Source organism: Triturus cristatus, chromosome 1_2 (assembly GCF_964204655.1).
Source record: "Triturus cristatus chromosome 1_2, aTriCri1.1, whole genome shotgun sequence".
In the NCBI taxonomy this organism is placed as follows: Eukaryota; Metazoa; Chordata; class Amphibia; order Caudata; family Salamandridae; genus Triturus; species Triturus cristatus.
The window spans coordinates 493,248,149-493,320,237 of NC_140580.1; positions in this window are offsets into that span (position 1 = coordinate 493,248,149).

The following is a 72,089-nucleotide window of genomic DNA, read 5'->3' on the forward strand; positions in this document are numbered from 1 at the left end:
GTCCGAGTACGGGGCTGGGGTGGGGGGTACGGCACTTACATACGCGTGTGCGGGGGGGCCGGCACGACCATACACAGGTGCTGGGGTACGGCGCGTACATGCATGGGTGCTGGGGTGGGGGGTACGGCGCGTACATGTGTGGGTGCTGGGGTGGGGGGTACGGCGCGTACATACGCGGGTGCTGGGGTGGGGGGTACAGCGCGTACATACACGGGTGCTGGGGTATGGCGCGTACATGCGCGGGAGGGGTGGGGGGTCTGTACGACTCGTACCCCGTGCCCAAGTGTACCGGGGTAGTGGTCATACAAAGTTCGCTCCGTACGGGACATTTTCCATACGCTTGTGTATTTGGGACGCCGGTACGGATCGGACTTGTGCGCTCAGACTTCAGTTTTACGACTCGTACGTAAATCTGTCCGGGGACGTCTCGTAGACTTGGGTTATGGTGTTGGGGTACGTTGCGTCCAAGTATGGGGCTGGGGTGGGGGGTATGGGGCGTACATACGCGGGTGTTGGGGTGGGGGTACGGCGATTACATACGCGTGTGCTGGGGTACGGCGCGTACATGCGTGGGTGCTGCGTTACGGTGTTGGGGTACGGTGCGTCCGAGTACGGGGCTGCGGTGAGGGGTATGGCGCTTACATACGCGTGTACTGGGGTACGACGCGTACATGGGGGATGCTGGGGTACGGTGTTGGGGTACGGTGCGTCTGAGTACGGGGCTGGGGTGGGGGGTACGGCACTTACATACACGGGATGCTGGGGTCAGGGGTACAGCGCGTACATACGCGGGTGCTGGGGTACAGCGCGTACATGCACGGGTGGGGTGGGGGGTCCGTACGACTCGTACCCCATGCCCTAGTGTACCGGGGTAGTGGTCATACAAAGTTCGCTCCGTACGGGACATTTTCCATATGCTTGTGTATTCGGGACGCCGGTATGGATCGGACTTGTGCGCTCGGACTTCAGTTTTACGCTTATACGTAAATCTGTCCGGGGACGTCTGGTAGACTTTTCCCGAGGCAATTCGTATGTAATTTGACAGTACGAATCGTACTTGGCCATTTGTACGGGACTTGTACGACTCGTACATAAAAAAATACGGATACGAGTCGTACGGGAAATATATTCTGCACCTTTGTAAACAAATAAATATTTTGGAATAGAAATTAATCTCAATCTAAAAAATAAAATTTACATAAATGTAATATTTATTTTCCTACCCTGCAACACCACACAATTTACAACACTCATGTAAATTAAACTAAAAAGTGTACCTACATTATTAATACAATTAATTTTCAATTAACCAAATATTAATTATTTTAAAATACATTTAAAAATGTAAAAATTAATGTACAAACCAAATGTTACCGCTATTGAACCTAAATCACCAAACAAAATATTCACTAAACAATTACCAAAAATAGTTATCAATTAATAAATGATTATTAATGAATAAGCAATGATTAATTAATTTACACAAAATTACTTTCCACCCTCTACCCCAATAAACACCAAAACACACACCTAAAAACATTTACACAATTTCCTACCTAATTTTTCATTAATAAATGAATATCAATTAACAACAAATCATTAATTAATTTTTTTATAATTACTTCCCACCATTTACCACTATAAACCCCACAACTCACACATCACAATTATTACACAATAGGCATAGTTAAATATTAATTCATTAATTAGAAATAATTAACAAATAATAATTAATTATAAATAAATTACCTCCCACCATATTCCCCTATTAATGCCACCATAAATTTTGTAAATCGTGACACAATTGATATAATTAATTAACAATAATTAATTAATAACAATTAACAAGCAACATATATATAATTATTATAAAATAATTCGCACACTTAACACTATAAAAAAAGAATTCAATATTATATTAAAGATATTAATAAATGTATTAAAATGAAATTACTTCCTACCCTACTCCCCTACCAACCCACAACCCGGTCCTAAAAAAATTAACACAATTAGCGCAATTACCAATTAATTAATAATATTTAATAAACAATTAATAACTAATTCATAACAAATTAATTCCCACTATTAACAATATAAAATATAAAATAAATAAATACTAATTAATAAGAAATATTAATAAATGAGTGATAATTAAATTACTTCCCACCCTATTCCCCTATAAACCCACTACCTGCTCCTAAAAAAATGACACAATTAACATATTTACCAATGAATCAATCAATAAAAATTAACAGCCAATTATTAATTAAATAATTAAAAATTAATTCCCACAATTAACACTATAAAATCAAAAACTAAATAAATACTAACAAATAAAAATATATATTCAATTTATTATAATTAAATTACTTCCCACCCTATTCTACTGTAAACCCACAACCTGCTACAGAACTAAAACGCAAAATTTAAATTAAATAAAATGAATAACTACTAAAAAATGAACACATATATTAAAAAACAAAAGCAATACTTAAACAAAGAAACAGACCAAATACATTTAAAATACATAACACTAACTAAAAAAAGGATATTTTTTAACAACAATATTTTTGCAAACAATATTAATGACTTCGAAAGTTAAAAAAAGATATTTCTTACCTTAAACTCGATATTCTGGATCACGATATTCTTGCTGTTGATATTTCTGTTCCTCGATATTTCAAAGTCGATATTAGTGCAAGTTCACATTTGAAACTCGATATTCTGACTCTAATAACCCTGGGTGTAGTTCGCGTAGTCACGCTACGCTACGCGAAGTGCACTTTGCACCACGTCGCGCTACGCGTAGCTATGCGAACTGCGTAGTGCGGTAGGGAAATGCTGTTTGCAATGATTGCACAGTGACGGATGCTTGGCCGCACTGTGGAATCATTGCGAACGGCATCATGCACAGTGCAAGCGTCCTTTTCTGCCGCTCAAGTAGATTTGTACTCGAGCTGCAGCTTTCTCAACGCAGACTGGTAGTTTCTCATCGCGAGCGGTCGCGAGCAAACGTGACCACTCGCAATGAGAAACCTAAACCTCTCCACATTGAGAATCTTGCCGGGAGGTTTATTTTCCACGATCGGCAACTTGATGTTGTCGATCGCGAACAAGGAAAAAGTCTCGCCGGGATGTTGTTTTTGCTCACGGTCGCCAACTTGACGTTGAGGACTCTGAGCAAGCAAAAAATGCCCGCTACGCTACACGTTTTTGCACTGTGCTACATGTGATTCACGCAGCGTGTAGTTGCGCTCCCTACGCAAACTCCGCAAGCGTAGAGTAGTTTTCTGCCCAGGGTTAGACTCTATGGGGCCGATTCTGATTCCGGCCGCAAAACGTACTGACCGACATGGACCCGGGCCGGATACCGACCGACACGGACCAGCGCCGTACAACTCGTGCAGTACGATGCAACGCGCGTGAATTACAACTGACACGTACGGAATACAAGCCTTACGACCAAGCCGTAATGAAAATAGTGATTCGGCCGGAAAACCGACGCGAATTTCACCGACCTACACGAACCCGGAATGAAGTCGACCCACCCGTACCCGCGATGTCTGATCCGCTCAGTACGATGCAATGCGTGGAAATTCAGACCGACTCGCACGGAGACCAAGACGCATGACTGACACGCACAGAAAACCGGGCTCACAAGCAATAGAGACCTTCGCGACCGACGCGTCTGAAACACAGAAGATAGGCAGCATGAACAAGGCGGAGAAGCATGCACAAGACAACATCAGTGACCGTATCCGTCAGATGAACGTCTCCTTCATGCCTACAAAACCCAAAAGAAAAAAGACAAAAAAAGGACCAAACAAGCAATGACAAAGCCAATAAATACCAAATAAAAAAAACCTGGGACAAAGACACACCCACAACTCCAAATATATAAAGGACTACAATCACTACCATCATCCCTTGCAAACAGGAGACACAGCCAGCAGCAAACACCATTACACAGCAACCACAGACACACTCACAACTCACCCATCACACAACTCACACACCATCAGCACCTCATCCAAAATCACAAATACATACAGCCAGGAAAACCAACACCAACCCACCCTCACTTGCACCCTCACACACATCCCTCACCACCACCACCCATCACCATGCCCCCAAAGAAGAATCCAAAGTTCACAGATAGTGATTTAGAAGTGCTGGTTGACGAGATCATCAGAGTAGAGCCACATTTGTTTGGTACATTGGTCTAAAGGCCCCCATGTCACAGAAAACAAAGATGTGGGTGAGGATTGTGGACAAGGTGAACACACAAGCACCAGCAAGGTGCACAAAGGACGATATCCAGAACAGGTGGTATGACGTGCGCAGGAGGGTCAAGAAACTCATCGAAAAAATCACGCCCTGAGTCAGTGCACCGGCGGTAGCCCTCCTGCCAAACCAGTCTACTTCAGGACCGCGGAGGAGAAGGTGCGGAACATCCTTCCATCAGAGAGCGTCCATGGGCTAACAGACATACCAGAGCCTGGTAGTACACAAACAACATACCCAAGATTGTGTGGCAAGGGGACGGTGAAGCCATGCACCGCAAGCAAAGCTACACTAACCAATAGATAATCAACCCAAGATGTGTATGCCAGTCAGACAAACACAATACCTGCCATCTCATAGTGACTTGGAACTTTGTCATGACATGCACCAACCTACAAACAAATAGAGCAAGCCAGTGGCACAATGCTAAATAGACACTGTCAGACAGTTTGCCACCACAAACACACAACCTCACAGTGCAGCTGACTGACAGGAAGGAATTGTGGGGATGCAGGTGAAGTGAGTGTATAAAAAAGCATGCTGGGGTTTGTAGTCACAGATAATGCTCCACCTCAAAATTGGCCCATCAAGACCTCTCTGAAACATTCCTACATCACAGGGAGTGGAAAATGACTGACAAGATGGCTGACACTGGGTCCTGCTGTGGGGAGCACAAGGACCTGCTAGGGCATGTGCGCAAATCAGAAGCAGGACACCACTGACTGACATCCTGAAAGACAACTTGCACGCCCTACATTGGAAGCACGTTTCATGGTGGGATGTTTGGCCGGGTGGGAAGGAGGACTGACAGCTCTCACCATACTTACCAGCATTTGGAGACACACACCCCCCTCAACACAAACTTCACACAACTCACCGGGTAGAATGCATTGACTCACACCTCTGTGAAACATCATCAAAAGACACCCCATACTGGGTGCAGCTGTGTGAAGCACAGGGGCTCTCTTTGGCCTTGTAGCCAAACAAACACCAGGATTTCACAGTCAGCCATCTTGCCATTGCTGTCACACTCCCTCACAGGAAAGAAGAGTCAAGAGGGAGGAAGTATGGGCATGCTGGGAAGAGGGGTGTAGCCAAGAGCATGATGGGAGTCGCAGTCACAGACAATCTACACCCACCCACATGGCCCAGCAAGCATACACTGAACCATGCTCGCCTCAAAGGGAGTGGGACGGAACTGACAAGATGTCTGACACTTGGCTCTGTTGTGGGTAGCACAAGGCCATGCTGGGAACTGGGCAACACCAAACACCAGGACTTCACAATCAGCCATCTTGCCATTGCTGTCACACCCCCTCACAGGAAAGCAGAGTCAAAAGGGAGGAAGTATGGGCATGCTGGGAAGGGGGGTGTAGCCAAGAGCATGATGGGAGTCGCAGTCACAGACAATCTACACCTACCCACATGGCCCAGCAAGCATACACTGAACCATGCTCGCCTCACAGGGAGTGGGAAGGGACTGACAAGATGTCCGACACTGGGCTCTGTTGTGGGGATCACAAGGCCCTGCTGGGAAATGGGCAACAACAATCTCAAACTCTGTCCGTGACAACCTGGAAAAAAGCAGTCTACAGGCAGGCATCTGTTCGTACAGTAGAAAATGTCATGTTTGTGAACAATTGATGCCTGTAGAAACATAACTCATATTGTGTTTCTCTTACAAACACAGGTGGTGCTGGGGACCCAGCACCAAATGAAGAGGATTCCCAGGCCCAGACTCTGGTGGACACTGAGCTCTCTGGTTTGACTCTGTCTCTGTCCTTTTCGGATGACGACGACCAACCTGGCCCCTCCTGTGTGAGTCATCATGCAGCACCAGCAGCATCAACATCTGCACCCCCTGTACCCACGCCTTCAGCATCTGGACACCGACAGGGCACCCCGCCAACACGGACAGACCAAGGCCACTGAACACCCACAGCACAGGGACACAGGACCCCTTGGAAGCTACAGCAAACACCACCAGCAACACCACCCAAGGGATCCCTGTGTCACCTGTGCATCCCGCCGCTGGTCCTGCCCATGTGGATAGGGGTGCTGGGAGGGGTGGGAGGCAGAGGGCGCGCCTTGCAGAGGGGTCTGGACTGCATGATGACCCCCAACTGGCCCGCATCATAGATGCGTACCAGGATAGCACCGGAGGATTTGGCCAGGTAGTGGGGATCCTCAAGGACATGCAACAGGAGCAGGCTGCCCACTATGCCCGCATGGAGGCCAAGTGGGATGCCCTTACTGCGGTGCATCGGGACATACTCCAATGCCTCCGCCAGATCAACACAAACCTGTCCACACCTCCCTGTGTGGCCACAACATCAGTTGCAACACCATCTGCCAGCGCCACAGGGAGGGAGGAGGACTCTGGCGGAGAGTCCCCTGCACCACAGAGGCCTGCACCTGAGGATCCCCCCCAGGAAGAAGAGGGGTCGTCCGAAGAAGGACATGTGAGAGGCAGATGTCCCAGCACATCCCGCAGGGCCTCTAAACCTGTTCTGGACAATGTTCTTTGTGCGCAACCCGTTCACCTTGTCCAATCGCACACAACTCGCCCACATGACATGGAGGGTTCGTGTTGGGCCAATGTAGCAGATGACTGTGGACTTTACTCTGGACATTTCATCTACCAGCACTTCCAAGTCTAATGTGAACTTTGGATTCCAAAAACAATGTACAGCACCCACCATCCTGTGCACTTTCCACACACATGTTCGAAAATAAACTCACCAGTACACCATACTTGCCTCTGTTGTGATTCGAACTTGTCATGTGTCATGGAGATGTCGATCTGCTACACAAGGTAATCAAAAGGGGGGGCACTGTTCTGAGTGAGTGTTGCAGAGAGTCAACCCACACTACAAAGTCAGAGGAAAAAGGAATGGAGAAGGGGGAAGAAGAAGGGTACTAGGTCAGGGACATTGTGATAGAGGTGGGGAGAGACACAAATTGTCTCTTGTTGCCCTCACATATCCCAGGAGATGTCATGCTTCATCATCGGGCAGTTGCTCCTCGATGGGCCGGCGGTGCAATTCCCTACGGGTCCCCCGAAGGGTGTCTTTGGCGGAGATCTTTTTAGAGAACTGCCGATGGGTGCATGTGGGTAAAATTCCTCTGTGAAGGGTGAAGGTTGTGCGTGCAGTGCGTATTAAAACTGCCTAGGGGTTGCCAAAAGAAGAGTTTTAATGATGAGGTACCCTTGGCAGGATAAAAGACCCGTAGGTTGAGAGTTACCAGCGGAAGCGCAATGTGCCCGGGTAACTATGCTGAGGTGACATGTTTCACGCCTATGTTGGTCTCAGATATCCCTGGCATTTCATCAGGACCAGAAGTGAAGGTGGTGTGAAGTGAATGCACAGACGTATTAGTGTGAGAGGGGTACCATTGGCCCTCTCACAAATCAAGGGGGAGAGAAACCGCCTCCTAAACTATTTGGGGGTAGCGGCTATGACTAGTGAGTTTGGTATGCCCTCTTGATTGTGACCTAGAAGGGATAGGGAGAGAAAGAAAAAGAAAAAGAAGAGAGACATAAACTCAAGTATATTGTCTAGAAAACTTGTGATGCGGTCTCCCAGTAAACAATGGACCAGGAGGCGTATCTCGTTGAAATATTGTGAAACATGACAGGTGGGTTGCAAGTAGAAAGACCATCCACTGGGGTGTGGCCTGCGTCACCATCAGTTAGGAGCGCGATAGGAAGGGTGGGGTGCCATCGGACAGAGCACAAAGTTTATGCGTGAGTTCGGTTGGCGCCCCTTCCCATGCACCCCCGGCCGAAGCCATGACAGCAGGTAGCCACCCGGTGTGGGTGGTAGAAAGCTTGGTAAATTGAGACAATCAAGGTCGTGCGCTTCGCCTCAAAACCGCACTCAGCCCGACTGTGGTTCCGCGACTGGTGAAGGAGAATAGGTAAGCGTGTCCCTGTACAGCCCCTATTACATACTGACAAGACACGTTCATGCTCAATATCCATGTGTATAGGGCTGTATCAGTGCTTACCTAAAATGGGAGCTAACTATGCTCCATGAGCTTGAGGCGTAGGATGCCCGCACCTTCTTGGGCTGTGGGTGCAGAGCGGCAGTCAGAGGGAAAAGAAAGGGAAGAGAGAGGCATGTGCACAACATACCGTCAATATCGTCGCACAAACAGTACAGAGACTTACTTCGGACTTGGTTGTTTCAGCACAATCATCGAGTACTCACGGTTTAGCTCGGGTGTTGGCACATGAAGCCTGCCCCGTCCAGACGCCAGCTCGTAGGTGGTGGACTGGGGAAACTGGCCATACTTTAAGTGCTCGATTAGAATCACGTAGGAGGTGCCCGCTTCCGGTATGCCCTGTCATGCCCCGTCAAACTCAGGTAGAGTGCGCCTGCGTGTGTCGGGCAACGCTGAGGTACTATAGCGCGCATGCGTGTCAAGTGGCTGACTGGAACTGCGCATGCGCGTCACAGCGTGAGGTGAGGTGAGGGAAGTGAATGTTCTCCCAATGTGTGCTGTGTGGGTGTCTCAGTCCAAAAAGAGGCAGTGTTATGCGCTGGGATCATTGATGGGCATGCGATAAAATTAAATAAACACAGTGACAGCACCAAGTCTACATCTCGTACTCCACCCCTCCTCAACGTACATCAAAGCATAGTTGGTGGATACACCCCTAGGCAGTTTTAATACGCACTGCATGCATAACCTTCACCCTTCACAGAGGACTTTTACCCACACACCCACATGCACCCATCGGCAGTTCTCTAAAAAGATCTCCGCCAAAGAGATGCATTGGGGGAACCGTAAGGCATTGCACCGCCGGCCCATCGAGGAGCAACTGCCCGATGATGAAGCATGAAATCATTCGGGATATGTGAGGGCAACAAGAGACAATTTGTGTCTCTCCCCACCTCTATTACAAAGTCCCTGACCTAGTACCCTTCTTCCTACTCCTTCTCCATTCCTTTTTCCTCTGACTTTGTAGTGTGAGTTGACTCTACAACACTCACTCCGGAACAGTGCCCCCCCTTTTGATTACCTCATTAACCTGGCGGAGCACAGGCACTGGACCATTAACAAGCTCCTGGTCCCCCCCTCTCTTATTTGACTTGGTATTTAGCATGGCGGCTCAGCCGAGGGACCCCATCTCTTTTCTTTCACCCCCCTTTTTCTTTCACCCTTTCCTACCTGAGACATGACCACTTCTACCATGGGGGACAATCTAGGCCTGAGCTTTGGCGAAGACATTGTGGCAGAAATTCTGAGAACTCCGCCACTACTGGACAGTGATGGTAACACAGCCACAACTAGCGCTCAGGGCGACTGGAACTCGCTAGCTTCCCTCAAGAAGCTGCAAGCTAAAATCGCCCTCCATGGCTCGGTCATGACAGAATACCTAACGCAGCACCCAACGGCCTCCTGGTCCGGTCTGCACTCAGTATCTTCCTGGAGGACTTCATCTTCAGGCGGGAGTGGAGTCAAATAGCATGGAAATGCACCCGCGATTGGATTATCCTGATAATCAGCACTGCTAAACTACTCTCTGAAGCACTAATAATAAAAATCAGTATAGCAGAGAATGGCCTCAAAACTGGCATCAGTATCTCAGCATACAAAACCCGTCTGGCAGAGATCAACACGGAAATAGCGGACCACCTTGACTATCTTCTTAACCAAAAAATTAGAAAACTGCAGAAAGACCTCAAAAGATTTGATAGGGAGAAAATCTACCCATACACTAAAGACGACTTCCAACCTGCAGATACCGATGTCCTGTCAGACGATGGCTCTTTTACATCCAATCAATAAGGACACTCTTCCAACAGCAACTCCAGCAATCAGAGCTGGGACAGACGCTCCAACCAACAAGGTCTCCTGCCACCCCCTGCGATGCCACCGATGTACGGATACCCAGTCCAACCATATCTGCAACCAGGACCAATGTGGTAACCTCCATATAACGTACCTCAACCAGGGTTCCAACAACCTTTCTTCCATAACCCTCCTCCTCCTTTTCAGAACAGAGGCAGGGGCAGAGGCAGAGGAAGGAGAAGAGGGAACAAACAGGTCCAATGGCAGGACACGGAAAATTAGCAGAGATCGACAAGGAGCATGACGCACCTAAGCAACTGATTGTCAACCTTTCATCCAGGGTACTCAATCCGGAAGAGACCACAGCACTTGAAATGGGATTAGGATTCGTACCCACCCCTAAAGAAGATAACTTCAGGCTGAACGACGAATTACACCAACTCTTCTGTAATGTCAGACTCAGGGCCTTCTTCATGGATATGACCACACCAGAACAGGATGACACAGGACTGAGACCGCCCTCCAGATTTACACCCACGGCGGGCATGGTCCTGAATGAGGTCCTCACCTTCAAGAAGGCAGTCCTCAAGGAGGCCAATCTTTTGAAACCTCCTACTACCTATAACAATATGTCCAACAATCAACGCGATGCCGTCAACTCTTTATGAAATGACACCACGATCATTATCAAACCCGCAGAAAAAGGGGGCGCCACAGTGATTCTCAACATTGAGGATTATGAGCAGATATGCACCCGCCAGCTCAACAACACCGAGTATTATGAAATACGGGAGACTTATCCCACCACACGTCTACTGGGACAGATCCGCATCATGGTGAATGAAGCATCCACAGAACGTTGGATCACAGCCAAAGAAGCGGCATTCCTTGTGAATGAAACGCCCAGGATACCTTACTTCTACCTTCTCCCTAAGATTCACAAGGGAGTCACCCCCTGCCCTGGTCATCCCATAGTATCAGGCATCAGTTCGCTTCTGGAACCTCTCAGTTAATTCAGAAACTTCTTTTTACGCCCCCTGGTCCAATTAACACCAGCATACCTCAAAGATACCCGGGATGTCCTCAACCTGATTCAAGTTATCAATGACGAGAATACGGAGGACATTAACTTACTGCTCACACTCGATGTAGAGGCACTATACACGAACATTCCCCAGGATGCCACCATTGAAGTTGTCAGTAACCTCTTGCGAGAGTCAGAACTCCCCACCAACACCCCGGCGGATTTCATCACAGCCCTCATTTCAGTGGCCCTAACTAACAACTTTTGCATGTACAAGACCACCACGTACAGGGCACCAGTATGGGGAGTACCTTCGCCCCGAGCCTGGCAGGCCTGTACATGGCCCATTTTGAAGCTGCCCATAATTTCACCGACATGAACCCCTTCCACGAGAACCTCGTAACCTGGAAACATTACATTGACGATCTCCTGATCCTTTGGTGGGGGCCGGAGACAGCGGCTAAGACATTTCACGAATGGATCAACAACCAGGACCCGCACCTACGTTTTACCATGACGGCCAGTAAGAAGGAGATCCCCTTCCTGGATCTATTGATCAGCCCCGAGAACGGAGTACTGCATACCACTACCTACAGGAAAAGCACAGACTGCAACAGCCTCCTTAGCTTTAAGAGTTATCATCCCAAAGCACTGAGAGAGAATCTACCCTACGGCTAATTCTTGAGAATCAGACGTAACTGTAGCAGGGTACATGAGTTTGAGTCCCAAGCCAACTGTCTGGCAGACAACCTCGGGGAGAGACACTACCCCGGGCAGGTGATCACAAAAGCCAGAAAGCGGGCTAGGAACAACACACGAGAAGGTCTACTGGAGACGAGGGAACCCAAAACCAATGACCTCATAACCTGCGTCACTACTTTCACCCCTCTATCCAATCAAATTAAAAAGATAATTAACCGGAACTGGAGGATCCTCAATAGTGACACTCTGGATATCCAACCAGCCCGTTTTGCCATCAAGAGAACTGAAAACCTACGCGATCAACTGGTGAACACACGCCCGCGAACACCGCAGGCAGTCAAGGAAACCACCTTGTGGATCCTCCCAGCGGTCACAGGACACTACCCATGTGGCACATGTGGGTCTTGCTCTTCTATGCGACATACAAAGTCACTACAACTGGGGAATTTTCTATGAGAACAACGGAAACATACAAATTGTAACACGACCAGCTGTGTTTATCTCATTACATGGCCTTGTACCCTGTACTACGTTGGAATGACTACTAGAGCAATAAAGAAAAGGATCAGCAAACATAAGAGCACCGTGAGACGAGCCCGCACAGCTTCCAAACTTACAAACCACTTTTTAGAAAAAGGCCACGCGTGTGAGGCCTTCCAGTGGACTATCCTAGAGGCCAACGCAGGGTGGAACAGTGACTTCCTCTTTAGACGCTAACAACGGTGGGTCCATCGCCTTCACACCAATACACAGGGCCTGAACGAGGAAATCCCTTGGTCTGAGTTGTAACCCCTCAACAACCCCTCCCTTGTGGGCCTTTACTGTATTACCTTGATACGACAACCAACTGGGCGTTGCAACCTGACTTTACCAACGAGCTGCTCCACTGAACTATTGACTACCTCATAACACGCCAACCTAACTGCTTGGCAGCCTCACTGCCAGTCCTCATCATCACGAGACCGCATACCCATAAAATCCACAATGTGCTTTACTGGCACCTACTGCATTATGCCCCTTGCCTCTGCACTCTGACACACGTCCGCCATTAACCCTGAACTACCACCCTTGAGCTACCTATACCAGGGCGGGTTACATGACCTCTGTCTGCACACTGTGCTCAACTGGCACCCACCACATTATACTCTTTAACTCTGCATTTTGACACACAGGGTCTCTGCCCTTTAATAACCCTGAAATACCACCCTTGAGTAACCTATACCAGGGCGAGTGACACGACATCTGTGTGCACCCCGCCCCCCTCCCCTCTAGTTTTTTTGTGTATCCACCAACTATGCTTTGTCGTACGTTGAGGAGGGGTGGGGTATGAGATGTAGACTCGGTGCTGTCACTGTGTTTATTTCATTTTATTGCATGCCCATCAATGATCCCAGCGCATGACACTGCCTCTTTTTGGACTGAGACGCCCACACTGCACACATTGGGAGAACATTCACTTCCCTCACCTCACCTCGCGCTGTGACGCGCATGCGCAGTTCCAGTCAGCCAATTGACACGCATGCGCGCTATAGTACCTCAGCGTTGCCAGACACACGCAGGCTCACTCTACCTGAGTATGACGGGGCATGACAGAGCATATCGGAAGCGGGCACCTCCTATATGATTCTCCTCGAGCACCTAAAGTATGGCCAGTTTCCCCAGTCCACCACCTACGAGCTGGCGTCTGGACGGGGCAGGCTTCATGTGCCGACACCGGAGCTAAACCGTGAGTACTCGATGATCGCGCTGAAACAACCAAGTCCGAAGTAAGTCTCTGTACTGTTTGTGCGACGATATTGACGGTATGTTGTGCACACGCCTCTCTCTTTCCTTTCTTCTCCCTCTGACCTCCGCTCTGCACCCACAGCCCAAGTAGGTGCGGGCATCCTACGCCTCAAGCTCATGGAGCATAGTTAGCTCCCATTTTAGGTAAGCACGGATACAGCCCTATACACACGCATATTGAGCTTGAACGTGTCTTGTCAGTATGTAATAGGGGCTGAACAGGGACACGCTTAAATATTCTCCTTCACCAGTCGCGGAACCACAGTCGGGCTGAGTGCGGTTTTTAGGCGAAGCGCACGACCTTGATTGTCTCAATTTACCAAGCATTCTACCACCCACACCGGGTGGGAACCTGCTGTCATGGCTTCAGCCGGGGGTGCATGGGAAGGGGCGCCAACCGAACTCACGCATAAACTCTGTACTCTGTCCGATGGCACCCCATCCTTCCTATCGCGGTCCTAACTGATGGTGACGCAGGCCACACCCCAGTGGATGGCCTTTCTACTTGCAACCCACTCGTCATGTCTCACAATATTCCAACAAGATACGCCTCCTGGTCCATTGTTTACTGGGAGGCCGCATCACAAGTTCTCTAGACAATATACTTGAACCTTGTGTTTTTGTATCTCCCCTTTTTCTTTCTCTCCCTGTGCCAGCACCAAGTCTACATCTCGTACTCCACCCCTCCTCAACGTACATCAAAGCATAGTTGGTGGATACACCCCTAGGCAGTTTTAATACGCACTGCATGCATAACCCTCACCCTTCACAGAGGACTTTTACCCACACACCCACATGCACCCATCTACAGTTCTCTAAAAAGATCTCCGCCAAAGAGACCCTTCGGGGGACCCGTAGGGCATTGCACCGCTGGCCCGACGAGGAGCAACTGCCCGATGATGAAGCATGACATCCCCCAGGATATGTGAGGGCAACAAGAGACATTTGTGTCTCTCCCCACCTCTATCACAAAGTCCCTGACCTAGTACCGTTCTTCTTCCCCCTTCTCCATTCCTTTTTCCTCTGACTTTGTAGTGTGGGTTGACTCTGCAACACTCACTCTGGAACAGTGCCCCCCCTTTTGATTACCTCATTAACCTTGCGGAGCACGGGCACTGGACCATTAACAAGCTCCTGGTTCCCCCCTCTCTTAATTGACTTGGGATCTGCTACACAACACAGTGCATGCCAAATACTGCAACAATGTGACAAATGTCAGGTGAGTCATGTTGACGTGACACATGTGAGGGAGACACACCACTATGGCAATACAACACATACTCACCATGGCCATGTTACTCATCACACCCAATGATGGTGACCTGAAACACATAGGTATGCACAACCACAACACCTATCCACAGTCAGTGGTAACAAGCCCACAGGTGAGGTAAGCAAATGTCAGTCAGATGTGGAAAGACAGACAACGCACCTAAAAAAGCATAGCACAGGTTCATAACACATCAGCAACATGTTTATTCCACAATAGTTGCAAGGCAATTGTACGTTACGGTGGACACACGGTCACATAGTGTGTGAGAATTGTAGTCCAGGGGTGTGTGGCACATCACTTGATGTCAATTGACTACTCCCACACTGGTGTTGGATTCTGGGTGTTGGGGGTCAGTGTTGAACAAACAACAGGCAAATTACCCTGTGAAGGACAGACACAAGACACAGTCAAAAGCACAGCAAAACAGGAGAGAAATGGAATACACATGCAACAAACATGTCACAATAAACCTACACAAAAACAAGTTAGCAGTACTACCCTATTGTGGAGTACACACCACCTGAATGGACACATCACTGCACGCATCCAGTCAAGTGGCACACAGACACACTCAGACAGCAACAGAAAAGCCACAATATATTCCAGACTAACTCCATACATTGACATAACAACCCTGGAAACTCACATTCAGGTGAAGAAGTTGTTGATGAGCTGTGAGCGGACGTCACCCTCATCCTCATCATCACTGACATCTTGGCCCAGGCCGGGATCCTCCAAAGGTGCCGGAGGTTGGTCATCGTCATCCTGGATGAGCGGCGCCTTCTTCCGCACTGCCATGTTGTGGAGCATGCAGCATACAAGGATTATCTTGCACACCTTTGCAGGTTCATATGGAAGGGCCCCTCCGGTCTTGTCAAGGCAGCGAAAACGGTTTTTCAGGAGGCTGAATGTCCGTTCAATCACCCTCCTGCTCCGACCATGTGCCTCATTGTAGCACATCTCGGCTGGTGTCACAGGGTTCCTGAGGGGTGTCAGCAACCACGGCATGTTGGGGTATCCGGAGTCACCTACACACACAAAAATGAACAAGTAGCTGAGTTTTGTAGGAGTGCGGAATACAACATTGACAAACACACACAATGATAAACAGTCAGTTCACACCGACAAGCCAGGCATGCTGAACTGGCATCTGTGACATCAGCGTTCCAATGCGACTACTCCTCATTATGTAGGCATCGTGCGCAGAACCAGGAAACCGTGCACACACATGTGTGATGGACATGTCTGCAAGACACAACCAGAGCATTGATTGAGTGGAAATGTTTTCTGTTCCGGTATGCCTGCTCATGTGCCTGTGGTGGTATCAGGGCCACATGTGTCCCATCAATAGATCCGATGACGTTCAGCATCCTCCTCAGTGTATAAAAGGCATCGTTTATTTCCGGGAATTCAGCTGGGCTCGGGAACTTGATGTACAGGTCTAGGAAATGCAACATCCCCTCCAAGACATCGCGTAGCACTCGACTAAACACAGTTTGCGACATCCCACCAGCAGTAGCCACTGTGTACTGGAAGGTACCACTAGCAAAGAAGTGCAGGGCTGCCATCACCTTCACCTCTGGGGTCAGTGCTGTAGGGGATGTCTGGCCAGGTAGCAGATGTGGCACCAACTGCTCCACCAACTCCTCAATCAGTGGCCTGGTGAAGCGGTATCCTCAAATGCAGTCGCGTTCCAGCATGGTTGCAAGGTCTGGGAACGGTCGATGGACAGCTGGTGCCCTGCAGAACAGAGATGAACAAAGGAAGATTGTCAGTTCATCCACCCATGTGGCCATGACCAGGCTCAATATCACATGATAGATCATGACATTACACAATGTACTGAGGTGGGTGCTGTTGGGCATGGACACATATGTCACCTACATGACCATCACCTCACATCTCAATTCCACATGTCCACATGAGTCCCATGTAGTGCAATAGCCAATCATTGGGCTCTGTCACACTACCTATGTACTGCTGTGACGTTCCAAACACACACCACAGTGACAAGTGAGGCCGGATGTCTCCCAGGCATCACAGATCTTTGCCATGCAGAAACCCAGGGTCCCTGTATTGCCACATCGACACTGGCATGGACATAGCGTATCAAGTTCACACCACAAGGCAAGCGTGAGTCCCACAGGTAGTGGCCACTGTAGTCCCTGCAGTCCCTACATGTACGTCTCTTAGACACACACACACCATCAAGGTTGATGCATATACCACATGGATTTGGGCACATTTGATCAGACACATCTGAGACACAACATGCACACAGACTGTGGGTGCACATCAGTATTGTGGCTACAGGTCTCACTGTGACGTACATGCCATCACCCCCAGGACTCAGGGTGTATGTGACATGGCCCAAACATATCCAACATGAAACTGTGTCCATGACTCATGCCCATTACTGTACATTTGCACATCACAGTGGTAATGTGCATGACACACAAAGGATTCTGCCCCCATGTACACGTGCACAGCCTGGGAGTGGCTGCACAAAAGTGCCACCCAACAAACCAAATGTGCCCCCCAAAACACCCAGGGAATGCAGCCTTACATGCCATGGGACACTGTGTGGCCAATGCTGTAGTGTGATAGGTGTGCACAGGTGTCCCTGGCAAGTAATTGTGTGTTGAATCCGTCGAAGAGTCACACCAATGAGGTCCCACGCGGGTGACAATGCGTACACATTGCACGGTTCATGACCGAGCCGTGCGTACGCTTTGTCATTGGCTACAATGAGGTCCGACACGGGTGACAATACGTACGCATTGCACGGTTCATGACCGAGCCGTGCTTATGCTTTTCCATTAACTGCAATGAGGTCCGACGCGGGTGACTATCATGCATATGCATCGGGCAGGCATGGTCCAAGACAGGCGTACCTTGGCCATTGAATCGTATGGAGAAGGGTGCGTGTGTATTTTCAAAATACGCGTTGTACAGTCAGTTGACCGAGCCGGGTGCACCCATTGGCTCTGGACTGTCATGGAGACAGATGCGGATTCAAAACTTGTACGAGTTGTGCGCTGGAAATTCAGTTGGATGCCTACAACAATGTTGCAATTTCAAGTGTTTCATGAAGGTGAAGATTTGAATGATGTGGAAGGCGTGTACGAGCCGTACATTTCCATGGATTGGCCAGATTCATAGAATGCAACCATGTTGGACCTACCACTTGGGACACATGGCACCGATTCTGCCTCTGCAGCACAGATGTAAGGCTGGCAGGCCCCCAAGGAGATCACTTGCCTGCACTATATGCTCCTGGACCACAACCCTGCTACCACTGCTGCTGTCTCTGCATCCTCTGGCTCCTGCTATGGCACGTACTCTGGAGAGGGCCCCAGCCTTCACTGAGGAGGAAAACCAGGCGCTGCTGGATGGGCTCCTTCCACAGTACAGCAAGCTGTATGGGAAACCAGGGGAGCAGGTGAGTGTGCAGTCCGCTGCCTTCCTAATTATGCATGTTGTCTGACTAGCAGTACTAGCAGTGTGTAAACCAGTGGCAAGCATTCTCAATGACTTCTTTCATCACACAAAGTGTGTAGGTACATGTAATGAACAGGTGTCCTGCTGCTAAAGTGCATTAGTGCAAGCTTAAACTACCCAGGCATTGTTAACATGTCAGACATGCAGCTGATTTGTCCTTCCCCATGGTTTCACTACCTGTGTAACTCATTTCCCTTTGTGATGAAGACATGTATCTCCAAATGTGTGCAGCACAAATATGGGGCATGTGTGTTAAAGTACTTTTAACTTTGTCATCCTCACAGGTTGATGCCCACCAGAAGCAGGAGATATGGCTGACCATCGCCCGGGCAGTTCGTTCAGTGGTGGTCTACAAGCGCCGGATCCGCAACTGCCAGAAGAGGTGGCAGGACCTTCGGGGCTGGACCCGGAGGGTAGCTAGAGTCCAGCTGAAGCTGTCACCTCCACGCAGGAGGGGCGGACACCGGACCCTGACCCCCCACATGCTCCGGATCCTGGTGGTGGTCTTCCCGGACCTGGATAGGCAGCTGAAGGCCAGACAGCAGCAGGAAGGGGGTAAGTTCATGACTAATCTGTGTACTATGTCTGACATGCTAATTGCATTTTTTTGGCCTGGTCACACTTCCACATTACGTAGGTCTTGTAGTCCAATACTCAGGTCCCTCAATTGTGGGATGCACCCTCCTCATCTGTTCCACAGGTGTGGCCCCTACAGTCTGTTGCTTGTGTCACTAGGGCACTGTGTCCCTGCAGTCAGCTATGCTTCAGCTACCGGACAGCATCTGTTCCTGTGACTCTGTTGTGTGTTTCATGGATGGTTCAATTGTTTGCCCAATGCCTGAGATCTGACATGTGATCTGTGTGTGCCCTTGAGATGTGTTCCAATTGCTGGTCTGACTCGCCACATGTGGCTGGGGTATTCCAAACAAACCCACGCAGCAGGGGACTCCAATTTTGGGGCCTCAGGAGTATGTATATCAAGTATGTCACACTTGCTTAGCCACCTGACTACTCTCCAGGGCAAAACTGTGTTTCATGTAGACCTGGGCAGTCATGCCTCCGCAAGGGCATTTAGAAACACTCTGTAATCCCACTGCTGTGTATCAAATTACAGGTTGTGCTTAGTGACATGTGCCTTCAGGTGTCTGCCTCTGTGTCATTATGGTGTGGCTTGTTGTTACGTACAACTGGGGTGTCCAGTGTACGTAATGTACGAGTCGAACCCCCACCTGTGTATGTACACCCATGTATGTGCGAGTCGAACCCCCACCTGTGTATGTACACCCGTGTATGTACGAGTCGTACCCCCACCTGTGTATGTACGGTGCGTACCCCCAGCGCTACGTGCTGGGGGTACGCACCGTACATACACGGGTGGGGGTACGACTCGTACATACACGGGTGTACATACACGGGTGGGGGTTCGACTCGTACATACACGGGTGGGGGTTCGACTCGTACATACACGGGTGTACATACACAGGTGGGGGTTCGACTCGTACATACACGGGTGTACATACACGGGTGGGGGTTCGACTCGTACATACACGGGTGTACATACACGGGTGGGGGTTCGACTCGTACATACACGGGTGGGGGTTCGACTCGTACATACACGGGTGTACATACACGGGTGGGGGTTCGACTCGTACATACACGGGTGGGGGTACGGCACGTACATCTGCGGGGTCTGGGGGGGGGTTCGCCGCGTACCGGGCCCCCAATTCCGCTTGCATCGCGCCGTACTTCGCTTTTCCGGCACTTTTTGGGTGCCGTAAAAATATTGCTGTCCGGACTGGTGTCGGTTCGAATCGTACTTCCTTGTTCGTGAAACGGAGCCTGACTGCGTCCCGACGTCACGTCGGCACTTTCCCGGATCACATTTGTATGTATATTTTCATCGGTCTTTGTTTTTTACGATTCGTACGGAAATGGTGTTTCCGTGCGAATCGTACTTCCATGTTTGTAATGTTTTTTTACCGGGTACGAGTCGGACGGAGAAAACCCTCCGACCGACGGTTCGTACCCGTTTTTTCCAGGATCGGAATCGGCACCTCAATATCGAATTAAAAATATCGACAGGACAGAATATCGAGTTTTTAATATAGAATGGACAGAATATCGAATTGCCAAAATATAGTGGTGAAGAATATCGAAAATCAGGTAAGAAATATCAATTTAAATAATATCGAAGTGAGTAATATCGACAGTAATAATATAGTTGTTAAAAATATCGATTTTTTTATAGTGTTTTAAGTGTTAGTATATGTGTTAAAAGTATGTATTAATTTTGGAATGTATGTTTGAATATTTTTTAAGTAATGAATTTGATGTTATTTAATTTTAGTGTAATTTAATTCCGTAGCGGGTTGTGGGTTTATAGGGGAATAGGGTGGGAAGTAATTTACTTATAGTACATAAAATACTAATTTTTAGGAATTATTATTTATTTTTAATGTAATTTGGCGTTTTACTTCTGTAGTGGGTTGTGGGTTTATAGGGGAATAGGGTGGGAAGTAATGTAATTATTATGAGGTAATTATTAATTGGTATTGAAAATTAATTGGTTGTTGACTAATTATTAATTGTTAAATAATTTGTATTAATTGGTAATTAATTTGTGTTAATTGTTTAATTGATAATTATGTTAATTGTATTATTATTTGTAGCGGGTTGTGGGTTTATAGGGGAATATGGTGGGAAGTAATTTATTGTAAATAATTAATTATAGAAATAATTTGTGTATATTGATAATTAATTTATTATTAATTAATTATTGTTATGTTATGTTATATTTGTCTTGTATAGCGCACGGCTACTCAAAGAGTGTCCCGGCGCTTTATTGCAAACTACATAACGGAAAAGAAAAAGAAGAAAAATGAGAAGTCCCTAAACTAATTAATTGGTATTAATTGTATTTATTATTTTTTGGTATTGAAAATTAATTGGTTGGTAATTAATTATTAATAGGTAATTAATCAAAACAAATATTTGTATTTATAATAAATGAATTATTAAATATTGTGTAATTGGTAATTAATTTTAATACTTTTTTGGGGTATTAATAATTAATATATTATTAATAAAATATTAAATTATTATTTTAACCTACTATTGCACTCATTGGAGTGGGACTAGTCATTTTTACCCCTACGCTATCCAACGCTTTCCCTACTATTGCACTCACTGGAGTGGGAATAATAATTTTTACCCCTACGCTATCCAACGCTTTCCCTACTGTTGCGCTCTTTGGAGTGGGAATAGTAATATTTACACCTATGCTATCCAACGCTTTCCCTACAGTTGCACTCACTGGAGTGGGAATAGTAAATTTTACCCTCCCGTTATCCAACGCTTTCCCTACTGTTGCACTCTCTGGAGTAGGAATAGTAATTTTTACCCCTACGCTATCCAACGCGTTCCATACTGTTGCACTCTTTGGAGTGGGAATAGTAATTTTTACCCCTACGCTATCCAACGCTTTCCCTACTGTTTCACTCACTGGAATGGGAATAGTAAATTTTACCCTCCCACTATCCAATGCTTTCCCTACTGTTGCCCTCTCGGGAGTGGGAATAGTAATTTTTACCCCTACGCTATCCAATGCTTTCCCTATTATTGCACTCTCTGGAGTGGGAATAGTAATTTTTACCCTCCCGCTATCCAACGCTTTCCCTACTGTTGCACTCTCTGGAGTGGGAATAGTCATTTTTACCCTCCCGCTATCCAACGCTTTCCCTACTATTGCACTTACTGGAGTGGTAATAGTAAATTTAACCCGCCCGCTATCCTACGCAAAAAATATTGAATATTTTTAATTAAGTTTACGTTAATATATGTATTCATTTTGTTTGTTTTTCACTTACATTAATTATTTATTAATGTTAAAGTTATTTAAGTATTTTTAAGTATGTTTCAGTTAATTATATGTATTATTTAATTAATTTTACATTACTTTTAAGACATTTTAAACATTCGATATTTTTACTAACTATAGTTTTTACAACGATATTTGGGATTCGATATTTTTGTACTTACCTGTTTGGAGATAGGCATTCGATATTTTGGCATTCTATATTTTTCCTTCTATATTTTGGTAGTTCGATATTCTCCTTCTCGATATTTTGTCAGTGATCCGTTAGCCTCACCACATCTCTGTGGGTATGGGACACAACCAGTAGTTTGCCCCAGAAGTGTTTAATGTGTTGGGAGCAGGGATCATACATGCTGTTTGTTATTTGCAGCTTTGACCATGATGACACTTACCTTTTGGCCACTGTGATGAAGGAGGGCCCGATTCACAGAACTAACTTAAGACAAAATCCTAAACTTACTACCATTTTGGTATTCACAGAAGGCACTTACTCATTTTGGTATTCACAGAAGGCACTTACTCATTTCGGTATTCACAGAAGTTAGGAGTCCTAACTTTAGGACTCCTAAATGCCTTCTGTGAATACCGAAAGTCTTAAAATTAGGATTTTTCGCAGTTTAGTAGTAGTATAGTTAGGACTCCTAACTTTAGGACTCCTAAATGCCTTCTGTGAATACCAAAAGTCTTAAAATTAGGATTTTTCTCAATTTAGTATTCCTAAGTTTAGACTTAGGACTACTAAATTGAGAAAAATCCTAATTTTAAGACTTTTGGTATTCACAGAAGGCATTTAGGAGTCCTAAAGTTAGGAGTCCTAACTATACTACTACTAAACTGAGAAAAATCCTAATTTTAAGGCTTTCGGTAGTCACAGAAGGCATTTAGGAGTCCTAAAGTTAGGAGTCCTAAACTTAGGACTACTAAATTGAGAAAAATCCTAATTTTAAGAATTTCGGTATTCACAGAAGGCATTTAGGAGTCCTAAAGTTAGGAGTCCTAACTATACTACTACTAAACTGCGAAAAATCCTAATTTTAAGACTTTCGGTATTCACAGAAGGCATTTAGGAGTCCTAAAGTTAGGACTCCTAACTTCTGTGAATACCGAAATGAGTAAGTGCCTTCTGTGAATACCAAAATGAGTAAGTGCCTTCTGTGAATACCAAAATGGTAGTAAGTTTAGGATTTTGTCTTAAGTTAGTTCTGTGAATCGGGCCCGGAGGGTTTAGACCCCATCACCACAATGCTCAACATCTGCTGCAGTTTGAAAGCCCACACTTAACTTTTGTTCTACACAGTGAGGGGGTGTTACTGCAAGAACTTTCTCCAAATTAGCTTGGTCAAATTGGCACACATGCACCGCAGCTTCCATTTGTAAAAGTTTCCATAATTCTTTATACCCCTGAAAGATAAATCGTTTAGATCTATGTGATTTAGAACCTAAAATAAAACTAGCCAAATTAGTGTCACTCGACAAGGGGGACAGGTGCTGTTTTACTGAGGATAATGTTGAGTGTCTCAGCCATTGTTGACACAATTTCCCCACAGAATACGTAGTGACAGAATGAGAATGCAGGAAACGTGGATCAGGTCTTGTCTGTGTGAAACCTGTTGCAAATGACAAGCATTGGAATTGGTGGGTCACAACAACCATCCTAAGGGGTCCACCTCAGAGACGTGAATACTGCCATTCTTAAATAGGGCCTGCAGGACATCGAGGGAATGATTGGTATGTTTACGCCACAAATCATACTCAGCCAATGAAGAAATGGAAGGAAGAGTCAAAATTTTGGCTGTAGCCAAACCAAAACAAGTAGTCTGCAGCGCCATGTCATTTAAAAACAAAATTTCAGTCATAATTAGACAAGCACGATGCAGAGCTTTAGTACCTAGGACCTGCCACTTTTTAGTGCCCTAAATGGATTTTAAATCAATGGTATCTTTCCAGTGTTTGAAACCATGTAATGCTAAATCAGTCCTAGAGGAATTAGAATAAATCAATTTTGTGTGGGTTAGCATGAATTTAGCTTGAGATGGCAAAGAATGTGAACTTATTCTGGAGAGTTTTAGAACTCCCCCTCAAGGGAGCCAGACAATGATCCCATTGGGTGAAATTAAAAACAGGGCATAACCTGTTTGATTTATGCAATGCATGATGGCCATAGTGTTGGTAACATACTAAATCAGCATAATTGGCCGAATTCAAATACAAATGTTCAGCATCAAATGCAGTATAATATTTCAAATCAGAAAACAATGAATGTACGGCCCGAACATCCCAGTTGTCTAAGTGTAGGTCCTGTGTTACCACATCTCCTAGTGAAATGCGAAACATATATGAAATGTTCAGGACCTCCGCTGGACCATGGACATCAAATGCAACCTTATCCCAAGCGATTCGATTAGCAACTGTTTCATGATATGGGATGATGTATGTGGAGCAAGAATTCCATCTACCAATTTACAGCAGAGCGTTCTGGTAATTAATGACCATTGATTAGCAGGAAGAACACTGTTACAAAAACAGTCCTCATGAAAAGTGAGATAAGTATGAACACCAGTCAGATGTATGTCCAGGGTGGGACCAGGTAAGTCTTTTTGAACAAGGTGATGAAAAGATATGTACGCGTTGGTGGAGCTGACACAGATAAGGACGAAGAAGATTAATCGTTAGAGAAACTTGTACGAACCATGTAGTAACCGCTTGCTCACAAACGCAACAATGGAGGCTGTGCAGCATCAGATGGATGATGTATAGAACTTTCAGGAACATTGGGAATGTCAATTTGGACCCCTCAAGGGGGGGAATCAAACACGACAAGTGTATTGGAGAAGAATGAAGGGACAATAGGCAAGAAGTCAATAGACATTTCTAAATCCCCCTCCACAACACATGCACCGGTCTAAGAAGATGGAGACATAGAAGTCAGCAAAACCTCTTGGCATGGAATACTGAAAGTAGCACTATTCAGTATTGGCCATAAGGGGTAGCTTGACATTGTCAATTGAAATAAATCTGTTTTCCTTGCGACCCGGAGGTGAAATTACTGTACGAGTACCCTTCAATCCAAGAACTGGGACAGGTGCATGATACGAGGGACCAAATTCTTTTTTGTTATCCAGCTTTTGTCATACCAGATCTCCAACTTTAGGAAGCCAGCCAGCAACCGGAATAAGCACCACAGTGTCAGTGGAAGAGGGTGAATGTTCTCTTATCAGCGTGTCATGGGTCTTTTTTAGTTCCTGGAACATAGTAGAGTGGTTATCTACATCAAAGTTTATGGCAGCAGCCACAACGTCTAGACCATCAAGGTCTGGCACAAACATTTTAATGTCGAAGAGCATTTTGTATGGGGTCCACCCACTGAGAGTTCTTCTCGGGAGATTATTAAGTGCATGTTGAACCCCATACAAATGAGTCAGCCACCTCCTGCCAGTATCTAAGACTCTAGTTGTCAAAGATTGCTTTTAGTCATGCTTCATTCGCTCCACTATAGAATTGCCCTCAGGCCTGTATGGAGATGAAAACAGCACCAGCACTCCCAGAGACTTAATTGCATCCTTGTACGCCTTAGAGGCAAACGCTGGACCCTGGTCAGAATTGAAGGTGCAACAGGCAAAAGTCCTGACAAAGACATGCAAATTTCTAATGACATTTCGAGCGTCAGCACTGCAATTTGGCCAAACTCAAAGGAATCTACTGCATGAATCTACTGAAACTAAAATATGTTTATATGCAGTATCAGAAGTCAAAGGACTGCAGTGATCAAGGTAAATACAGCCAAATGGCTGATTAGAAATATACAGCTGTGTTCGTGGTGGACGTGTAATCGTAGATGGTTTAATCTGCTCACAAATGTCACAAGAAAGTACATAATTACGGATTTGTCTATATAACCCACACCACCAATAACGTTGCTGTCAGATAGAAACTGTTGCAGAAACTCCGGCATGGGCAGATGCCATGCCATCATTAGTGGCAACGATCAAAGGAAGTCTGCGGTCCACGTTGGGAATCAGCCAATCCCCAATGGACAGCATCGTAGCAAAAGGGACTTGCTCAGGTGACAAATGATAAGAATACTTAGAAGGGAAACCTTGTGGGAAAACTGTTCCATCCTTCGTAGCAACTATCGCTGCCAGTATAACATTATCAATCTTAGGCATGGACCTAGTAACTGCTGCAACTAAACATGTGGCTACTGCAGATTTTGCTGCCTCATCAGCCAAAGAATTGCCAGCAGCATGTGTTCCCACACGCTGATGGCCAAGAGTATGAATAACTTGTGTGAGCGGCAAACATTCTTTAAGTTCTGCCACTCGGACCCAAAGCATTTTATGCTTTATTGCACTACCTTTAGATTCTCGATAATCATTCTGAGACCAAAAGAATACATTTTCTTTGAAAGCCTGCACAAAGTAATAGGAATCGCACACGACAAGAGTGTTCACCTTAGGATCTGTGAATTCTAGAGCCAAAATCCGAGCGCGCAGCTCCGCCAAATGTGCAGTGTAGTCTTCAAGTGCTTGCTTGTGTACTATGGAAGACTTAAACGCACCATTTACAATTGAGCCAGCCACAATAGCACAAGTCGCTGAATAAGCATGTTTGGACCCGATGGCCAGCTGTGCCGAGCCGTTGGTATAAATAGCACATTTGTACTGATCCAAGGGATGCAACAACAGCAGACGAGGATGAAAATGTTCGTATTGTAAATACTCATGTGTCTGTAATGAGGGATTAAAAATAAACTTGACATCAGCTGATGTCAAAGAACTACCCCATTGTATCCAACGGGGATGCAAAGCTTTAGAAGTCGCCTTTGTCCCTGCTTCTAAAGCAGGTATTAGCAAAACAATAAGAATGCATTACGCCTGCCTCAAAGATCGTTCCTTCAGGATTGCCATTTGGACCGCAGTCAATAATTTCTCAACAGTGGAAAATCGCATTTCCGCCGATGTGTACAAATGAGATTTGGAAGCTGTCGGTACTGTGTCACCTTCATTAAACGTCAAGTAAGTGAAATTTACTGTCCCTGGCACAATTCTTATGACCAAGTTTGTAGAATTATCACGTGTTAACAAGAAGTTGGTCGCAAGCAGATCAGACTGCAAAGATTGAAGAATAGAGGTACGTTCTGAAATCTAGCTGGCAGATGAAAAGGAAGGTTGGATAAACTCATAAAGCAGTTTGATACACTGGCCATAATCAGGAATGTAAGTTCTCCCGAAATTCAAAAATACGAGCACAGATTGTAGTTTTTTTAATGTAGTCAGAGGCTGCAATTGTGCACACTTCTGCAGAAAGTGGGTGGCCAACCTTCATTATTGAGCACATAGCCCAAAAAGAGGACCGCCAAACAGGCGATGTGTGACTTGGTAAAATTTAATTTGTAACCCAAGTAGGCAAAAGAGAGTATGATGCGATCCACACGCACAAGGTGCAGGATCAATTCACCATACGTCAGATAAATGTCATTGACGTATGAGAACGCATCCGGACCTATGTCGTATAAGAGATACACAACACACGCAGCAAATGCCCCGGACTGTTTTTACAGCCCATAGGCAAATGCATAAATCTTTTCTGATTGCTGAACGCAGCAAATGCGGTCAAGTCACAGCTTTCAGGAGCCAAATTGTGACTGTAAAATCCATTGGATATATCCAGTGTTGTCTTGTATTTTTTATGAACAATATTATTCACTAACGCAGAGCTGTGAGTGTTGTGTACTGCAAAGGTACGAACATGGCTATTCAAATTGCGGTAATACAATACAATACGATACAAACTATCCGGCTTCGATATAGGAAAAAAAGGATTATTCATGTGTGATACATAAGATTCAATCACACCCTGATGGTTCAATTGAGACAAAATGTCACAAACCGAAGCCTTAACCTCTCGTCTGATTTTCTATTGGGGTTGAGATTGTGGTCTAGAGCGTAAAGGTATCTCATGTGCCGGTGAATTTCTATCTCAGCCCACCTGATGACGATACAACGACGGAGCCTGGGCTAATGCCCACTCTAATGCGTAAGCCTGTTTAGCATCTTCAGAGACATAATGAGAAAAACTCTGAAGTATCAAGTCCTCCCCTCGGTAAGAGAAGAGAACAAATGGTGGAGTCCAATCTGCCTCTGCCACCAAAATGTCATATGAGGAGGTAAGGTTTTCCCCCAAAATATGCCTTAATTATACGCTGTATATCACCTTCAATTTGGAGGAATATTTCATAAAGTCTATCCCGGTGCACAACTCGTGTATCTGCTGTTTCCACTGTAATGAAAGTGTCAGTTGCTCTCACCGCCAGACAATGACGGAGCACCTCCAGCACTTTGGTAACTTCCGCCACGCTATCGAGGAGTGCCACTGCCCATTTCCAATCTAGTCGCAGGGTACTCACCGTCTGAGGCATACTTCGCTGTTAAAGTGGCAACTTTCTTCTTTGACATGGGGTTCCCTCTGGTTTGGCTTTCAAGTCAAACTGGCCTCTCATATCTACGCTCAAAAGCTTCAGGCATTGGTGAACTAGCACGCAAACCTTGCTTCTGTTGTTGCTGACGCTGGTTCTTATTGCAGTTTTTTTTAGGAAAGACTGGATGCCCATCTTTTGCAGGTTGTGCTTTTTGTTGAGCTTGTGTAAAAGGCTTGACTCTCTGACTATTTCGCCCTAAGGTTTTATATGCCATAGCAATAATCTTCACGTTGCTTGTCTGCGTCAGCAACTGCTTCCAAGAGCTGACTCTCCTGTAAGCTAACTGCCTCTCCCTTTGTGTTAGCTAAGATCATATCGCAAACAATATCGAACACCCCCTCCAATCACATTCTGAACTGAAGGGCAGCTTCTGCCCCATGTTCTTCCTGAACTCTTTTAAGTATGGAAGGCAGAGTGGACATGGGGTGATGGGCAACATAAGCCCTATAAGTGGGGGTGGCAGGGATGATAGGCAACAGGTCCCCTATGAGTGGGGGTGGCAGGGGTGATGGCCAACATGAGCCCTATGGGTGGGGGTGGCAGGGGTGATGGGCAACAGGTCCCCTATAGCTGGGGGTAGCAGGGGTGATGGGCAACATATGCCCTATGAGTGGGGGTGGCATGGGTGATGGGCAACATATGCCCTATGAGTGGGGGTGGCAGGGGTGATGGGCAACAGGTCCCCTATGAGTGGGGGTGGCAGGGGTGATGGGCAACATAAGCCCTATGGGTGGGGGTGGTAGTGGTGCTGGCCATGCAACCCCTATGGTGGCCTGTTGTTAGTGGCCAGGATGTGGATCCCCTGTGTGTGAGTACCATTTTGCGGGTACGTGTCGTTTGTTTGTGTGGTAGGTGTCTGACTTACCATCTGAACCGTCGGCATCGGTTCCTGATCCGGTCATAGATGTAGAGTACTGGTATGACGTGCGCGATGGGATTCATGATGTGTTTGTGTCGTACACACTGCTTGTTGCTCCGTCTCATACCCGCTGCAAGCTGGTCCGTCTCATAGCCGTGGATTGAGTTGTGGCACGAATCGTAGCTGATATGCTTCTTTTCCAGATGCTGTGACATGCCGTATGTGGCGACCCGTCCGGCGCTTAGTAAGTACGCATTGTACTTGTCAGGGCGGAAACTGCTGTGGATACTGCTTCCGGCCAACTCGGTTTGGCCTTCTGAGTTACGGCTCGGACAGAGAATGGAGCTTGAATCACAGCCTACGTGACGGTCGTGTTTTTGGCAGTTATGCGCATCGTACTTCATCTACAGGACGGACCGGCTACGGGTACATGTCGGTCGCACGGTAAGGCTACGGACAGCTCTCGGAGAGCTGTCTGACCCGGATCAGAATTGACCCCTATACCGTTTCATGCATGATGTGAACTGAAAAAGTGAGAATGGGTGTGAAATAACACCATTTATCAATGAAACAGCTGAATAAGTTTCTGCCACAGAAAATGCTAACTGTTCCAATTGTTCTAAATGTAACAGCGTGTAAGTTGCGTCCTTCATAGACATAAACTTCTGTTTATCAGTCAAATTAAACAGAAAACATAATGCAGAAGCATTCAAATAATCCCAAGGAACTTTTACCATTTTGAGTGTCTGCAAAGTCCACGCAAATTGCATTACAGATTGCAATTGATTTTTACCATGGTACAACATAGAAACATCATTTTGACCAATATCAATAATAGAAGAAACAATATTATCCAGAGTGTAAATATGGTAAGACAATGTATTGATGCAATTGTCGACTACTGCAAGAACTTTCTCCAAATTAGCTTGGTCAAATTGGCACACATGCACCGCAGCTTCCATTTGTAAAAGTTTCCATAATTCTTTATACCCCTCAAAGATAAATCGTTTAGATCTATGTGATTTAGGACCTAAAATAAAACCAGCCAAATTAGTGTCACTCGACAAGGGGGACAGGTGTTGTTTTACTGAGGATAATGTTGAGTGTCTCAACCATTGTTGACACAATTTCCCCACAGAATACGTAGTGACAGAATGAGAATGCAGGAAACGTGGATCAGGTCTTGTCTGTGTGAAACCTGTTGCATGCATTGGAATTGGTGGGCCACAACAACCATCCTAAGGGGTCCACCTCAGAGACGTGAATACTGCCATTCTGAAATAGGGCCTGCAGGACATCGAGGGAATGATTGGTGTGTTTACGCCACAAATCATACTCAGCCAATGAAGAAATGGAAGAAAGAGTCAAAATTTTGGATGTAGCCAAACCAAAACAAGTAGTCTGCAGTGCCATGTCATTTAAAAACAAAATTTGAGTCATAATTAGACAAGCACGATGCAGAGCTTCAGTACCTAGGACCTGCCACTTTTTAGTGCCCTAAATGGATTTTAAATCAATGGTATCTTTCCAGTGTTCGAAACCATGTAATGCTAAATCAGTCCTAGAGGAATTAGAATAAATCAATTTTGTGTGGGTTAGCATGAATTTAGCTTGAGATGGCATTTTTAACTTATAGATATAGGACTCAAGATTGGACACATTGTAATCTACAAAGTATGTGAACTTATTCTGGAGAGTTTTAGAAGTCCCCCTCAAGGGAGCCAGACAATGATCCCATTGGGTGAAATTAAAAACAGGGCGTAACGTGTTTGATTTATGCAAGGCATGATGGCCATAGTGTTGGTAACATAATAAATCAGCATAATTGGCCAAATTCAAATACAAATGTTCAGCATCAAATGCAGAATAATATTTCAAATCAGAAAGCAATGAATGTACGGCCCGAACATCCCAGTTGTCTGAGTGTATGTCCTGTGTTACCACATCTCCTAGTGAAATGCGAAACATATATGAAATGTTCAGGACCTCCGCTGGACCATGGACATCAAATGCAACCTTATCCCAAACGATTCGATCAACAACCGTTTCATGATATGGGAAGATGTATGTGGAGCAAGAATTCCATCTACCAACTTTACAGCATAGCGTTCTGGTAATTAATGACCATTGATTAGCAGGAAGAGCACTGTTACAAAACCAATCCTCATGAAAAGTGAGATAAGTATGAACACCAGTCAGATGTATGTCCAGGGTGGGACCAGGTAAGTCTTTTTGAACAAGGTGATGAAAAGATATGTACGCGTTGGTGGAGCTGACACAGATAAGGACGAAGAAGATTAATCGTAAGAGAAACTTGTACGAACCATGTAGTAACCGCTTGCTCCCAAACGCAGCAATGGAGGCTCTGCAGCATTGGACGGATGATGTATAGAACTTTCAGGAACATTGGGAATGTCAATTTGGACCCCTCAAGGGGGGGAATCAAACATGACAAGTGTATTGGAGAAGAATGAAGGGACAATAAGCAAGAAGTCAATAGACATTTCTAAATCCCCCTCCACAACGCATGCACCGGTCTAAGAAGATGGAGACATAGAAGTCAGCAAAACCTCTTGGCATGGAATACTGAAAGTGACACTATTCAGTAATGGCCATAAGGGGTAGCTTGACTTTGTCAATTGAAATAAATCTGTTTTCCTTGCGACCAGGCAAAGGAGGTGAAATTACTGTACGAGTACCCTTCAATCCAAGACCTGGGACAGGTGCATGATACAAGGGACCAAATTCTTTTTTGTTATCCAGCTTTCCTCATACCAGGGTGCCGATCACGATCCGTTAAAAAAATTCCCCGTACGACTCGTATCCGGTCTTTTTCTCGTACGAATCGTACAAGTGCCGTACAAACTGGCAATCACGATTCGCATGGTAAAAAGTCCATACGAACCGCCTGGGGAATTATTCCCCACAGGTCCTCGGGTCGGAAAATGTGTCCGACACGTCCTCGGACGATTTACCGTACAAATGTGAAAAGTGAAGTCCGACCGAGGAATCACGATCCAACCCGTGCGTCCGATCTGACAACCGTATGGTAAAAACACCATCCGCACCGAACTCCCATTGCAACCATGGAGACATGTGCCCGCATACGCGCCCAACACTCCCCCCAGCACCCATACGGTCGAGTCGTACTCCCCGTGAATGTACACCCCCCCTGTATGTACACCCGTATACGTGTCGAACCCCCACCCGTGTATGTACACCCGTGTACGTTCGAGTCGTACCCCCACCCCTGTACGTGTCGTACCACCGTGTATGTACACCCCTGTATGTTCGAGTCCTACCCCCACCCGTGTACGTGTCGTACCACCATGTATGTACACCCCAGTACGTTCGAGTAGTACCCCCACCCATGTACGTGTCGTACCACCGTGTATGTACACCCCAGTACGTTCGAGTCGTACCCCCACCCCTGTACGAGTCGTACCACCGTGTATGTACACCCCTGTACGTTCGAGTCCTACCCCCACCCATGTACGTGTCATACCACCGTGTATGTACACCCCAGTATGTTCTAGTCGTACCCCCACCCCTGTACGTGTCGTACCACCGTGTATGTACACCCCTGTACGTTCGAGTCGTACCCCCACCCCAGTACGTGTCGTACCACCGTGCATGTACACCCCTGTACGTTCGAGTCCTACCCCCACCTGTGTACGTGTCGTACCACCGTGTATGTACACCCCTGTACGTTCGAGTCGTACCCCCACCCCTGTACGTGTCGTACCACCGTGTATGTACACCCCAGTACGTTCGAGTCGTACCCCCACCCGTGTACGTGTCGTACCACCGTGTATGTACACCCCTGTACGTTCGAGTCGTACCCCCATCCCTGTACGTGTCGTACCACCGTGTATGTACACCCCTGTACGTTCGAGTCCTACCCCCACCCGTGTACGTGTCATACCACTGTGTATGTACACCCCTGTACGTTCGAGTCATACCCCCACACCTGTACGTGTCGTACCACCATGTATGTACACCCCTGTACGTTCGAGTCCTACCCCCACCCGTGTACGTGTCGTACCACCGTGTATGTACACCCCAGTACATTCGAGTCGTACCCCCACCCCTGTACGTGTCGTACCACCATGTATGTACACCCCTGTACGTTCGAGTCGTACCCCCACCCCTGTACGTGTCGTACCACCGTGCATGTACACCCCTGTACGTTCGAGTCCTACCCCCACCCGTGTACGTGTCGTACCACCGTGTATGTACACCCCTGTATGTTCGAGTCCTACCCCCACCCGTGTACGTGTCGTACCACCGTGTATGTACACCCCTGTACGTGTCGTACCACCGTGTATGTACACCCCTGTACGTGTCGTACACAATGTATGTACACCCCTGTACGTGTCGTGCCCCCTCGTGTATGTACACCCCTGTACGTGTCGACGCCCCACCCGTGTATGTACACCCCTGTACATGTCGTACCCCCGTGTACCTACACCCGTGTACGTCAAAGTCATACCCCCACCCGCGTATGCATGGAGCGTACCCCCACCACAACATCCTAAGGACGGAGCGCACCCCAGGCCCCAACATCACAACCGAATGTACGACTCGTACCAAGCCACACACAAGGACAGCACTGTACAACAAAATGGGCCATGTACACACCGTATGCACGCAAAAAAACGCACGTACACAACCAGGACAAACCAAAACGACACAAGAATACACCATTCGAATGGCACAAAGCCACAAAACATGTCCAACAACTACCAAAACAACACATTCACTGACCTGCAACTGCCAAAAACAAACAGAGGCCCAAAATACCACCACTCCTTATAACACACCCACCCAAACTTCAAACACAGCCACACCCACCAATGGACCAATAAAAAGGGCCCACACACACAAACCATGAGCCTTTGCAACAGACTCACTGCTGCCAGACCCCACAAACAACCTACAGCACCAAACTAGAAGCTTCACCACACCTTACACTTGCACACCTTCACACAACCACCTTCACAAACACCCCCTCATCACATTCACACACACACCTGCACAACCACACCCACACACCCACAACCATCCACACACACCCCCCCCACCATCCACACCCACACCCCTCACCATGCCCACTAACAAGAATCCAAAGTTCAGTAACCGAGAGTTGGAGGTCCTTGTCGATGAAATCCTCAGAGTCGAGCCACAGCTCTTTGGAACATTGGTCAGACAGACCAGCATTGCAGAAAAAACAGCCATGTGGCAGACCATCGTCGATGCTGTGAATGCTGTTGCGGACACCAGAAGGAACAAGCAGGAATGCCAAGCCAGGTGGTACGATCTGCGGAGGAGGGTCCGAGCCAAGATGACGGATGAACACAACCAGGCCAACGTCACTGGAGGAGGGCCGTCCCGCAGACCCGTACACTACCATCCCTGGGAGGAGAGGGTGATGGCCATACTGCCGGTGGAGGCAGTCGAAGGATTAGGAGGACTCCAAGACCCGGGTGAGTACACAAACAACGCACCTCACATGGGGGGAACGTCATCCACAACCAAACTCACAAACAGGCACGCAACCACCCCAAGCTATCGCATGACTCAACCACACTCCATGAACACGCACATGCCACTGGCGCCACCATGCCCCATGCACCCAGCTGGACAATGTCAAGTCACAGGCCACAGAAGACACCAACACATGACACGGTAACCCGGATGGCGGGAGGGTGGGCCCCAAAATTCACATAGTGCAACTCAGAAGCAGACAACAATGCCCTCTGCCCATATGGCCTAGGTCACAGCCAGACAAACAGTGTGTCCCCACACAGGAAAGACTCGCCAGCAAATGGCGGACGCCTTGCATTAACACATGGGGGTGAAGGCACTGTTTTGCACATGACAGCAGCTAATGAACAGCCAACATTGTGAAAGAGTGGCAGCACACACCACCACAGCAGCAGCGCAGAGACACACACTACACCCAATGGGTGCCTGGAGATCAGAAACAAACTCACATCAACAAGCCAAGGGCCATTCAAAGATCTGCTAACAGTCTGTGCCCAGGAAGCTGGGCTGAGGTGACAGAGGGTGACACACAGAGGGAGGGAGAGGGGGACAGAGAGGGAGGGAGAGGGGGACAGAGAGGGAGGGAGACACAGGGAGACGGACAGAGGGAGGAGGCTGACACACAGAGGGAGGGAGAGGGGGACAGAGAGGGAGGGAGACACAGGGACACGGACAGAGGGAGGAGGCTGACACACGGAGGGAGGGAGAGGGGGACAGAGAGGGAGGGAGACACAGGGACACGGACAGAGGGAGGAGGCTGACACACGGAGGGAGGGAGAGGGGACAGAGAGGGAGGGAGACACAGGGACACGGACAGAGGGAGGAGGCTGACACACGGAGGGAGGGAGAGGGGGACAGAGAGGGAGGGAGACACAGGGACACAGACAGAGGGAGGAGGCTGACACACGGAGGGAGGGAGAGGGGGACAGAGAGGGAGGGAGACACAGGGACACGGACAGAGGGAGGAGGCTGACACACGGAGGGAGGGAGAGGGGGACAGAGAGGGAGGGAGACACAGGGACACGGGCAGAGGGAGGAGGCTGACACACGCAGGGAGGGAGAGGGGGACAGAGAGGGAGGGAGACACAGGGAGAGCAAATCAGCCATGTGGTGTGTGGGAATGTCTGCTCGTCAGCAGGTGGACTGCGTGCATGTAGACAAGGGTGGCCAGTGCCAGCACCCCCCCTCTCCTCCATGGCAAAACACAGGGCCATGTCACAACCTGTGCACGAGCACAACGACAGCTACCTGCATCATTGAAGTGTGTGTAACTACTTCATGTGCCCACGTACAGTGCAACACGGAAGGCGCCAATGCACGGCTCGCCACACCTGCCCACTCCACTGCTGACTGCAGTCACACTTGACGCAGCAAGTAAGACTGTGCCACACATAGTTAAAGGCGCCAAAGCTGTGCCCAAGGGACACACCCATGCACAAGTGCACTGTGAGTGGAATGCAAGACGGATCCAAATTCCCAGAGGAAATGTTCCAACTTTGAAACTGATGAAACATGGATGTTGCATGGACCAAAATTAACATTGTCTCTCTCACACACAGGTCAACCTCGTGGTTCACCCCCCAACACTGGGGGGGAAGACTCACAGGACCCGGCTCTGCGGGAGGCCGATCCCACCGGCAGCGACGATTCTCACCACTCTGTGGACGACCCCGACCAACCTGGCCCCTCTGGTGTCCAACCACCTGCAGCACCTGCGTCAGGTACAACGGGGCCAACCACCACCCCCACTCCTGCCACATCCCAGGAGACACCCAGGATCCCTGCCCCACCACCACAAAGCAGCCAGGCTGGCCAGGAGGGACACGGTGTCCCGGGCACCCAGGAGGAGGCAGGCGACAACGCCAATGCCACCCCTCAGGGGTCCCGGAGACCCGATGTGCCCACAAGGGCAGGCCAGGTGCAAGTGGGCAGGGGTGGTGGGAGTGGAGGACGGCGGAGGCGCCAGCCTGACCAGTTGACTGGGGATCCGGTATATTCCCATGTCCGAAACATCCTGGACACATACCGGCAGGACACCACGGGCCTGGCCCAGGTTGTGTCCGTCCTCGAGGGGATCAAGACCCAGCAGGCCCAGCAACATGCGGAGCTACATGCCTGTCTACTGCAACACCAACGGAGGATGGAGGACGGACAGGCTGAGCTCGTGACGGCGTACACGGGAATTCACGATACACTCCGTCGGATGGCCGACAACATGGGCAACCCTCCCTGTGCCAGAAGGCGTAGAACATCACCACCCACAGGGAGGGATCAGGAGGAGGAGGAGGAAACATCCGATGGAGCATCCCAGACGTCGTCACGGCCTGCTTCTGAGGGTCCCCGCAGGAGGGCGGGTCGTCCACGGAAAATACCGTGAGGGTCGGCGCTACAGCACCATCTCCCAGGACACCTGACCTGGCACCTGGCCCACTGGAGCAACAGCAGCACAGCATCAAAAGACATTCTCTGCCACATGGCCTTGCTGGTCACTGTCTGACCAATGTTGACAAAGACTGTGGCATGGACTCTGAGGATTTCAAATGGCAAGGACACCAACTCCCCTACTGAACTTTGGATTCCAAACACCCGGAAAGCCCCTCATGTCATACCCCCCCCACACTTAAATAAAAAGTCACACCATGAAGAGAAGATGCCTGCTGGTTGCATTATTACCTTACATGTGTCTTGTAAAGTCTAACCATGCCTGAGTTCTCTTTTGACTTCAACCATCCACACCCTGGGGCCTGAGTCTGGCACAGGACACACGGGTCACATTGTATTAGGCAAGACATACATGGAGCACCATACACACCCGTGATGGGCCCAACCAGCTGAGGGGGTGGCCGCACAACCGTGCTGACAGACATATTGAGTACAGCAACAGTCATGCGCAGAGGTCAGGGATCATGTCCAGTGTCCTGGGGGGCACCCAGGTATGTGTAGACAGGTGGCAGAACCATGTCCTGCAAGCTTGAGTTCGGTGGATGCACATAATGGGGGCCTGGCCAACGTTGGATGCATGGGGATGGCACATGTCACAATACCCACACAGTCATGGACATCATGCACAATACACAGTCTCATCCCACACACACAGCTTGCATCTTGCTACTCGACACATAGACACATAGCCACTATCAGGGAAAACCATGCCAGACATGCTGGATGCACCGTGGCAACACACCAGCATTGACTGAGAAGAGGCACCTTGGAGGCATAGAGACACCTTTATTAGTCATGTTTTCGGGATTGCAGAGGCAACTTGAAGTACACATGAACACTTCATGTGGAGTAACATGTGGGTCCAACACTGGCACCCCCCTTCTGCAGCACAAATGCGTGATAGCCATGGAACTGGCACACAAGCGTCGGCTAACAGCTAAACGCCCACAGCTGCTCACGGAGAGCCTGCCATACACCATTGATCCGCTGATGTGGAAGTCCCACAGCATGTCAAGCCAATGCAAACCGTATGTGTCCGAGGGCAGTGTTACACACATTGATGCCATCATCACAATCCACTATCCCATCACTGATGACTGTCAACAAGTCTGGCCATCTATTCAGGTGTACCCAGCTGCATGTCATGTGTTCTATGGTGATGCTACATGGCTGCAGAGGAACCAAACATCGACAGGGGCAGTGTGCATACATCGTGAACAACTGCCACACCCAATACACCCCTGATGCATCCCTTACCCTAAGGAGACTTCCAAATGTGTCCGTGCCTGTAACGCTGAGTCAGCACACGATGACGTGTCCATGAGGAATAGCAGTGCCACAACAATGCAAGCAGCAGACGGCATGCGCAAGTACCTGGGGAAGAGAGACACACAAGAAGTCAGCCACAAAAAGCACCGCCACTTGCATGTGCATTTACTCGACACATGTATGGATGACAACATGCTAGGTCACAATTATGACTGGGGAAATACAACCATCACTGGCACCATCACTCCAGTGACACACCCACACACACCTCTGACTCACGTGCCATACATGCAGGTGGAGACACACATCACAACACATGCCACACGGGGACCAATGCGTGCTCACTCAGACACTGGTACTCACCACTAAGCAAAGAAGTCGCGAATGAGCCGAGTCCGGATGTCCTCTTGCGGCTCCACATCCTCCACATCACTAGCCCCATTGCCAAGCCCTTCGTCCTCCACGGGTGGATGGTCCTCGTCATCTTGATCCAGGATGAGTGGCACAGCTTTCTCAACTGCCATGTTGTGCAGCATGCAGCAGACCATGAAGATTTTGCAGACCTTCGCCGGGGCATATGGGAGGGCGCCGCCGGTCTTGTGGAGGCACCTGAATCGGCTCTTCAGCAGGCCAAACGTCCTCTCTATCACTCGCCTTGTCCGGCCATGGGCGGTGTTGTAGCGGAGCTGGGCCGGCGTGATGGGGTTGCGGAGAGGTGTGATCAGCCATGGCATGTTGGGATAGCCAGCGTCCCCTACATGGGAAGCACATGGACATCGTTAGAACAGGAGAAGCAGTCGTGCTGGAAGTCTACGCAAAATACAGGACAGACAGACTGTACCCACCAACAACACATGCTCGTTCGTTGCTCAGCTGCGTCATCATTTCAGGCATCCTGCTACGCCTCATGATGTAGGCATCGTGTGCTGATCCTGGGAAACGAGCACAGACATGTGAAATCACCATGTTGGACAGACACACCACAAGGGCATTGATGGAGTGGTGGTGCTTGCGATTGCGGTACGCTACCTCCTGTGCGTGTGGTGGTACCAAAGCAACATGTGTCCCATCTATGGACCCAATGACATGGGGCATCCCTCCCAGGGCATAGAATCCACGCTTGACCCCAGTCAACATTTCAGGGGTAGGAAAATGTATGAAGTCATCCAGGTGAATCAACATGGCCTCTAAGAAATCATGCAGCACACGGCAGAACATGCTCTGGGACATGCCACCAACATGAGCTAAGGTATTTTGAAAGGTACCCGTGGCTAGAAAATGTAGGGCTGCCATTACCTTCAGCTTGGGTGTCAGTGCCGTAGGATACCTGTGCAGCGGTTGCAGGTGTGGTGCCAGTCTCGCCGTCAAATCCAGAATCAACCGTTGGGGGAAGCGGTAGCACCGGATACAATCATTCTCCCGCATGGCAGCCAAGTCCGGAATTGGTCGGGGAAGAGGCGGCGCTCTGCAGTAATTTGGAAGTGACAAGGAAGAGTGAGTGCACCACAACAACAAATAATTTGTCCTGAGCACATGTTAATCTGTCTATACACATATGCGACATACGGAGTCAGGTATGTGTCACATGCCCTGGACACGTATGGCTGGCAGGTGACACTCCTACCAAGACCCAGCTACACACGCAGATTGAGAACCTCCACATGCCATGGCATGGGATTAGCTGTGTCCCAGTGCAAGTGAACAGCCAGACGCAAGACAGGAGTGACATACACCCATACATCAGCAGAAGTAGGATGTCGATTGCAGAGACTGGTAGTGGAACACTAGAGCCACAGGTCACATGACATTACACTAGGACCGCCCACACACCTTTGCATGAAGGTGCACATGTCATGACTCACCACACATTCATTTAGAGGATGCAGACATGTCCTTGTTTCGCTACTCCGTGTCCCATGCATACATACGCACCTCACATCCGATACCACATGTGGCATGGTGTGCGGAACAGTGTGCCATGGCCATCTACACACAGACACATGTTGGTTGCTGCAACGGCTGCAGCTTTTGAGGGAGCTCAAACATCTACCTAATGTGAAGCCCCCACACATACATGACATAGTCACATCGTGCACCGTGGGTAGTGACATGTCAGGTGTGGTAACCCTTGTACCGGGCCTCAGGGGACACTTGCGTGTGTTGTTGTCCGTGCCATGCCAGTGACGCTCATGCCAAGTGTGCAGTACGACATGCACACATGTCAAAGGAGTCAAGGGCATGCCTGGCACACATTGCACCGTCACACATTACATATGTACACATCTCATCATACATCTGGTGCCTTCTCCACTCAGGAGTATTGTGCCACATCACAGCCTTTCACACCTGTGCCCCACACATGTAGTACTGCCCAGACAATGCCTTGATGTCCATCCATGGACAAGTATGTCAGCCCTATTCCTTCCTGTGTGCTGCCTGTCACCACTGTGATGTGTGAAAAACACCGTACTTCTGCTAAGAGGGCCTGTGTACCTTCCCGTATCACTATGGGAGTGTTGACGTATGTGTACCCATCGTGATGGTGAGCGTACAGGCGTGTGTACGGTCCGTACCACTACGAGTACGCATACGCAAGAACACTCATAGTGGTACGGCCCGTACACGCGTGCCTACGTTCACTTTCACTATGGGTGTCCTCGCGTATGCGTACTCGTAGTGGTACGGCCCGTACACACGCCTGTACGCTCCCTATCACTATGGGTGTCCTCGCATATTCGTACTCGTAGTGGTACGGCCCGTACACACGCCTGTACGCTCCCTATCACTATGGGTGTCCTCGCGTATGCGTACTCGTAGTGGTACGGCCCGTACACACACCTGTACGCTCCCTATCACTATGGGTGTCCTCGCGTATGCGTACTCATAGTGGTACGGCCCGTACACACGCCTGTACGCTCCCTATCTCTATGGGTGTCCTCGCGTATGCGTACTCGTAGTGGTATGGCCCGTACACACGCCTGTACGCTCCCTATCACTATGGGTGTCCTCGCGTATGCGTACTCGTAGTGGTACGGCCCGTACACACGCCTGTACGCTCCCTATCACTATGGGTGTCCTCGCGTATGCGTACTCGTAGTGATGGTGAGCGTACAGGCGTGTGTACGGGCCGTACCACTACGAGTACGCATACGCAAGGACACCCATAGTGATAGGGAGCGTACAGGCGTGTGTACGGGCCGTACCACTACGAGTACGCATACGCGAGGACACCCATAGTGATAGGGAGCGTACAGGCGTGTGTACGGGCCGTTGCTATGCATTTGGGGTGCCCTAGGGCCCCGGAACGCACCGTACCTGTGTGTGAAGCTCCAAATTACATAGGGGACACATGAGGGACAAGTATTAAGGCCTACATGCATGCTGGTTGTCATGGAGACCAAGTTTAAACTTTGATTTTGTTCTGGAAGGTGCACAGCAGAAGTCAGTTGGAATTAATCTACTTTGTTGCAATGTGTTTGTGGGGTTGACATCATGCTGAAGAAAAAAACAGAATAAGAACCCACTGAGTGCTAGGTTTGAATGGATTGGAGGAAACATAGGAAGCAAATGTGAGTGACCAATCACTCTGCACTCCTGTGCATGAAATGGGCCAGCAAGGCAGATATAAGGCAGCCAGGTCCCATGAGGGAGCACTTGCCTGCACATCTCTGTATTCCACGACCCAGCTGCTGCTACTGATTCCCTGGAACCATGTCAAGGGCTGTGGAGAGGTCACAGCCATTCACCCTGGAGGAGAACATGGCTTTGGTGGATGTGCTCCTCCCACAGTGCCCCATGCTGTATGGGCGACCAGGTTATCAGGTGAGTGCAGTGTCCACTGGCACAGACTGTGTCCCTTTTTTGTGACTCTGACTTCTGCCATTGTGTCCAGGTGTGACACACATGCTATGTACTGTAGGGGGGGTCCCGGGGGGGGGGAATGCCTGATGTCTCCCAGCAGTGCCCAGAGACAGGAGGGGTGTGTGCAGAGTCCCCCCAGCAGTGCCCAGAGACAGGAGGGGTGGGTGCCTATCACTCCCAGCAGTGCCCAGGGATAGGAGGGGTGGGTGCCTATCACTCCCAGCAGTGCCCAGGGACAGGAGGGGTGGGTGCCTATCACTCCCAGCTGTGCCCAGAGACAGGAGGGGTGTGTGCAGAGTCCTCCCAGCAGTGCCGGGAGACAGGAGGGGTGGGTGCCTAACACTCCCAGCAGTGCCCATGCAACGCAAAGGGTGGAGTAGCCACAGATACCATGCCCACAAATGTCAGTCAGGTGCACAAAGACCCTGCAGTACATGTACCACATGTGTGCGAGGCTGGGAGTATATGCATGCATAGCGCAGAAAATAAAACATGTCCACATGAAGTCATGTCAATAGTCCACACACACAAGTACCATGACTACCAAGGATGCCACGAATGATGCAGGTGGAGACATCGCTCAGCATACATGTGCAAAGTTGAAGGAGTCCATCACACACCCAGCTGATGTAGACACAGCTCAGCACCACATATTGGGAACACCCTGCAGGGAAGATGTCAGGGTACACAGAGGAAGGAATACACCTTGGTACAATTCCACCATGCAGCAACTGCGTACATGGACAGAGAAACCTAGCTAACACCGTGTGATGGCACACAGATACCAGGGTCCCCCCTATGACCAGCACACTACTACATTTCCCACACACCCAACACATGATTACCACCCAAAATCAGGTCGCAGCCCCACCAACAGCAACATCAGAAAAGCAGTAGTGTTCAAAGGAAACAAAAATGGCTTTAATCAGCATGATCTTAAATAGTGTGTTAGTAGAAAGTTCAATATTTACAAAGCCCATAGGGCAGTCCATGAGTCACAGCTGGATGGGGGACACAGTGGGATGCGTGTCCCCTAGCTTGCCTGCACAGTTACAAGCCGTCGTCTTCCACAGGGGTGAGGGCATCATGTGGGGGGGAAGGAACAGGCACCGCAGGGACAGGAGGGCGAAGGGTAGGCGACGTGGGTGCAGGGATGGAGGACTCCACCACAGGGGGTGGGGCAGGGCCAAAGGTGGATTCTAGGAGCGCGCTGCACACCGTGGCAAGGTCCTCCAGGGACTCCCCTGCACCCGAAGGAACCACAGGCCCCAAGGAGGGGGGGGGTCAGACGGATGGGTCGCAGCGCCACTGGGGGAGGGTGTGGACAGGGGGGGGGGGACTCAAGCACCCTGACCGTGGACTTCCTTGACCGCTTGCGGGCTGGTGTCACTGTGGGGCTCAGGGACAGTGCGGCCATGAAGGAGTCTTTGGGGGAGATGTGGCCAGGAGAGCTGAGGGGATGGGATTTGGAGGGAGTGGATTGGGTGGAATGCGGACTCCCACTCTGGCTGCGTGTCACACGTTTGCCCCCCGACCCAGTGGGTGTGCCTACTACACCCTGTGTGTGCATGTCAGGAGGTGTGCGGCGGACCTTCCCTGCTGGTGTGGTGCCTGTGTCTGTTGTGGTGGGTGCATGCTGATGTCTGGGTGTATGTGGGACAGGTATGGGAGTGGGAAGTGTGGAAGGGACAGGGGTAGGGGGTGGGACGTAGCGCTGCAAGAGACCCACTGCTGCAGTCAGTGTCGAGTCTATCGACCTCAGCAAGTTGCGGTGGTCAGCCTGCGATGAATGAATGCCCTCCAAGTATGCCTCCATGTTGTTGAGGACCTGGCTGTGGGCATGGAGGACATTAAGGATCGCAGTCTGACCAACCTGCAACTGCCGCTGGATGTCCACAGACTCGGCATTGGCGGCAGCAGTGGAGACAGGGGCAGGGGGTGCGGTGCCTGGCAGGAAGGAGACATGCGGTGACTGGGCACGCTGGGAAGGGACACGAGCACGTGGGAGGCAGCTGATGCCAATGGAGGGGGCGGTGCGAGATGTAGGGCTGCTGTCAGATGGTGGTGCAGCCACCGCCCACTCGGAGAGATCATCCTCGGACCCGTCAGCTTCATACTCTGTTGTGCCAGTCGACAGGTCCCCGGCTTCACTCTCCTCCGCCTCAGTCCCACTCGATGTGCCAGCCACGATGTCACCGCTGCCACTGGTGCTCGGTCCCTCTGCGCCGTCTGTGTCCATGTCTCCCTCCGTGTCCCCCGACGATGCTGTGGGCAGGGTGAAGAGACAGAAATTAATCATACACCTGTATACATATGTCACATGAGTCCAATCTACTTAGGTTACAGTGCATAGCCTGAAAGAAAAGAAGAGTTACAACTACAAAACAAGGTACAGATGTAGGCCCTGCAAGACACAGTTGTTTGACCCACCATGCCACGGAAAAACTATGGAGAGCATGACACAATAGCAAATGAGATGACATGGAATTTTGACTGAGGAGCAAGGCCCTGGGGACAATCCAGCACTGCATCTGCACCACACAGCGTGGCAGGAAATAGGGATGAGCAGGGACCATAGCCAGGAACTAGAGGCACATGCAGCATAGGTAATACTGATAACATGCCCACCCTGACTGGCACACTGCACCTTGAGTGTATGTCCAGGCAAACATCACACACTGGCCAGTCCTAGCAAGGAGATTTCAGGTCTTGACATGCAGGCCATGCCCGCACCACCCACCCCCTATATGAGACAATTCTTTGGAGACACAGGAAGCACGTACATCTCTTAGTCTGGGTGAAATACACATGGGATGCAAAAATTCAATATTGCACACAAAATACACAAGGTGCGCCTGTCCAAATATTCATGTACAAATGGGCATCAATAGATGATTGTAACAAGACACACAGGCAATGGCCACCGTGAGTATGTACTGGGAAAATCAGGTCTCCGGAAGGAGTACGATTATTTTTACGTCCAGTGTGGACACTAAGCCCTGCATTTCCTCACAGACTGATTCAAAGCTCCCCTTGGTTGAACCCATGAAAACTGAACTTTATAAACTAAAATTAAGGTCTAGTAAGTCAGACAATTTGATTGTTTAAGTCCTCTCCAAGGTGAATCGGTTAAATTTGTCCCTGACATGTATCCTCTAGACCGGAATAGAGAAAGAAATCAACAGATGCAGCTTAAAAAGTATGCGTATTGTAAATCGCTTCGTAGTCACTGCACAGTAACATTATTAATTTTGTTTTCTCTAAGTCTTCTGATCATCATTTTTAGTATATTGCTGCATATGTATTACCCTATTTCTAAACGTGCTTACAATGTTACTGCTGAACATTCTTTTAGCGAATTACCTCCGCATGAGTTGTCCTATAGATTTGCGCTGCGCAACAACACATTCATTAGTATGTTACATCATTCCCACCAGACCAGCAATGCCACAAATTGTTGGATATGTGGCCGACTCCCTCCCTATCAGAACTATAAGGGAGTTTTGCCCCTCTTTCCATATCCGTTCACACACAATGGCTCTGAGGAAATATGAATTTTGTGATCAGTTATGTCCCCTATCGTAGACCCCAACGGCTCCATGTGCATGCTATAAGTACATGTATGTTCCCTCCAGTTCCAGTTTTGAAGACGCAAATATATGTGCGTCCACCGTCAACATGTCCTCTTTCAGATCCGCCAAGAATGGGTCAGATATTCCATTCCTAAGTATGAAAGGCCACCGACTTTATATGGTTCACTTTCCACCTTTTACAGATTCAGGCGAGTAGGCCTGAATTCTGTCATCAAGCCTTTTCCTGCCTTCTGCCTCTGAAAGCTCCAGTCTGAGCCTGCATCTGTATCCATGAACTTTGTCCTACTCCCTGCGCGGCTAACGGCGCCTGATCCAGCATATTGCCTGCCAAAAACTGTATTTCACCTTCAAGATTATCTACTCCGCTCCTCATCCGATGCATTCCTGTCTAGCAGTTTAGGTAAACATTCCTCCAGCTACCGTGCAAAGGGCCAGGCCTCGCTGTCCTCATGCAAGTAATTCATAGGCCCCGTTTCCATGGAATATTCCTACCCCCTCGCATCTCATGTAGACACTTAGACGCTTGTACACGCACTAACAGTCAGTATAGAATAGATTCTATCCTAGAGACCTTTCCTTTTGGATAACACAGTTCTTTAAACATAGGATATTAGATATGATTTGGGATTAGGTTGACATGACCCCCAGACTTCTGTCTCCACATGTAGAGCTAAATGTCAAGTCCCCTTCACCCTCTAGTTGCACGTCAATCACACGTCATGCGGCTGCGCGCGCATCTCTGCCAAATATTTCTGCTGACATTGCAGGATTCTTTTATGGATCCACCCACTTGTGACATCATGTATAATGACGTTTATTAAATTACGCCCATAAGACCGCCTCTATTAGTTACGTATGCACAGTTTATCTGTATTATCAGCTGTTACGCCTCTTGCATCTGTTTCACTGTAATGCATTTTCTATAAAACTGCTTATCTGTCAATAATGTATGCCCTTCCTTCCTGAACTTTCGTGGTGATGGAATAGAAAGCCTACAATTCGAATTGTATTCCTTTGTATAGGAATAAAGCCTTTTAAAACCTCTAATACCACGGATTCTGCCTCTTATATTTACTGAGTTATTCTTACTAGACTTTACCGCATAAAAAATAGTACCGGTAATGAAATATTTACCACATAAATTGGCGCCCGAACAGGGACACTTTCTCATCTCACGCGCCGGAGGTGCGTTGCAGGCCCGGTCTCCTGCCACAGCTGAACGGACAAAAACGCGTACCTGCAGGATTTCCTGTATCTCCCTCCGGCCAAGCGGGGCGACTGAGGCTGCGATCAACACCCAGACGAGGCGGTGAGAAGTGCGAAGTATCCCGACCAGAGCCTAGCTGAGAGAGCAAGATCCGAGGTATACAGAGGCCCACCAGGTTCCGAAGTGCCGAGTCCAATCAAGTCAAGTCCAGTCCGGTCCAGTTTCAGTTCCGTTCCGAGGCCTTCCGTTCCGAGCTACCCGGTGAGTACCATTACCGGGGAGGCATTTTACGTGCACATAGTCTGTGCCGGTCAAGACGGGTTTGGGTACACAAATCCGGTCTGCACTGTTTCAGCAGTGTATCTGTACTGTTTAGCAGTATATATAGTATGTCCTGCATATAAATAAATATTATCTAGTGTCAGTATTATGTCAGTAACTAGTTTTCTATTAGTTATCATTGTTCGTTAAAACTGTTAAATGTTAAATGTTTTAATACGTTCTATACATTGTGGTGTGAATGACTGTTCATTATTGTGTTTATTTGTATTAAGTGTGTTTAAGATTAAGTAACCAGATCTAAAAATGCCGCTCTTTTCGAAACTAAGACAGATCAAAACTAGAAAAGGTGTACTCGAAGAAGCTGTTCCCATCCCACCTAGGGACACTCCCGGGTACTTTATGTATCATAAGCATGGCCTAGATGCCGTAATATTTCTTGATTTATGGGTGGACTACACCAAGGATTTGCCAGAAAATCAGAGATGGCCCGCAGCGGGGACCTGGGATGCAGATTGCATCATGAGAGTAGAAGAAGAATTATGGAAAAAGAAAGCCAGACAGTCACAGAAAGATGCCATTGAATTATGGCGTAAAGAATCATACAGACGTACAGAAAAAGCACTCAGACAGGAAGAGAAAGGTAGAGAGAATTCAAATAAAACTCGAGAAAATCTATTACTTGAGGAAGGTACCCGAGTAAACTCAGAACAAGTAGATAGACAAAGAAATACTCTTATGAATGGTATGTATCCTCTTCTGGCCGAAGGGTTACCTAAGGCTACCCCGGAAATACCAAAAGATTTAACTCCTCCATTGCTCCCGATAAAAGCACATCCCAAAACACATCCCAAAACAGCAAAGGACGTTTTACTTTCCTCCTATTTAGATGACGTAGCTCCCGAGTATGCTAATGCTATGCCACCCACACCGCTTGCCGATGGTGTTCAACACCAAGAGCATCCGTCTGTATCCCCGCAACTACAAACTCCTACACAAGTTCCCACAGGTCCATCCGTTTCTACAATCTTTCCCGCATCCACAATCTCTATCCTACGTCCAACGAATCCTTTCGTGCCTAGCGCCTCAGATGGTGCTACAGGAGGTACGACAGACATGTTTGCCACCCCGCCGCGAAATAAACAGACCCTTAGAGATTTAGCACTCCAACGTACACCCCAATTAGCGACATCCGACATGTTTAAAGAACAGCTTGTGGATTGTAGATACGATCCAGTACCAGGTAGACAGGATAAATTGCTCATATCATCACTACGTATACGACGAGCTACATTATATTTAATGACGATACCAGGAATGGTTGAACATCTAGACAATATATATCGCTTTGTCCAAACAGGGCGAGGTCCAGAAAGTATTAACGAAGCTATGGAATACCAGAAAGTGGATGTACAAAGACAACTACTACGTTTTTTCATAAATTGTGTAATTAGGAATCAAGACAGGCCCGGGGCAGATCACGATACCATGCAAAGACTTGTCAAATGGGGTCAGAACATATCAGAAGAGAAACATGATAGACAGGCGTGTATAATCGCCATGTGTCGAAAGATCCGCAAGGAAGTAGAACGAATACATAAAGAAAGACGAGAAACAGACAGAGTAGAATCAGAAGAGGAGGAGGAGCAAGAATCAGAACAATTAGAAACGATAGCTTATGTAGGTAGAGGAAGACCCCATAATAATACTAGAGGTTTTAATGACCCGATACGTCCGATACGTCCAGAATATAATCGACATTTTCAAACCCCTATGTTAAATACAAAGTCCCCCGAACACCTATTCCAAGCCGCTGATAAATTACTCCGAGATCGAAGGGGGTACCATATGCTCGATTCCATGGACGAACAAGAATTAGCCAGGTCAGCAGTACAATGGGCTGACAGTCCCAGCGAATACAATGATGATGTACTTGCACACACGTTTCTGAATCTTGACCCATACGAACAGCGTTTAGCTAGTATATACATGATTCAACACCTTCTTATATTATATAAAAGCCAACACTCCGATCCAGGACCCTTACCTGACATATTGACAGAACTACTCACGAATATATGGAGAGGGTCAGGTACTGATTTGATTAAAGAAATTCTAGAATTCCGAAACCAATATTTAAATTTCGTATGCCCAGAACACGTTCCAGTTCCCATCATAGGAAGAAAAATGTATCACATAGATAGACAGAACCCGTTACGCGAAGTACACCCAATCAGAGGTGACGGTAATAACTTTACACGCGTGTTTGTGTACACGCCTATAACTAAACTGGAATTATTAGAAATGAAGAAAGTAGTACCCAGCCATGACAAGGATCCAGCAGGTTTCCACCGTGAAATAAAAGACATGTTACTCATGGGAGAGTATACCTACCCCGACATTATGAAAATATTAAAAGTCCTATTACCCGCCGGTGTTTATGAGAAACTCAAAGAAAAGGAATGGGAGGTGGGAGACCAAAAGATAGATTGGACAGCATTAGAAAACGAAGAAAGGGCCCGAGCTGCAGGAGCAGGACTTGGGGAAAAGACTACAGCACTAGCAGGACTACTAGTGCAGGTACTGCCACGTTTATTAACTACGAAAAAGGAAGACTGGGGTGCAATATCAGCCTGTAAACAAAAACCAGATGAAGACACTAGTGATTTCTATTCCCGATTTGAAAAATGTTTTGGTATAAATAGTGGCATAAAAGCCAGTAGTGAGTCATATCCACATCTGTTTGTGACAAAATTAGTTGAAAATTCTCTGCTACAAGTCAAGAATAGAGTATTGAAATTCGAAAGTACCTGGCAAGGTAATACCCCATCACAGATGTTACAGATGTTACAATATCACCACAATAGAATTAGAGAAGAACAAGAACACGAACAAAGACGTATGAAAGATACAAAAATGAAAATGCTTGTTGCTCAGTCAGTCTCAGCTGATGGTCATAAAAAGGGTGATTCCGCAGGTCCTACGAAAGGGACATGCAACTATTGTAAACAACAAGGTCATTATATACACGATTGTCCAGTCCTGAAACATAATATTGCTACAGGTAGAACCCAGGAGAGACCACGTCCACCTAGACAGGATCAGAATCAACAACAAATCCCTCAGCATGCACAACCTAGGTTAGCTCCGCAACAACTAGCTCCGCAACAGGGAGCTCCACAACAGACCGTAGCACCGCCGCAGGCGCAGCCTATTGCTGCAACACAAGCGACAACACAACAGATGTATCAGTATGCACAAGCAGATTATCCCGATTATCAGCGATATACATGAAATAGCCTAGAGAGGGAAGTTGGCTTACCCCTTATTGAGGTTCCTGTAGACCAAGAGGGACCTTATGTACATAGTGAACTATTAGGGGAAGACAGAAAGTTTTTACTTGATACAGGGGCAAGCAGAACAACTATAAGACGCAGTGAAGTTCCAGGGGCACCCCTCTCAGGCTCACAAAATATTTCCCTTGGATTTTCAGGAAAACCTATAATTAATGACGTAACACAACCTCTTCCACTCACGATTGGTCCATTGACACGTACTACAGATTTATTGCTTACTAAATCATGTCCAGAAAACTTGTTAGGTATAAAAACATTGAAAGCTCTAGGAGCTATAATATGTTGTTCTCCGGAAGGAGTACGATTATTTTTACGTGACTTTAAAGGTCACTACGTGTCCAGAGAAATGGATCACCGACTGCAGAATTTACCTACACATTTATGGGCACAAGGCCCCACTGATGTTGGTTGCATGAACATTACACCATATCGAGTTACACTGAAAACAGGAATAGTACTACCACGAATGCGACAATACAAGTTACCACCAGATGCTGTAGTGGCTTTACTGCAAATCATTGACGAGCTCATTGCACAAGGAGTGGTTGTCGAAACCGACTCCAATGTATGTAATTCCCCGATAATTCCGATTCTTAAAAGAACGGATCCAAAAGCACCACCAGTATATCGATTAGTTATTGATCTGCGCGAATTAAATAAATGTATTGTACCACAATACCCTGTGGTCCCAGATATCTCTTCATTACTAACAGCTATTGACTCAGAAGCAACGTTCTTCACTGTAATTGATCTCAAGAATGCTTTCTTTAGCGTCCCAATAGATCCGGAAAGTCAATATTTGTTCGGATTCAGTTTAAATGGACGAAGTTTTAAATTCACACGCGCACCTCAAGGATTTACAGAAAGCCCCAGCATCTATAGCCAAGCACTGAAACGAGAACTTGACAGTATCCACATGCCAGTTAACACTGCCTTGCTTCAATATGTCGATGATCTGCTGATCACCGCCCGAAGCGAACCTGAATGTGAAACAGCGTCACTGACGGTTTTAAAATTTTTGGCTAACAAGGGACACAAGGTGTACCCTTCTAAGCTGCAATTCTGTGTCCAGCGAGTTGTTTACCTTTGGCACTCGCTGTCCAAGGAGGGAAGGCAGCTTACATCCGACCGCATCCAGTTAATTGCTAACATGCCACCACCCAAGACACAAAAGGAGGTGCGGGCTTTTATAGGCCTCACTTCATACTGTAGGCAGTGGATCCCTCAATATGCATTTCTAGCAAAACCACTCATCCAGTTGACAACGCAGGAGGCAGCCACATCGACTGTCCTCCCTTGGACTCAAGAACATACACACGCCTTTGAAAGCTTAAAGAAAGCTTTATGCCAAGCACCTGTTTTAGCAACACCATGTTACAGTAAACAGTTTACACTCTTTGTTACAGAACGCAAAGGTACTGCCTTGTCAGTACTCACTCAGGAACAAGCAGGATCACACAAACCATGTGCTTATTTCTCTAGTACATTAGATCCAGTAGCTCAGGCTCTTCCTGCGTGCCTGAAATCGGTGGCAGCAACAGCTTTAGCAATCAGACAAAGCGATGCCATAGTGTTAGGACACCAATTGACAGTACAAGTACCACACGCAGTAGAGGTTCTCTTGAATCGCACACAAACACAACACTTGACTATAGCGAGACTCACTGGTTACGAACTGACATTGTTTCAACCACATATAGAAATCAGACGTTGTAATACGTTAAATCCTGCCACACTGTTACCAGTGGGCGGAACAGATCCATTGGCACATGATTGTGTCGAAGTCATTACTATCACGACGAAACCCAGACAAGACTTGACAGATATCCCTTTGTCAGATCCAGACCTGACATTATATGTAGATGGGTCATGTATGAGAACAAGTACAGGAGAGTTAGTGGCCGCCTACGCAGTCACAACAGACACTGAAGTCATTGAAACAAATCGTATTAACACTTTGTCAGCTCAAGCAGCAGAGCTCATCGCTCTGACACAAGCCTGTATTCAAGCCACAAATAAGAAAGTCAACATATACACAGATTCACGTTATGCATTCGGAGTCGTCCATGACTTCGGCGTACTGTGGCGAGAGAGAGGTTATTTAACTTCTCACGGTGCCCACATCCAGCACGGACCCCTCATTCAAGCCCTATTAGACGCGATTCATCTACCCACTGCAATATCGATTATGAAATGCAAAGCCCATACAAGAGTTACCGATATCATTTCTCAGGGTAATGACCTAGCTGACAGAACAGCTAAACAGACTGCTCAGAATCAGACTCTCACAACTGACATGACAAAGACAATAGTTCAGACACTAACACATTGCATGACAGTTAAGGATCCCGCCCTTGATGTAATTGACATACAGACACATGCTACACCAGAAGAAATAAAGAAATGGACTGAATTAGGAGGGATCCAAACAGATCAAGGATGGATGACGAAGGAAAAATCTATATGGGTTCTTCCCGACTCTATGGTTCAAGTCATCATTAACACAATACATAGTCCAGCGCACCTAGGAGAAAAAGCTATGCTAGACAGCATTCAACACATTTGGTTCAACAAACACTTGCGAGCAGCAGCTAAACAAAAAGTTCGTACCTGTATGATATGTTGTCAGTTTAATCCAGGTAAAAGCATCCCCGTAGAACAGGGTGGATTTCAACCTCCCGATCATGCTTTTGAAGTCCTCCAGATGGATTATATCCAGATGGAACGATGTCGAGGATTCAAATATGTTCTCGTAGTTGTCTGTGCTCTTTCCCGTTGGACAGAAGCCTACCCGGTTTCAGATTACACTGCCCCGACTACTGCCAAACAGTTAGTTCGAGAATTCTTCCCACGGTACGGTTTACCACGTGTTGTCTACTCAGATAACGGCCAGCCGTTCTCATCCGAACTGATGAAACACGTTTCCCTTTTGTTAGGCTACCAATGGAAATTCCACTGTGTCCGACATCCCGAGGCAGCAGGTCTCGTGGAACGTCATAATCAAACCCTGAAAATTAGATTGTCCAAAATATGTAGAGAAAAAGGTGTCGATTGGATAGTAGCCTTACCAGTTGCACTCTTTTACATGAGAATGGTAGCACATTCTCGAACAGGGCTATCCCCGTACGAGGTGATCTTCGGTAGACCACCAAATATGTGGGGGACGCCTATACCTCGCAAAATCACTGATGTTGACTGTAATATGCTGACAGATTACCTGGCTTCCTTGATGTCTTGTCTTGTCGTTCACAGGTAGCCGCAGCTTTTCCCGATAATACTGAGGTGAAGCCCCATGACGTGGTTCCTGGTGACCTGGTTTTGGTCAGGAATTTCAACCGGAAGACCCAACTGGAGCCTCGGTGGAAGTCGCCGAAGCTAGTTCTACTCACTACAAGGACAGCCGTGAAGATTGAGGGTCGCAAAGGGTGGTTGCACTCGAGTCATATCAAGAAATTTTATGGACTACCATCCAGTGTGAATACTCAACCTTGTATTCCCTCACAGATAGACTCAAAGCTCCCCTTGGTTGAGCAGTCAAAACCAGAACTGTACAAACTAAAATTGAGGTCTAGCAAGTCAGACAATTTGATTGTTTAAGTCCTCTCCAAGGTGAATCGGTTGAATTTGTCTCTGACATGTATCCTCTCAACCGGAATAGAGAAAGAAATCAGCAGATGCAGCTTAAAAAACATGCGTATTGTAAATCACTTCGTAGTCACTGCACAGTAACACTATTAATTTTGTTTTTTCTAAGTCTTCTGATCATTATTTTCAGCATACTATTGCATATGTATTACCCTATTCTTAAGCGTGCTTACAATGTAACTGCAGAACATTCTTTTAGCGAATTACCTCCGCATGAGTTGTCCTATAGATTTGCGCTGCGCAACAACACATTCATTAGTATGTTACATCATTCCCATCAGACCAGCAATGCCACAAATTGTTGGATATGTGGCCGACTCCCTCCCTATCAAAACTATAAGGGAGTTTTGCCCCTCTTTCCATATCCGTTCACACACAATGGCTCCTGTGGAGCATGGTTTAGTTTGATTAATTCCCTAGATTCAAATTCCGCAGTTTACCAAGACAACTGGGTGTGGGGAAACCTGAACCTAGTTTTGCTTAAAGTCTGCTACCCTAACAAGGAGGGACTCCCCAAAAGAACAGGAACTGATCTAGAAAATGAAGTATATGGATTAGGTAATTTTACACTTAACCTCATGATCCTGAACGTTGAATCTGAAGCTACACCAATCTTGCCCGCCATGTCAGTATTCCCAGTAAAAGGGGAATTATGTGTAAGAAAGAATGGTTCCATACACATGGGCCATAGTAAATGCACCACTGTAATAAAATTCAGTGATCAAGGCAAGTCTACATTTAGAGCTTCCCATCATTCCTACTTCATATGTGGCCAGACCGCATATATATGTCTACCTTTAGATTGGGATGGTACCTGTTACATAGCATTCCTTCTGCCACCTGTTTTCCTAGCTCCTCCTGATTATCATAGAAATACCCATTTAGTACACAATAGACAACAGAGAGATCTCCCAATTGTCGATTACACTGAAACAGCATGGGAAAAATATACAGATTTCAATAAAGGTTTCTTTCCCTATATAGGTACAGTCACTAATAGTAAGCTGATACGTAGATTAACCAGAACCCTTGAAGCAGTAGTGAACGAAACTATTTCCGCCTTAGGCAATTTAACAGAAGAGCAGTCTGCTATGCGGATTGTTGTGCTTCAAAATCGTCTTGTCCTTGACGTCATCCTGGCCGATAGGGGCGGAGCTTGTAGGGTCATCGGATCAAGTTGCTGCATTTTCATACCAGAAAATTCGCCGTCAGTATATAAAGCCATAACCCGCCTTCATAAGATAATAAGCCAGATACACCAGAATCCAGGCACCTGGACTTGGTCCGGTTGGTTCTGGGGCGTGTTGTCAGCCTGGGGATGGAGAATCCTATCCTTCCTAGGTATTGGCTTTCTCATACTATTCAGTTGCTGCTTATGTCTACAATGTGGGCCAGCGATTTGTGGTCTGTGTGCCACATCGTGTATCCCACATCCAAGTTTTCGTTCAAGATCCCGGAAGAAGAAAGAAGAACAAATGATGCTATATGAACAGATCGATGGATTGATGAAGATCGATATCTCCTGAGGGTCCGTAGGGGACAAGGAGGGAATGAGGAAATATGAATTTTGTGATCAGTTATGTCCCCTATCGTAGACCCCAACGGCTCCATGTGCATGCTATAAGTACATGTATGTTCCCTCCAGTTCCAGTTTTGAAGACGCAAATATATGTGCGTCCACCGTCAACATGTCCTCTTTCAGATCCGCCAAGAATGGGTCAGATATTCCATTCCTAAGTATGAAAGGCCACCGACTTTATATGGTTCACTTTCCACCTTTTACAGATTCAGGCGAGTAGGCCTGAATTCTGTCATCAAGCCTTTTCCTGCCTTCTGCCTCTGAAAGCTCCAGTCTGAGCCTGCATCTGTATCCATGAACTTTGTCCTACTCCCTGCGCGGCTAACGGCGCCTGATCCAGCATATTGCCTGCCAAAAACTGTATTTCACCTTCAAGATTATCTACTCCGCTCCTCATCCGATGCATTCCTGTCTAGCAGTTTAGGTAAACATTCCTCCAGCTACCGTGCAAAGGGCCAGGCCTCGCTGTCCTCATGCAAGTAATTCATAGGCCCCGTTTCCATGGAATATTCCTACCCCCTCGCATCTCATGTAGACACTTAGACGCTTGTACACGCACTAACAGTCAGTATAGAATAGATTCTATCCTAGAGACCTTTCCTTTTGGATAACACAGTTCTTTAAACATAGGATATTAGATATGATTTGGGATTAGGTTGACATGACCCCCAGACTTCTGTCTCCACATGTAGAGCTAAATGTCAAGTCCCCTTCACCCTCTAGTTGCACGTCAATCACACGTCATGCGGCTGCGCGCGCATCTCTGCCAAATATTTCTGCTGACATTGCAGGATTCTTTTATGGATCCACCCACTTGTGACATCATGTATAATGACGTTTATTAAATTACGCCCATAAGACCGCCTCTATTAGTTACGTATGCACAGTTTATCTGTATTATCAGCTGTTACGCCTCTTGCATCTGTTTCACTGTAATGCATTTTCTATAAAACTGCTTATCTGTCAATAATGTATGCCCTTCCTTCCTGAACTTTCGTGGTGATGGAATAGAAAGCCTACAATTCGAATTGTATTCCTTTGTATAGGAATAAAGCCTTTTAAAACCTCTAATACCACGGATTCTGCCTCTTATATTTACTGAGTTATTCTTACTAGACTTTACCGCATAAAAAATAGTACCGGTAATGAAATATTTACCACAGCTCCTGTGGAGCATGGTTTAGTTTGATTAATTCCCTAGATTCAAATTCCGCAGTTTATCAAGACAACTGGGTATGGGGAAACCTGAACCTAGTTTTGCTTAAAGTCTGCTACCCTAACAAGGAGGGACTTCCTAAAAGAACAGGAACTGATCTAGAAAATGAAGTATATGGATTAGGTAATTTTACACTTAACCTCATGATCCTGAACGTTGAATCTGAAGCTACACCAATCTTGCCCGCCATGTCAGTATTCCCAGTAAAAGGGGAATTATGTGTAAGAAAGAATGGTTCCATACACATGGGCCATAGTAAATGCACCACTGTAATAAAATTCAGTGATCAAGGCAAGTCTACATTTAGAGCTTCCCGTCATTCCTACTTCATATGTGGTCAAACCGCATATATACGTCTACCTCTAGACTGGGATGGTACCTGTTACATAGCATTCCTTCTGCCACCTGTTTTCCTAGCTCCTCCTGATTATCACAGAAATACCCATTTAGTACACAATAGACAGCAGAGAGATCTCCCGATTGTCGATTACACTGAAACGGCATGGGAACAATACACAGATTTCAATAAAGGTTTCTTTCCCTATATAGGAACAGTCACTAATAGTAAGCTGATACGTAGATTAACTAGAACCCTTGAAGCAGTAGTAAACGAGACTACGTCCGCCTTAGGCAATTTAACAGAAGAACAGTCTGCTATGCGGATTGTTGTGCTTCAAAATCGTCTTGTCCTTGACGTCATCCTAGCCGATAGGGGCGGAGCCTGTAGGGTCATCGGATCAAGTTGCTGCATTTTCATACCAGAAAATTCACCGTCAGTATATAAGGCCATTACCCGCCTTCATAAGATTATAAGCCAGATACACCAGAGTCCAGGCACCTGGACTTGGTCCGGTTGGTTCTGGGGCGTGTTGTCAGCCTGGGGATGGAGGATCCTATCCTTCCTAGGTATTGGCTTTCTCATACTATTCAGTTGCTGCTTATGTTTACAATGTGACCAGCGATTTGTGGCCTGTGTGCCACATCGTGTATCCCACCTCCAAGTTTTCGTTCAAAATCCCGGAAGAAGAAAGAAGAACAAATGATGCTATATGAACAGATCGATGGATTGATGAAGATCGATATCACCTGAGGGTCCGTAGGGGACAAGGAGGGAATGAGGAAATATGAATTTTGTGATCAGTTATGTCCCCTATCGTAGACCCCAACGGCTCCATGTGCATGCTATAAGTACATGTATGTTCCCTCCAGTTCCAGTTTTGAAGACGCAAATACATGTGCGTCCACCGTCAACATGTCCTCTTTCAGATCCACCATGAATGGGTCAGATATTCCATTCCTAAGTATGAAAGGCCACCGACTTTATGTGGTTCACTTTCCACATTTTACAGATTCAGGCGAGTAGGCCCTGAATTCTGTCATCAAGCCTTTCCTGCTTTCTGCCTCTGGAAGCTCCAGCCCGAGCCTGCATCTGTATCCATGAACTTTGTCCTACTCCCTGCGCGGCTAACGGTGCCTGATCCAGCCTGTTGCCTGCCAAAAACTGTATTTCACCTTCAAGATTATCTGCTTCGCTCCTCATCCGATGCATTCCTGTCTAGTAGTTTAGGTAAACACTCCTCCAGCTACCGTGCAAAGGGCCAGGCCTCACTGTCCTCGTGCAAGTAATTCATAGCCCTGTTACCATGGAAGATTCCTGCCCCCTCGCATCTCATGTAGACACTTAGATGCTCGTACACGCACTAACAGTCAGTATAGAATAGATTTCGTCCGAGAGACCTTTCCTTTTGGATAATACAGTTCTTTAAACATAAGATATTAGATATGATTTGGGATTAGGTTGACATAACCCCCAGACTTCTGTCTCCACACGTAGAGCTAAATGTCAAGTCCCCTTCACCCTCTAGTTGCACGTCAATCACACGTCATGCGGCTGCGCGCGCATCTCTGCCAAATATTTCTGCTGACATTGCAGGATTCTCTTATGGATCCACCCACTTGTGACATCATGTATAAATGACGTTTTCTAAGTTACAACCAAAGGAAATGATGGACGGAGTGTTGAACATTGCAAGCACTCACCCCCAGTCAACTGATCTGGGTTTAATCCATCACCGTTCTTTAGCCCACTCTGCCACCCCAGTTCAGACATGGCCATATGCAAATCAGTCTGACCCTGTGCCTCATGGGAACAGTCCAGCCCGAACTGCCAAGCCATGTCTTCCCTGGACCGGAATCAAGCTTCCTAGGACCGGTTTCTGGCATTTCAGCCGTCTTCAGCCAGGCTTGCTTGAATCCAGTGGCAAAGTGAGCAAGGGACTCACGTCTGAGCATACCCTGCCAACTTATGGCGAACAAAGCAAAAACCAAAGGAAATGATGGACGGAGTGTTGAACATTGCAAGCACTCACCCCCAGTCAACTGATCTGGGTTTAATCCATCACCGTTCTTTAGCCCACTCTGCCACCCCAGTTCAGACATGGCCATATGCAAATCAGTCTGACCCTGTGCCTCATGGGAACAGTCCAGCCCGAACTGCCAAGCCATGTCTTCCCTGGACCGGAATCAAGCTTCCTAGGACCGGTTTCTGGCATTTCAGCCGTCTTCAGCCAGGCTTGCTTGAATCCAGTGGCAAAGTGAGCAAGGGACTCACGTCTGAGCATACCCTGCCAACTTATGGCGAACAAAGCAAAAACCAAAGGAAATGATGGACGGAGTGTTGAACATTGCAAGCACTCACCCCCAGTCAACTGATCTGGGTTTAATCCATCACCGTTCTTTAGCCCACTCTGCCACCCCAGTTCAGACATGGCCATATGCAAATCAGTCTGACCCTGTGCCTCATGGGAACAGTCCAGCCCGAACTGCCAAGCCATGTCTTCCCTGGACCGGAATCAAGCTTCCTAGGACCGGTTTCTGGCATTTCAGCCGTCTTCAGCCAGGCTTGCTTGAATCCAGTGGCAAAGTGAGCAAGGGACTCACGTCTGAGCATACCCTGCCAACTTATGGCGAACAAAGCAAAAACCAAAGGAAATGATGGACGGAGTGTTGAACATTGCAAGCACTCACCCCCAGTCAACTGATCTGGGTTTAATCCATCACCGTTCTTTAGCCCACTCTGCCACCCCAGTTCAGACATGGCCATATGCAAATCAGTCTGACCCTGTGCCTCATGGGAACAGTCCAGCCCGAACTGCCAAGCCATGTCTTCCCTGGACCGGAATCAAGCTTCCTAGGACCGGTTTCTGGCATTTCAGCCGTCTTCAGCCAGGCTTGCTTGAATCCAGTGGCAAAGTGAGCAAGGGACTCACGTCTGAGCATACCCTGCCAACTTATGGCGAACAAAGCAAAAACCAAAGGAAATGATGGACGGAGTGTTGAACATTGCAAGCACTCACCCCCAGTCAACTGATCTGGGTTTAATCCATCACCGTTCTTTAGCCCACTCTGCCACCCCAGTTCAGACATGGCCATGAGTTACGCCTATATGTTCGCCCTTTTGGTTACGTATGCATATTTTATCTCTCTTATCAACTGTTACGCCTCCTGCATCTGTTACACTATAATGCATTTCTTATAAAAATACTTACCTAACAATAATGTATTGCCTTCCTTCCTGAACCCTCATGGTGATGGAGTGTGAAGCCTGCAATTCGAATTGTATTTCCTTTGTAGAGGAATAAAGCCTTTTACAACCTCTAATACCACGGATTCTGCCTCTTATATTTACTGAGTTATTCTTACTAGATTTTACCGCATAAAAAATAGTACCGGTAATGAAATATTTACCACATATTAACGGTAGGAATCAAATTACAAGGCATGGATACGATACAGTCAGGTGTCTTCATTGGTCATAGATCACATACGTTGTACAAACACATTAGGCTGGTTACAGGTGAATCGTGCAATCACTATAATAGTTCATCTCTAGCTGGTAATAGTGGTGGGGTGCATATGGTACCTCTATATTCATTCCAATCATTCCAAATGCGGGATCATTTCTGAGGACATCCCCCGGCTACATAAACATATTTTTCCTGGAGCATGCACCAGTCCATGTCTTTCTTCCATACACATATTGTTGGAGCCTGCGATGACCCCCATTTCTGAGCTATGTTACATTTCGCTATCATCAGCCCCAATGTAACCCAGGTCATACGTGTGTTGTTTAAGTCAGTGGGTTCCCATACATTTAGGAGGCATCTCTTAGCTTCCAATGGGAGAGCATAATTTAACACTTCGCTCAAGACCTCGTGTATTTTCTTCCAGAACCTCTGAACCATGGGCCAATCCCATATTATGTGCAGAAAGGTGCCTTCGTGTCCGCAGCCCCTTCTACACTTGCCATCCGTTGCTCTGCCCATTCGTACCATCCCAGGTCCCGTGATATAGACCCGGTGTAAGATTTTAAGTTGTATTAGCCTCAACTTTTCTGCAATGGCTACCTCCCAGTCCTCCTCGTCCAGGATTATGCCATCCCCTTCCCATTTCTCTCGCAGTCTCATTAGGGGATCTCTGGAATGGTTAACTAACTTTTTATATGTAAGCGAGATGGCCTTTGTTGGGAGATAGCCATCCAGGAGCCTGTCTTCGAGGGGAGTGGTTTCAGGGGGGGTTCCCCCTTTTGGAGACAGGAGTATAAGGCGTGGCGGACTTGGAGATATCTGAAGTGTTCTATGGAGGCAAGCTCGAACTCCCGCTGCAGGGTGGAAAATGCCTTAACCTCCCCCTCTACCCATAGGTCGGCCACTTTTGAGATGCCAATGAGGTCCCATTTGTCAAAACCCTTGGTGGCCCAGAGGCTCCCGAGCTGTCCTGAGTCACTTAGTGGCGTCGCCTGGGTTATCTTGTGTTCCCATCCCATACTTCTATTGGCCGCTCTCCAGACCTGTACTGATTGTTTGGTTGGTCCGGTTAGTCGGCACTTCCCGGTGTTTGAATAGAGCGCTCGGTTGTAGTTCCCGCCAGGTAGTAGCCACCGATCCATCGCGTATCCCGGGTCGCCTGCTTGTCTATATGTGCCATGGTTAATGGCAGCCAGGTGTGCTGCTCAGTAGTATTTTTTAAGGTCAGGGAGGGCGATCCCTCCGTCATACCAAGAGAGGTGCAGTTTGGGAAATGCTATAGGTGGGTTCCCACACCACAGGAGGCGGCGCTGGAGGGTCTCAATCTCTTTGAAGTAGCTAGTGGGGACTAAGTGCAGCGAATTCTGCAGGATATAGAGGAACCGGGGCAGGGACATCATCTTAAACAGGGCGGCTCTGCCCAGCAGTGAGAGCGGGAGTGCCATCCAGCGCTCGGAGTCTCTTTTCAGTCTCTGCAGGGGAGGGAGCAGGTTTTGGGTGAATCTGTCTGCAGAGTTAGTGGTTATATAAATACTGAGGTATTTGAAGCCCTGTGTGGAGATCTGTATCGGGCAGCCCCTAGGGAGCCCCATGAGGGGTCCCCTGAGGACATACAACACTGATTTGAGCCAGTTGATGGTGTAGCCCGATTATCTACCAAAAATAGCAAAGATGTCAAGCACTGCTGTTAGCGAGGTCTTCGGGGAGGCCAGAAACAACAAAATGTTGTCCACATACAGTGAGATGCGGTCCTCCCAGGAGTCAGCCCACCTAAGACCACGGATCACAGGGTCTTTCCTTATCCAAGATGCCAGAGGTTCCAGGGCCAAGGCGAATAGGAGGGGGGAGAGTGGGCACCCCTGCCTCGTACCCCTACTCAGCTCGGACACCTCCGATTTTTTGTTATTGATCACTATCTGAGCTATTGGCTTTGAGTAGAGGAGTCGTACCTATCGGGAAAATTGGGGCCCGAAACCCATTTTCTCAAGAACTGCAAACAGGTATTGCCATTCCAACCTGTCAAACGCCATGGAGGCATCCAAGGATACTAAGACTGCCTCCTCCTGTATTGTGTTCGCCCTCCCTACCACTCCATGTATTTTGTGCAGGTTTAGTGCTGTGTTCCGCTGAGGCATAAAGCCGGATTGATTCGGATGTACTAGATTACTGATGACCTTGATCAGTCGATTAGCGAGTAGCTTGGCTAGAATTTTGGGTTCGGCGTTCAGTAAAGAGATCGGTCTGTAGGAGGAGCAGTCTGTCCGGCTTTTACCGTATTTGTGATTCATCACTAAGGTCGCAATTCTTTGATCCCGAGGCAACTCCCCAATCTCTCGACTCTCCTTGAACATATTACAGAGGTGGGGGGCAAGGATATCCGTCCCTAATTTATATAGTTCTATCGGTAGGCCGTTGGGCCCCGATGCCTTCCCCGACTTGAGCCCTCTGATTGCCAGTGCCACCTCATCTGGCGTAAGGGCCCCCTCCAGATACGCAAATTCTGACTCTGAGAGCTTGGGCAGCGTTATGTCACTAAGAAGATCGAGAGATTCTTGTGTTGTGTAGGGATTCTGGGAAGCATAGACCTGCTGGAAGTGGTGGCCAAACGTGTTTGCGATGTCCTGAGGGTCTGTGACTACGTGTGCATCTTTATCGAGTAGTTCCAGTACTAATCTATTTGCCAGTTTTTGTTTATCTAGCCATGCGATTAATTTCCCAGCCTTGTCCCCTTGGTCAGAGACTCTACTCAGCGTCTCCCTTCCCAGTTCCTCGGCCCTATCAGTCACGAGGGCCTTATAGTTATCTTGTTTTAGCAGTAAAGTGTGTAAGGTATCTGGGTGGGGTTGCTCTGCCATCTCCCTTTCTAAACGGAGGATATCTAGCTCTAACGCTTCTTCCTCCTTGACCTTTTCTTTCCTCACCCCCGCTATTTGTGAGAGGGCTTGGCCCCTGACTGCCGTCTTGAAGACTTCTCATAGTGTTTGGTGCGAGCTCACCGATCCCTCATTTTCAGGGAAGTAGTGTTCCATGGAGGCACGGATTGCTTTGTGTACAATCGGGTTGCGAAGATACCAGGGGTTGATGGGGGCCACTCTTCCCACTCTGTGATGGCCCACCACCAGGTGCATCCACAACGGGGAATGATCAGTTATACCTCTCGCCATATGCCTGACTTCTCTCATGAGGTGCCGGGTGTAGTGAACGCCATGTATCCTGCAACCCCAAAGCCCCCAGGAAATTTGGTAACCAACTGTTGGATAGGCGGAGTTGTCGTGGCGGGATTCTATCGCAAACACCATCTACTACTGCATTCAGTCCCCCCCCCCCACTATTAACAGTCCCTCCGGGATTGTCATCAGGATGGAACCCAGGTCCTTAAACGCTAAGTCCTGGAGGGCTAGCGGTACATAGACCGACATGAGGGTCAGTATTTTCCCTTCCCAAAGGCCGGAGATGCCCACATATCCCCCCCCGGCATCCACCCATGTCGATTTAATTGTCATGGGAAAGGAGTTCCTCAGTAGTATTCCTGTCCCCCTCGATTCCGAGGTGAAGCCAGAGTGTGCAATCAAAGTGTATCCCCACCTGTTGAGAGCTTTGCAGGAATTCCCCACTAGATGTGTGTCTTGTAGGAGTATCGCGTCAGGGGCATGTCTCTTAATATACTGTAGGACCACTGTCCTCTTAACTTTGACCCCCAGCCCATTAACGTTCTAGCTCATCAACTTGAACCCTTTATCCCATTGCATATTAATAGACATTCACGTATCACCTATGTGCCTGCGTCGCCGGATCATGATGCCTTGATGATTTCCAATAAACATGAAACAAAACTTAAACCCCTCCCAACTTCCCCCCTCCCTGCTCCCCTGCACTCTGGGCCCAGAACTGCCCATAATTACAACTATGCAGAGTGCCTGTCGCCTGCTAAGTTAGACTAAAATTGGGGGGTATAATCTCCTCCAACTCCCCCCTCCCTCCCAGTAATAATTGTAAAGGAAACCCCCGGTGACAGCAGGTTACTCCGATGTACAATAAGTCCCATTGCTCATATAGGACTAGGCTGAGAGATACCCTGCACCTCAGCCGGTCTCCAGAAAATCCCAAGGTCCGTCGTTCGAATTGCTATGTCTCCTATTCTCGTTGTGGGCCATGTTCCACTGGGTGTCCCCATCCGTCCAGGCCTCCTCTGGATTCTCAAAGAACCTGGTCTTTCCCCCGGCCTCCACCCTGAGCCGCGCTGGGAATAACATGGCATACTTGAGGCCTTTGCCTCTCAGCCGTCTTTTAACTCCCAGGAACGATCTACGCTGTTTTTGAACTACTTGGGTGAAGTCCGGAAAGAAGCTGATTTCTGAGTTTTCCAGTCGTATTGGTGGAGCTACTCTGGCAGTTTGCAATATTAGGTCCCTGTCTCTATAGTTCAGGAGTCTGGCCCGGCCGCGGTTGTCCCCCTGGCACTCGATGGGCTCTCTCCACGACAAAAATATTAGACAGGCCTTTGGGTTGCAAGTGTTTGGTAATCAAGTTTTCCACAAAAAGGTCTACTGCCGGTCCCTCCGCCCGTTCCGGAACACCAATGATACGTACGTTATTGCACCTACTGCGGCCTTCATAATCATCCAGCTTTCCTTCTGCTACTTTCCGAAATGCTTGAAGGTCCCATATTTCTGTCTGGAGCTGGTTAGTGTCATCCACAAGGCTTGCCATCGTAATTTCCAATTGTTGGACTTTCTCCCTGTTTATAGCCAGATCAGCCCTGATTAGCATGACTTCCGAGGAGATCGCATCCATCCTCTGCTCCAGTGACGTGCGGATCCATCCGATGGCATCCAATACATCTTTTAGTGGGTGTTCCGGGGTTCCTGCCTCTGGGTCCTCTCCTGCTTTGGGTGGTTGATGTACGGCCATGGCCTACCTGGGACAGGTGTATTTCTCCAGTTTGTTGCTCTGGGTGGACTTTGGGCCCCTCGAGCCTGACATGGCTGTCAATCGGGTCACCGCCCCCGGGCACAGGGGGTTGTACCAGGGCTCCCGGGCGGTGAAGGAGCCGCCTGTACGTTTCTCTCCAGGGCCCCGACGCTCCCCCGACTGTATGGCAAGGTCTTACAATGGGCGTTTCCCTTCCCTGCTTTACCTGGGGTATCTGGGAGCAGCGCTCCCGCGTGGAAGTCCAGTAGCAGTCACGCGGGGACCACGTGGCCCGGGACGATACCACTATACCAGAGGGCCCCAGCTGCCGCCCGCACAGGAGGCCGCAGGAGATGTCCACACCAGGGGGCGGGCCCTCTCAGCAAAGGCCAAGTTCTTAGATAAGGATTACGTACGCTGCCCGCTATCTGCTGATCCACTGCTGCTACCTTCACCAGTGGGTCTGTGCCACAGGTCCCTGCGGGCAGTCTTTGGGGGCCCACTGGGGTCGCGCTCTCCGCAAATTGTGCCTCCCTGCACCACCCGGCCCTCCGCGCACCGCGCCGGCCAATGCGCTGTGCCGCCTGCATTGCGTCCTCGCCAGAGCCAGCTGTCCCCGGGGTCCCTGACGGTCCCGTCCACTCCCTCTGGTGTGTGCGCGGGGAGGGCTCACCTCACCTCATCTCTTTCGATGGGCCCAGGTGAATCCGGCTGTCCGCTCCAGTCCCTCCCAGGGCCTCTGGGATTTCTACTGCGATTAGGTCTGGGGGACGAATGCCGCGATCACCATCCGAGAAGGGGAAGCAGGCGGAGGGGGGCCCGGTATCGTAGATGGGCCACTCCAACAATACCTCTGAATACACCCCGGATGCACTACGGGGGCCGCTGCGGGCCGAAACCCGTCCGACAAGGCGTCCGTCCGGGGCAGCCAAGCACTCGAGGTTCCGGCTTTCCGTTTGTTGCAGGCCGCCACTCTGCGTGCCTGTATCTTCGGCCCCGGCGGTCCAATTCCGACGTGGGAGGGTTTGATCTGCAGCGCCGGGCCTCCGTCGGTTGATGCTGGCACCGGGATTCGGAGGTGTGGATCGGATGTATGCAGGGGAGAGGGTGAGTCTCCGAGAGCTCCGACTATGCGGCCATCTTACTTCGCCACTAGGCCATGCCCCCATATTGGAGTTTTTTTTATGTAGACAGAGGCTGCAATTGTGCACACTTCTGCAGAAAGTGGGTGGCTAACCTTCATTATTGAGCACATAGCCCAAAAAGAGGACCGCCAAACAGGCGATCTGTGACTTGTTAAAATTTAATTTGTAACCCAAGTAGGCAAAAGAGAGTATGATGCGATCCACACGCACAAGGTTCAGGATCAATTCACCATACGTCAGATAAATGTCATTGACGTATGAGAACGCATACGGGCCTATGTCGTAAAAGAGAGACACAACACACGCAGCAAATGCCCCGGACTGTTTTTACAGCCCATAGGCAAATGCGTAAATCTTTTCTGATTGCTGAACGCAGCAAATGTGGTCAAGTCACAGCTTTCAGGAGCCAAATTGTGACTGTAAAATCCATTGGATATATCCAGTGTTGTCTTGTATTTTTTATGAACAATGTTATTCCCTAACGCAGAGCTGTGAGTGTTGTGTACTGCAAAGGTACGAACATGGCTATTCAAATTGCGGTAATACAATACAATACGATACGAACCATCCGGCTTCGATATAGGAAAAAAAGGATTATTCATGTGTGATACATAGGGTTCAATCACACCCTGATATTCCAATTGAGACAAAATGTCACAAACCGAAGCCTTAACCTCTCGTCTGATTGGCTATTGGGGTTGAGGTTGTGGGCTAGAGCGTAAAGGTATCTCATGTGCCGGTGAATTTCTATCTCAGCCCACCTGATGACGATACACCGACGGAGCCTGGGCTAATGCCCACTCTGATGCGTAAGCCTGTTTAGCATCTTCAGAGACATAATGGGAAAAACTGTGAAGTATCACGTCCTCCCCTCGGTAAGAGACGAGAACAAATGGTGGAGGCCAATCTGCCTTTGCCAACAAAATGTCATATGAGGAGGTAAGGTTTTCCCCAAAAATATGCATTAATTGTACGCTGTATATCACCTTCAATTTGGACGAATATTTCATAAAGTCTATCCCGGGGCACAACTCGTGTATCTGCTGTTTCGACTGTAATGAAAGTGTCAGTTGCTCTCACCGCCAGACAATGACGGAGCACCTCCAGCACTTTGGTAACTTCCACCGTGCTGTCGAGGAGTGTCACTGCCCATTTCCAATCTAGTCGCAGGGTTCTCACCGTCTGAGGCATACTTCTCTGTTAAAGTGGCAACTTTCTTCTTTGATATGGGGTTCCCTCCGGTTTGGCTTTCACGTCAAACTGGCCTCTCATATCTACGCTCAAAAGCTTCAGGCATTGGTGAACTAGCACGCAAACCTTGCTTCTGTTGTTGCTGACGCTGGTTCTTATTCTAGTTCCTTTTAGGAAAGACTGGATGCCCATCTTTTGCAGGTTGTGCTTTTTGTTGAGCTTGTGTAAAAGGCTTGACTCTCTGACTATTTTGCCCTAAGGTTTTATATGCCTTAGCAATAATCTTCACGTTGCTTGTCTGTGTCAGCAACTGCTTCCAAGAGCTGACTCTCCTGTAAGCTAACTGCCTCTCCCTTTGTGTTAGCTAGGATCATATTGCAAACAATATTGAACACCCCCACCAATCGCATTCTGAACTGAAGGGCAGCTTCTGCCCCATGTTCTTTCTGAGCTCTTTAAGCATTGAAGGCAGAGCGGTCATGGGGGATGCGAGACACAGTGAATAAACCGCTGCAGACACTTTTCTCCAAGTTGTTCAGTCATCCATTTCGGGAATAAGGCCTTTAGGTAAACTCATAGTCAGAATCCTGTGCTTCTCCACAGGAGTGGTATTTGGAAAAACAGCTTTGAGTTGCTCAAATGTTTCTGCTAGCCAATAAGAGAGATCATCCTTATTCTGAGAACGTTTACCCATCGCTAAATTAATCATGAGGGGACTAATAACCAGACCACCGTGTCCCGGTGGTTGTGCAGCAACTCCAGGTTGTGCCACCTGTATGTTGCGAGACATAAACTATAATACAGCTCTATGTATATGTATCAAAGACGTGTGTAATTGATGTAGCTCTGTAATAAGTGTGTTAAGGTAATTTGGATGTGGTGTATACCCAGCCAAAATGGGCCATGTGGCCCCATCAACTGATAAGGAGCCTAAATGGACTGCAGAAATAGGGAGTGAGGATGGGCACACTTAAACCATATGGTGTGCTGCCAAGCTGGCAACAGAACTTCTAGAGTTCTATAAGGTTTATATTCCAGAGGAACCACAGAGGCAGTATATTTGTGAAACAAATTATCGTTACCATCCACTGCCGGAAAGGTAACCCAAAAATAGAAAACCTCAAAGTGGCTTGCTGCATCTTCTTCAACAACAAAAATAGGAGTGGCCCCAGTTTGTGGGACTCCATATTGAGTCAAATAAGCCGTGACCTTAGCACAATTTGGAGCCACTATGGCAACAGCCATAACAAGAAGAATGTAAGAACGGTAATGCAACTATGGGTAACAAATAAAGATAAACCTTTTAAAATCCAAGCTTGAAAAACCTATAAACATCAAATATAGGAGGCTAATCCCACTCACCACGGATGTCTTCTGTAACTGGTGAACGGGTATTGTAGATGCACACAAGCACTACTCAGGGGTCTCGCGAATAAATACCAAACCAAACGTTGGTGGCGCAATGTTGCAGGGATTCTGCACATACTCAGAACTATGCGCAGAAATACGGGACCTCGGTGTATAGTGGCTTTGCCTTCCTTCCGCCTCAGTACCCATAATCCCAGGAACGGCTAGCTACAGATTCTCACGCGCCCTCCTAAGCAATCACGAAGATGCCAATGATTAGACACCCCAGAACACAACACTCCCTGATCTCACAGGTATCGCGGTAACAAGACACACCTTTTCGCTCACTCACTCATACATGTCCACAATAGGAATTGAACGAAACATGGATATAGTTTAAAAAGTTTATTTTTACTATTGTGCTCTAAAACGCAGTATAGGACCCATAACCAGAAGCAAAATGCATAATATCAATACAATTAGCATTGCAGCAAGGCCACATGTCTTTCAAAGACTTCTCCATTGACAACTTTAAGGTTGAACTCGTTCCTTGCCCTGCCAACTCCACATCCAAACCCTTCAAACAAATTCAACACTTTTCTGCAAAACCATGTGAATAACTATGATCCAATTAAACATGCAAGCCCAAGCCAAAACCTTCAGCATCCTGGAACTCCAAGCAACACACTGACAACATCAGCTTTATCTGCACTTAGGATTGTTTGTTTAATTAAAACATATCCACAGATGAACCCACAGTACTGAATTGCCTCCACACAACACTCAGACTACTCATCACATCAGCCAGAGCAATGCACTATACCAACACTATAATTGAAGCTGTAAACAGAATCAGAATACTCTTTCAAAACAATCAAGCAAACAATTCCCCAAATGACTCTCCTTTTGCACACTCCACAGACATGTGAAATGCCACCAACCTATTCAGTGAAAAAATACAGATGGTACAAATATCATACTGTATACAGCAAGTCTGCTTCTTTTCCTAGACCCATCCCTTCTTGTAGCATCCTGCAATGTCATCCACCAAAGCCCAGGCTTCAGCATATCTATGCTACTCTTCTTCCTCAAAACCATCTCCTACAAAATTTATGTTCTATCCTTGTTCTTCGTTAAATTCCTCTCTGGATAAACTCTTTCACCTCTACTCACTTGTCAATGTCTTCTTCACTCAAGGCATATTCCCCCAAACTCTCAAGATAGGGTAGATCCTCTCATTCCGAAACAATCCTACCCTAGACCCTGCTGACCTTGCCAACTACCAGACCATCACTAAACTGCCTTTCATCTGCAAGAGCATCAAAGTACAAAACAACTCCAAGATCACATCTATGCTAAATATCTATTGCACAGCTACCAGTCTAGCTCATATCATGCTGCAGCATGGAGTAAGTTAACTTATACATAATAGAAGACACCCTCCTCACCATAGATGAACACAACCCATGCATACTGATGTTGATGTAATAGGATATCTCAAAAAAGAGTGGGGTTCTAAGGGATATGGTTTAAAGACTCAAACAGTTTATAATCCCCAATTCAAATTATCATATATAAGAAAAACTATGAGTCAAAAATAGTTTTATGACCTTAACGCTACCACTCAGTGAATACTGATTCAAATCTAACTGCTGTCAGAAATGTCCAAAATGTCCCAGTGGATATGTGTATGCATGAGAAAGATTCCCATCACCCACGACAAGTGGCTCGCTTCATCATTTGGGAACCCGGGAACTTCACCAGAGAACCATCCTCTACCAGATGAACGTAGATACTGATTCAATGTGTGTCCCAAATGTATCTATCGGTATATTGTCTGAATCGAGGGAGACCACAGTAAAGATGATAAGGGGTGATGTATGCAGTGCACGTGATAAGGAAAGTGATGATTAAAATTGGTTAACAAGGCACAAAAATGTTTTTATTACAGTGCTACCTTGATACCAAAATAAAATAAAACAGTGCCATAACAGTTTAAACAAATAACTGTGTTGGAAAAGACTGGTCTACATGTTTCAGCTCTCGGATAGATTATATCCCAGCTTTCGTCAGGACCAGAAAGCTACTGCAAAGTTGTGGTGTATTTAATACA